This window comes from Equus przewalskii, chromosome 3, assembly GCF_037783145.1.
Source record: "Equus przewalskii isolate Varuska chromosome 3, EquPr2, whole genome shotgun sequence".
Lineage (NCBI taxonomy): Eukaryota > Metazoa > Chordata > Mammalia > Perissodactyla > Equidae > Equus > Equus przewalskii.
Window position 1 is genome coordinate 68367884 of NC_091833.1, and position 72089 is coordinate 68439972.

A 72089-nucleotide genomic window follows, 5' to 3' on the forward strand; every position below is an offset into this window, starting at 1 on the left:
TTAAAATTTTTGATGGTTTGTTTTTATCCTTGTTTTTGTTTTAACAAAGTAAGACATTACTGTATTATGGGATAGAGCATTTGACGTCTTCAAATGGTAACCGATTTACTTGACTGGTGAGTTTAGGAGAACTAAATACATGTGGCTAAGCTCTGCTTTGATTCTCTTTTTGGAAACTCATCTGCAAAATGCGTTCATTCTGCGCTTTCTCTGCAACTTGCTGAGAGGCGCCTCCTGACGGCGGAGGTCTGAGGTTGTCCAGTGCTGCTTGTGACTACCTAATTCTAATCTAATTTTGGCATCAATGAGTCCCTTTTGTCGTAAATCTAAAGCACCATTTTCCAACTGGCTTACTCAGTAAGAATAATGCTATTTTGATTTCCATCTGTCTGACAGAGACTCTTGTGTCTCTCAATTTGCACCAATTTGTGCAAAAAAAAAAAAGGTATAATTTACTAACTCATAAAATCCCAACAGCAATGATAGAAATTGTTAAAGATATGGTATAATCACTTGATGGTAAACAAGAATATTAGAACGTTTGTCATGTGACACTAGCATCTTTTTGACAGTGGGTTCTTTAAAAGGGGCCAGTACACGAGTACTGTGTACTGAATCAGGCCAAAATGAATGTCCTGTTATAGCAATGTTATTATTATTATGCAAGATGTGCATCCTACTGGCTAATGCAATAACAGCCAACTGCAAAGGAATCAGTAAAAGATTTTGCCACTTTGCCTCATTCAGTTTTCTCTTGAGTTCACAAGAAAGCTCTGTCCAAGCTCATAAACTCACAGCATTCTATCTTTGTCCTCTGCAATGTGGCAATCACTACACACATCTGAATGAACATTAAGCACTCGAAAATTTGCATTGGATATGCAGCCTTCTGAGATGTGTCTAATGTGCACTTTCTAATTAACTCTGCTACCACACCTGGGCCTACTGTCCACGGCTATAAGCACATTTTCAAGGGGGATTTGAAAAGCAATTCATTAATTTGGTGGTGTTCTCCAAAATCAACAACAATAAAAGCGGACAAAGGAGAGAGAGATTTGATGACTAATTCAGCCTAGAACTAGAACATCTGCCGTGAAGCTAAACAGGGTTTATTTTGGCTTAATTTTGAAACATTATTTTAAAAGCCCCAATCTTTCTAATTTGAACAGGGTTTGGGAGCAGGGAAAGGTGGTCGAATATGAGAGTCCCAGGAACATACGTTGATTTACTACTGGGGCCAAAGAAAGGCAGACTAAAAACTAACAAACAAGAAGAGGAAAAAAATTTGCAGCATCGACAACAAAAGCATTGGAATTTAAATCACAAGACCTACAAAATTCAAATCTTGGATCTACCATCTTTATAGCTCTTTGTCCTTGGGAAGTTAACTAAGTGCTTTCAATATCAGTTTTTTCATCTATAAACTGGGTATAACAATATTTACCTCACGGATTTTTCAGGAGATTTCAATGATAAAATGTTTCTGAAGAGCTTAGCACCAGCTCTGATCTGTAAGTGGAGATTAGTAACTACTATTTGAACCCGAATCTGAAGAGTTGGCAGCGCACACCCACGCATTTAAACTTAGAGACTGAACTTGCATAGTGCCTAGATAAATAAAATTTCAAGTATAACTGCCAGTCATAATTTCTGCATTTATCTGCTCTGAAAGCATAATAAACAGTTCCAGGTAGGCGCTCCTTAAAACACTGGGAAAAGTACTGAATTAGTTTCATTCAATTTCATCAAAGCCACACTAAATAAGCGTTCACTCTAAGTGAAAAGAATATTTTCAGAGCAAAGAGATTTTCAAGATGGGACCTTAGCCTTTCTCTCAACAATATTGCCTCCTTCAATTTCCTCCATTACCAAAATTCTGGAGGCATATTTGGCAAGCAATGTGTATGAGATACTTAGTATGATTGTCACTGAGTATTAGTAAATGCAGCAAAATGAATAGAATTGTTAGTAGTGAGTTGGCAAAATTCACCTATATCTAGCTGTTATGTGCTGAGAAAGCATTCCTTTTTAATCTTATTTAATTTACTTTATTTTGTTTATTTATTACTTCCTCATGAGAATTCATTCATGGTTTAATGTGAAAACATTAACTTCACTTAGTTATAAACAGTAAATGTAATCCTGTGTAATCATGTAAATAGTCCACTTAAGTGATGCTCAATCTCATTTTAATAAAAACAAAATCAGATTTTCAGAATGTGTTTCTTGGATAAAGCACATGGCTTTTCAGTCCTATGGAAGTGGGGGGATGGGCAGAGACAGGACAAAGACAAGGCAGTAATAGTGAGAAGATGTCATCCTTAGGTTCATGTATTGAGCTCAGCATCCTCTCATCACTGGCTCTTGGCTCATCTTTTTTTTTTTTTTTTCCCCAGGAAGATTAGCCCTGAGCTAATATCTGCCACCAATCCTCCTCTTTTTGCTGAGGAAGAGTGGCTCTGAGCTAACATCCATGCCCATCTTCCTCTACGTTATATGTGGGATGTCTATCACAGCACGGCTTGCCAAGCGGTGCCATGTCTGCACCCAGGATCCAAACCGGCGAACTCCGGGCCTCTGAAGCAGAACGTGCAAACTTACCTACTGCGGCACCGGGCCGACCCCTCTTGGCTCATCATTAGTGCTGAAATCTAAGCTTGGTATAGCTAGTGAATCTCTCTCTTGGATTGGTCAGAACCCATTAGCACTCTCAAGCTGATCCAAATGCCTTTTAACTCTAGCCATCTATCAGGCCACAGGTTTCTGCTACATCCTCCAATGAGGAAAAGTCATGGAGCAGTCCACCTCAGCATCTGCTCCTGAGGAGAGAAGAGTGGCTTTCTTACCCTGCCACTCTAGTCTTCACTGTATATTTGCTGCCTCTCAACTCATCATCGAGTCATGACAACTTCTACATGAAAACTAAGTGCTTTGAATGATAGATAAACCTCTAAACTCCCCTCTGCCAAGGTTGCTCACCCCCAAGAGAATGTCGAGCCCCATCAAGAGTTGAGGCTTCCAAGACAAAAATTCAAATGTGTTTCTGTTTCACAGCATACCTACCCCCAAAGTAAGGACCAAATATGAGGATTGTAATTTTTAGACATTTCAGAGTAAGGTGGCTGGCTTTGAGTTACAATGCACATGCAACTATATTGCTTTTGGTCACCTACCATCCAAATATGTATGTATGTATGTATGTATGTATGTATCTATCCATCTTTCTATCTGACATCCGCCAACTCCACTCTGTATGACCTCTGTGAAATGTTGAAATATGCATTTTACTTGTGAACATAGAGGTGATATCTGAAGCCTTGGGAGCTGATGGGAATGCCCAGGAAGAGAGTATAGTAAATAAAAGCCTGTGACCAGAATATATAGAAAGGCTTATACAGTGTAGATGTATATGTCTACACTCTACAGTGAAGATGAGGTATTTCTGTTGCCTGCTGTTTCTTCAATTTCTACCCTCTGCCTTTGAACTCCATTAAATGATTTTGCAATTGGAAATACCTACTTATGCTCTTTAAATCCCCAGAGCTTTATACTTCCTTTATGTAAGATGTCTTTATATTCTACTTTAAATTATACCTATACTTTGCCACTTTGAAATAAAAACGAGGCTTCTCTTCCTTTCCTCATTCTTTTTATCTCCTCTGTAATAACTCCTTCTTATCCCAAGAATTAGATCATTGCCATGTAACATTCCTACATTTTACAAAATAAATTTTGAGTTCTAACACTACAACAATCAGGAAAGCCAGTCTTTAACTCCACACTTAACAACTTGTATTTCTTCTTGCTCATAGTTTCTGTTATTTTTGCTGAATTTACCATACTTTGCCTCAAATATATTCTTGATCAAACCTCTACTTGTTCTTTGGAACCCCGGTTGGAGGAAGCAGGAAAGACACAGCCTTTCTCTTACTGAGTTATCCAGGAAGTATACTACGCTTTTGTATAAACTACCAGTAAAGCAAATGCTCCAAAAGGTAGAAAAAATTTTTCTGATTATGTTTGAAAATAAGAATCAATTAGGAATTGACACTTTGACGCTTCAAGTTGCTTTACAATTTCGAGTGTGTGCGTGTGTTTATATTTGAGTTTATTACATAGTGAGGAAAGCCATCATCACTGCAGTGTTTATGGCTGCTAAATATCTAATCTGGTCCTTATTGGGATTTTGAGGCCCTCAACTGCTTCTACCACTGCAGTTTCATTATCGTATGTTTTATGTTTTTACCTTGTACATAAAATTTTCCAGGAAAAAATATTCTTATGCAGAGAAAAAAATAAAGGTTTATACAACCATTGGCTTTAATAAAAGTAGATAAAACTGCTCTCCCACATGGTTGACACAGTCCTAACAGAATTTTGGGATACTTACATCCATTTCAAATAATTCATTTGACATACTTTTGACTTGACATACTGCATCGTCCTCTGGTTTGACTCATAAATAAATATTTTTCTAGACTTCTATCTCTTTGGGTTATACATAATCATTAATCTTTTTTTTTCCCTTGGTGACTCATCCATGCAATAAATCTTCCAAGTCCTATCTGATGTATCTTAAGGTCAGCCATTTTATTTGTACTAAACAAAATTGCCTGCCTTGCATGAGTCGTCCACAGTTTCTGACCAAAGAGGAGTTCTAAATCCAGTTCCATGCTTTATACTATATTCTTCTCCTTGTAGTGGCCTGATTTATTTTTAACATTTTTCAGTTTCATTTGTCCCTAAGCTCCGAGGTTAACATTTTAGTCTACTTCAAAAATGGGTCAGCATTAAATTGAATTTTCCAGTGTTAGGATTGTTTTATTTGGGATATGCCCTTTCATTATGATTGTTACGTTTACCAAAACATTTTTTTAGTATAAATATGTCCCAAATATTCATTCTCTATTTGAAACTCAAATTTAGCTGGGTGTTGTATTATATATGGCAACGCTATCTTCCTCAGAATTCTCTCTGAAAATTTCCAAATTTGACTTCCCCTCTCATGCTGTATATTGTCTCTTTCACAAGTATTAATTATCCTAATTTTCTATGATTCCTCTATTAAGTAATCTTCAAGATATAGGGATAAGCCCAAAAAAGAAGAAGAGATCCACAAGAGAATAAATGGAAGATAGGAAGGAATGCAAGGTACTTATAAGAAATATGTATGAAGCGAGTCTGCAAGGATAAGAAGTAACTTGAGAAAGCCATGTAGAAATTGAAAATTTCCCAAGAGATTTCAAAGCCCAAACTCTTAATCACTTTGAAGCCGTATAAAGAACCCTATTCTTTCATGACCTATGTCCGTGCATAATAAAAGGTCATTGTGTCTGCTCACAAAGTCCACCTTCTCTCCTTTTCCTTTTGGAGTCTATTTTCCTAATGGGATTTCAGTGTATTTCATATTGATTTTTATGAGCATTTGTTGATTAAGCTTAGCAATATTTGCTTGGTCATATATTTGCAAATACTTCTGTTTTTCCAAGTTTTCTGCTTGGTTGCATTTGATTATATTAACATGTTCTTTTTAAACTTACATATTTTTTATTGATTTTTTTTTTTACTTTCTTCCGTGTTTCCATAGTACCTTAGACATAATATAAATTTACCTATATCTTATTATTTTGAGTTTTATTTATTTTCTTTGTTAACTGTTCAATATATTAGGAATTTATCTTGGTGTTTGGTATAAAGTGAAGAACTTAGAGGGTTTTCACTGACTCCAATAACCAGTCATGACTCTTCTCATTCATACGTGTAAAAACCTACTTCCGCAAAGTCTGCCCACAGTTCTGCATCATACTTACGTTCACTTCAGAACAGCAGACCTATGTACAACTCTTTCTGGGACGTGTAATATCCCATGGTTCTTTATTTGATCCTAACGATTCTCCAGCAGCACAGTCCCTTTTTCATCTACTATGATCATTAATTCTCTGCATTTGAAAATATTTCCATAAAATATGCAATTCCTATGATTTTAAATACTGTACTGCAAAAATGATATGCTCTGGAACATCCCTATTGAGGAGCTTCACACCATATTGGTAAAGATTAAATGCACTAGAGTCAGAAGGCCTGGGTTTGAACACAGTCTTCTTACTTACTACCTGTGTGATCTTATATAAGCTATTAAAGCATCTGTATCCGAATGTCTTCATATGAACACAACACAGAGATGACAATGGTAGCTTTCCATAAGGTCTTTGTGAGGTCAATATACCAAAGGGTATATAGGTATACAGCAAAGTGGATAAAGCAGGCAGCAGAGTATGCAGGGCGTAGTCAACGTTCGCAGTTTCTTAAGAGAGGAAGCTTTAAACTTAAGAGTCATGTGAGTTTGAAGCATGGTTCTGTTGTTTACTGGTTTGTATGACTATAAAAAACCTCCGTATTCACAGCATGAATATAATTTTGTCCAGCTCACAATGTAGTAACTGTAGTACAACAATTACTGAGTGCCTGTAACTGAGGTAGTAGTTAACAGGGTGGGCCTTGGTGCTAGACAATGTGTGTTCCTATCGTGGCTCGAATGCTTACAAGCTGTGTGATCCTGAAAGCCTTACCTTGGTTTGCTCGTCTATGAAATGAGGATACTAACTGCATTCTAGGATTGTTATGAGACTCTAAACGAGTTAGCACATATTCAACATCTAGAAAAGCACCTGACAAGTAAGAAGCGCTCGGTACAGCTTTACTGTCATTATTGGCAGATTCTGCTCTTGAAAGACTCTTGATATTGATATTTTTCTCATTTCACAGTGGTAGCATGACATTTGTCTTTTTTGTCTTTATTGATTTTTCAAATATTTTGTATATGTTTATTTTCTCTATTTTTGCCTTGTATTCTTCTGCATGATTTTCTTCCCCTGATCTTATGTTAATCCAATCCTTTTCATCAATATTTCTAATTTTCCTTCCTTTTATGCATCTCATTACATATTGACTTCTCAAGACTCATTGAAGAAACCCTCTTTATACATACAACCCATATAACTGAAAAGGAAAAAGAGTCACAGACATTGAGTAGCACACTGCAAGTCATGCCTACCTTACAGATGAACAGTATAAAGAATCAGGTTATTAATTTCTTCTAATCAAATAGAATCTAATTAAATACTTCCATTCACAATATGATTATTTAAATAATTTAACTTAACACAATGATAACAGACCATTTTTTATTATTTACTACATTTTGGTGGCTTAATCTAACCAAATGGACTCAATATAGTTTAAACGTTAATTTTCAAATGGTGGTTCATGACTCATTTGTGGACCATGAAATCAATTTAATGGGTTAAACTCAGCACAAATAAATAAATTGGAATAAAGTAGAATAGAATATAATTGAATAGAACAAAATAGAGCGGAATGGAACAGATTGCTTACGCATTGTAAGAAGGGGTATTCCTTTATGAAACATTAATTCCAGATTTCTGTATGAGTGAGCATGAGTGTGTGAGTGTGTGTGTGTGTGTGTGTGTGTGTTTTGGGCATCACTGTAAAATGTATTACTCACTATGGGGCATGGTCCAAAAACTTTTGGAAGACACTGAAATACGCATAGTTGCTAGCCTTGTAAAAATAATGGATCATGAACACAATATTTTTGTGTTATGTCAGTGTTGTTGAAAACAAAGAGCTGTTATTGAGACTGAAAACTTAGCAAGTCAGATTGTTCTGCTTTAAAAGTCTTTGTGACTGCTCTAGTTCAGTTAACTGTGATCTCGATGTGTATCATAAAAATTTTTATTTACCCATAGCAAATTGGTTAATTCGAAGCTGGCTTCTGGTTATCACTTGACAAGACAAATTTTCCTTACTGTCTGTCATTCACTGTGTGCTCAGAGAATGCCAATGCATTTGATATTGTTTATATCCTTAACATGATCCAAATAATGAGTTGGATTAATTTCCTCATTAAAACACGTGCGCTTACTGAATTAAAATTCTAGGTAGAAATTGTCATTTTTGAGATTATTGTCTTTTGATTATCTGTTTCTCTGCTTACATTAGTATAGTAATAAAAGTGAGATATTGAGGGAAAAAAGTGAGTCACTGATCCTATATCATATCTGCCTGTTGGTTTTATAATACGTTTATAACTAAATATAGACAAAATAAACAAAAACTTCTGAAAATTTTTTGTGTCTATTTCTCCCCTTAGTGCTGGCATTTTTTCTTTATGTATTTTTAAGTTCTGTTAGTAGGTGCAGATGCATTTGGGATTTTATGTCTTTCTGTTGAATCGAACCCTTTATAAACATAAAATGCCCGTTTTGTCTCTGAGAAGACTCCTTATCCTCAAGTCTAATTTCTCTGATTTTAATATTGCCACACTAGCTATTTTATGCTTAATATTGGCATGCTATATCTTTTACCACAGTTTTACCTTCAACTTATGCGAGTCTTTGTATTTAAAGTTCATCTCTTTTAGACAACCCATAGTTGGGTTTTACAGTTTTGAATTATTTGGAATAGTCTATGCCTTTTTTTTTTTTTTTTTGAGGAAGATTAGCCCTGAGCTAACTACTGCCAGTCCTCCTATTTTTGCTGAGGAAGCCTGTCCCTGAGCAAACATCTGTACCCATCTTCCTCCACTTTATATGCGGGACGCCTACTACAGCATGGCGTGCCAATCAGTGTCATGTCCGCACCCAGGATCAAAACCAGCGAACCCCGGGCAGCGGAGAAGAGGAAAGTGCGAACTTAACCGCTGCGCCACCCGGCGGCCCCATGTCTGTGCCTTTTAATTGAAATGTTAAGTTCATTACATTTAGCATAGCTATCCATGTCTTGCATTTAAATACTTGCTGTTTGTGTGTTTTATCCCCATCTCTTTTTCGTTCTTCCATTTCTTTTTTCTTGTTTTCTTTTGTGGTATTCTAATATTTTCAGATGAATTTTATATTCTATGTTGAATTTTTACCCAAATCTATTTTTATTGTATTTTAGTGGTTGCTCTAGCAATTATGAAATGCATCTTTAATTTATCCCAGCGTATTTAAATACTATTATATCACTTCATATCCACAGTTTGAACATCTATGAATCTTACAACAGTACAATTACGTATGTCACTCCCTACGCATTGGCTATTAATGTCATGTATTTTAGTTCTACAAACAATATCAATCCCCATAACGATGGTATCATTTTCTGTTTTTAAACTAATTTGTTTTTATATTATCTGACAGAAAATGGAAGTCCTTTATACTTACCACTTATTTTCCATTTTTGATGCTCTTAATTCCTTTCTTTAGATGTAGTTTTTCTCCAGGTGTTTTGGTATAATTTACCTTCAATCTGATTAAGTTCCTTATTTCTAGAAGAGGAGTTCGCTAGCAATAAATTCTCTCAGCTTTCATGTATGTTACAATGTCTTTATTTCATCTATATTTTTTGAAGGATGTTTTTGCTGAATATGGAATTTTGGGCAAATAGAAAAGTTTTTTCATCTTTTTAAAGATGTTATTTCCCTTTTTCTTTGGCCTCTATAATTTCTTTCCTGTGGATGATTCCTTTTCACCGTCTTCAAGATTTTCTCTTCATCTTTTAAAGTTTTGGCTATGCTGTTCCTAGATGTATTTTTCCTTTGTTTGTAAACTTCTTGAGATACACTGAACTTCTTAGATCTTTAGGTTGATGTTTATCACCAAACTTTGAAAATATTTGACTATTACTGTCTTTAAATGATTTTTTCTGACCCATTCTCCCCCTGTGGGACTCCAGTTCCTTGCTTGTGAGATATCCTTATATTGTCTGACAAGCTACTGAGGTGTTGTTTATTATTAATCCATCTCTTTTTGTCTCACTGCTTCGGATTGAATAATTACTAGAAATCAGACTCCGGATTTACTAACTCTTTATTCTACCGTGTCCAGAGTGCTTTTAAGTCTACCCAGTGAAGTCTCCTTGTTCTTACCCACGACACGCCAAACTGACCATGCGTGTATTTATGAAACAGTGACATGAAGATAAAAAGTCATCATCAAATGTTACACCAGAACAGGATTTTCAACCTCAGAATTATTGACATTTTTAGCGGGATAACAAGAGGACTGTCCTGTGTGTTGTAGAAAATCTCGCAGCCCACTTGATCTCTATCTACTAGATGCCTGTACCTACCCCTCCTCCATTGTGACAGTCAAAAATATATCCAAGACATTGCCAAATGTCCGCTTGGGATAAAATCATCCTTGGTTGAGCACTACTACATAATTTTTAAAAAAATATTGCTATTAATAACTAGTCATTGAGGGAATATTAGATTCTCAAAAACAAGAGTAATTAAATCTAATTGTGGACTGAATCACAAAATTAGTCAAGGTACAAGTTTGAATTACACATTTAAGGAACTGACTTGACTTACAGAACTGCATCTTATGAGGTGATTACTCTGGAATGACTTCCCAAGATGGGTTCAGTATGGGATTAGAAAGCACATAACTGCATCCTTAAACTGTAATCGATTTCGAATATGTCAAATGCAAAAATATTGCTAACTATACATGTGCATTAAGTTCAAAACTCTTTTCTTCATAATCTGGCTTTGAAAATTTAGTGCAAAGGGAATGCTGGGATGTCCAAACTTAGCATATGACCTTCTGTAAACTGCTGTGCTTGCTGCCAAGCTGAGCATCTGTGGATATGCCCAGATGGCTTTATTGTAGCTATTTAAATTGGAGAATCTATAATAAGAAGTCACTGCTTATTTAACCTGCTTTTCCAGGACACTTAGCATACAAATTTCGTTTAAAACTCTAGGATTTTGTCACCATGCATGTTTGTGTCTAGTGTGGGTGACTGTGTGTGTGCTTATGTGTCTATGGGGATATGTATTATATTAGCCATCTCCCAATTTAGTCGCTTTGCCAGTATAGATTTTAATTTGATTTTGTTAGCTGGGAAAGGACATTAACCGCCGTTTTAAATTAAATACATTTCTGGTAACTAGAGCTTGTGTGGGTGTAGGCACTTGATACATGTTTTTGGATAGTATGATAATAATAATGAGAAGGAAGAAGAAGCTTTAAATGACATAAATTGTACGCTACTAGATAAGACAAAGAAATAGACAAACTATGAGCAAAAATGTGATATTTGTTTCCATTGCGATTGTACTATTAGAACCAAACCAATACCCCATTTAAGAAATGGGTAAAATTAGCTTAAAGATAAATTAGTTTAATATAGTCATCTGCACTGCAATCTTTTTCTTAATGACGTAGTATTCAGGAATTAGATGGAAGCGTGTGTGTGTGTGTAAAGGCTGGGGTTATACACATATACATCCAGCCTTTCTAGAGATATGTATATGTGCATACCTCCAGCCTTTCCACTGTTTCTTGAGAGTCCTCTATCAAATATTGATTAATCAGAAAAGGCAAACAGAAAAAAATGTGTATTACTAAGTATAATTTCAATAATTTATGCTTTCAAAGTTAATATGGTGAAAAAATAAGGAAAATATACATTTTTAAGTGAGTAAATACAATCTGAAAGATACATTAAACTTTTATATAAATACTATTCATACATATTAAAATATATTTTATGATGAAAAGAGAACATTGGGTTTTAGTGATTTAAATAGATTTTTTTCCTCAGGAGCTATGTTCTATGCCCTATAGGTGAACTGTGATAATGAATTTTAAAAACATAGTTATTTGCCAACCTATTTGAAACAAATCAGAGCTTACACGGGGACAAAGGTGGCTAAATACTTTTTATTTAACATTTTATTAAGTAATATTATATCAAATATGTTATATTTTTTCAGATAATATAGGATCTCTTTTGCTGTTTATAGTAGATAACAATAAAGAAAACATAAGATTTAATAATATCTCCAGAATAATCACAGAACAATGAATAGCATTCAGTAATTATATTTATATCATACAGAATTCTAAGAATTGTCATTCCACAAAGTGTTACATTTTTTACGTTAAACTGAATATCCCCTTCTCAATCATCGTAAACATTGAATTGAGTCTAAAAGACAACTCTGGGGGCTGGCCCAGTGGTGTAGTGGTTAAAATTCGCATGCTCTGCTTCAGTGGCCTGAGATTCACAGGTTCAGATCCCAGGCACCACTCATCATCCCACATACAAAGTGGAGGAAGATTGGCACAGATGTTAGCTCAGCAGCAACCTTCCTCAAGCAACAAGAGGAAGATTGGCAACAGATGTTAGCTCAGGGCCAATCTTCCTCACCAAAAAAAAAAAAAAAGAAATGGCAACTCTGGTATAGAAGGGAAGCAAACTTGGGATTAGGCTGTATTTTTGCTACTTACCATCAAAGTAACTGTTTCAGTGAGAACCTAACCCACAACAGAAACCACTTGAATATTTAAAACAAAGGAGTTTTTAATTTGGGGACTGGGCTACGTGGATGATGAGGGAGATGTGAGGCCAAAAAGGGAAAGTAAGGTAACCTACAGATAAACCCAAGCAAAAAGCGACTAAAAACCCAAGACCAGAAGGTCAGAGGGAGGGAGCATTGCTACTTGAGAGCAGGGTCCAGATCATTCAGAAAATGTAGCAATAGAGTGGTCCTATTCAGTGGCAGTTGGAACTAGACAAGAGATGTAGCAGGTGTGGGAATGGAAGTAGAGAAAGGAGAGGCAGAGAGGGAGGGGGAGACATAAACTGGCTTCTCTCTTTCCTCCATCCTTTCACATCCCAGTATTGCCCCATTGCTTAATCCCATATAGAACCCAGCTGATAGCGGAGTGTAGCAAATGCAGCCTGCAGGTCAGCCCCTGAAGTGCAGGAAAGAACAGGGGAAGGGCAAGGAAGAGCTCTGAAGGAAAACACAGTCAGTATCTCCAATGTTTCCCTATCTGTAAAGCAAGAATTACCATAACCATTTCGTGAGTTTACCGTCAGGATTAATTTAAACAACGTGCTTGACTTTGAAAAGCACCATGGTGGCAAAAGTTGTTACTATTATTACTGAAGGGAACCCAGCAATTCCAGAGAGAAGGGTTCTTCCTTTTGCTTACTTTATAACTTTGGTTATGTTATCCATCTGTGACCATCAATAAGACTCCAAATTAGGGATTAGTCTTTTGGGGCTTTAGAAACGGCAATGGAAATCTCTAATAATTTGAAACACTAAAGTTTGAAATCATTTGTATTCCTAAAAAGAAAGGTTGAGGTTTCCATTTCTAGAATGGCAACATGAGCAGCTCTGTGGATCCACACTCCCCAGGAAAACTGGTGAAATTATTTAAAATGAATTACAGTCTCTGGACATGGTCCCCAGTGTATACAGCAAAGGAGGAAATATTTATTCAATAAAGTCTACTAAAATTACCTAAGAACAGTGAAAGCCTGTGGCATTTGAACCACAGTCTTATCCCTGCTCAGGGTGATGAAAACTCCACCCCAGGCAGGAGAAGCCAGGAACACAGAGCTTCCTCTATCTCTACCTCCCAGTCAGGAATGGGGCATCAGCGTTTCACATTCTGTCTCCCAGATACCTGTTAGAGGCTAAATTCCTAATGGGTGCAGCCAAGAGGCGTGGGCTCCCTTCTTCTGTCCAGCTCCCACTTGTGGTGTTGAGGCTCTAACTTGGGCTCAGTGTAATGAGAGTATAGGAGACCTATTCACCCTTACTGTCTTATTCACCAACCAAAGGTTCCAAGTCAGGGTAAGAAAGCTGAGAAGATCAGAGAATGATGCTACCACCACCCCTCCATTGAGTACCCAGATCCTAAAGCAGAGGTGGTCCTCAAAAAGAAGTATACCATTGTCCCTGCCCCCAGTTCCAGGGCCATGGCTCAGAGATATTGACCAGGCAGAGAGGCAGGCTGTAACAGAGAGCATGAAGTCCTTCTCCAAAGAAATAGCTTTACTGGAAACAGTGTGAGGAAGTTAAGTCTAAGGATGCTCTCAAAGACAATGGAGGGTGTGGGGAAAAGCAGTTAGGAAGAGACTGGCAGTATTATTGGAGATATAAGCAAATCATACATCAGCTAGTTCATAAGAGAACCAGGAAAAGAGATAGCTAAGTAGTGTTCACCTAGGGGTCAGAATAAATCTTAAACAGTTACCTCAAAAACTATCCCTGTAAATGAGCCAGATTTAAATTGGATCAGTCTTTGGAATAATTTATGACCAAGAACATTGTAGAAGACAGAACAATCAACTGGCAAATAGTGGTGCTTATCTTCTACGTGGGAGAAGAAAAGAGACAGAGCTCTGCTAAAATCACTGTTATCCCAGAGTGACTGTTCTTGTTCAAGGCTGCACCACTGAGGAGCATCAGAAGCCCCACGTTGCTGGGGGAATAGAAGGCAATGCAATAATCCAACCAATTACTAAACAAACAAGCAAATAACAATAACAAGCCCGGAGTGGAAGGTAACATGTACGTAGATATGTTACAATATATCTTTTAAAATATCTAGTTTACAACAACAAATGTTTATAAGGCATGCAAAAAAACCAGGAAATTCTGACTTGGGAAAAAGCAGGGAAAAGAAACTGCTTGTGAGAGCACTCACAGGTCAAATTTAACCAGACTTCAAAGAAGTCATTATAAATATGTTCAAAGAGCTAGAGGCATGCCTCAGAGACATTGCAGATTCAGTTCCAAACCACTGCAGTAAAGCAAGTATCACAATAAAGTGAGTTACACAAGTTTTTTTGGTTTCCCAGAGCATATGAAAGTTGTTTACACTCTACTGTAGTCTACTAAGTGTGCAATAGCATTATACCAAAAAAAAACAATGTACATACTGATGTGGATTAAGGCTGCCCCAGCTAGAGAAGCCCAAGGTGACCTGGCCTACATGCCAAACTATATGACCCAGTGGACTTTTTTATGGTATGAATTAGGACTGCCCCAGGGAGAGAAGCCCGGGGCATCCTCACCTGCATGCCGATCTATATGGCCAGATTCGTATCTAAAGTTATATGACCGCACAATAACCAGACCCCATCTGCACTGAAATCATTTAATGACTTTTTACATCATCTTTTTCTTTTTCTTTTTTTTGCAGTAAAAATAAGTCACGTACCCATGCCTTATAAAATTAGCCCTAACCCTCAACTCAGGGCAGCAGCAGGAGCTCTGCCTGCCCATGGGTCCTGTCCCCATGCTATTCCACACTATTCTCTAAATAAAAGAGCACTACTGCCAGATCTTGAGAGCCTAAGAAATCTTTCTTTCGACTCCTCGGCTCACCGACCCCGCATCACATACCTTAATTAAAAAATACTTTATTGCTAAAAAATGCTAATCATCGTCTGAGCCTTCAGTGAGTCATAATCATTTTGCTGGTGGAGGGTCTTGTAAAAAAGGCAATATCTTCCAAGCACAATAAAGCGAGGTATGCCTGTGTGGGAAACGGTGTTTAAAGAAGTAAGGGAAAATATGATGACAAAGTCGCATGAAATAGAGAATATCAATAAAGAGATAGAAATTATTAGGAGAAAAAAGAACTAAATGAAAACACTGGAGTTCAAATGTACATAAGTATAATGAAAATAAAATCACTAAATGGGCTCAATAGTAGATTTGAATTGGCAGAAGAATTAGTGAATTTGTAGACAGTTCGACAGAGATTATACAATCTGAAGAACGGAAAAAAGGAATGAATAAACAGAGCCTCAGAGAAATGTGAGACACCACTAAGTGCACCAACGTAGACATAAGGCGAATGCCAGAAAGAGAAGAGGGAGAGAAAGGAGAAGAATGAGTATTCAAGGAAACAATGGCTGAATATTACTGAAATTTGATGAAAATCCTTAATCTACATAGATAGTGAGAAGTATTGGTGAATGTGTGGAGATATTGGAACTCTCTTACACTTCCAGTGGGAATGTAAAATGGTGTAGCCACTTTGTAAGAGAGTAGTCATTTGGCCCAGCAATTCCTAGATATACATCCAATAGAAATAAAAACATATGTCCAAACAAAAATTTGTACACTATGTTCATAGCAACATTATTCACAATACACAAAAGGTGGAAACAACCACAAATCCCATCGACTGATGAATAGATAGACAAAATACGGTTTCTCCATACCCTAGAATATTATTCAGCTACAAAAATGCAAAGCATTGATACATTCTACAACGTAAATGAACCTTGGAAACATGCTAAGAAAATGAAGACAGTCATGAAAGACCACACATATATAGTTTCATTTATATAAAATGTCCTGAAAAGGGAAATCTATAAAGGCAGAAAGTAGATTAGTGGTTACCTAGGCCTGGGGGGTGATAGTTGAAGGGTACAGTGTGTCGATGAAAATAATCCATAACCAATCTATAAATGAAAATTTGGGGTGAGTTTATTCTGAGCTAAAATGTGAAGACCATGGCCCGGGGTCTTTCTTCCCAAAGGAAGAAAGGGCACCAAAGAAGTAGGGTGTACAGAGTGGTCGTATACCCCCAAAGAGGATGTTTCACATATGATTGAAATGTCCCTTTTACAACAGTCATGAGACTGCTCTGTCGGCACGGCAATTGATGGGCACAGCAGGTAGGTCTGCTGTCTCAGTGGACACAGCAGGGTGGCAGGTCTGTTGCCTTGAGCTGAGTCATCACAGATAAGTTGGGTGGTCACAGGTGAGCACAGCAATCAGTTCCTAGCTTAGGGAGAGATGCTTATCCTTAAGGAAAGGCCAATGTGGAGAAAGTTGCACCTTTATCTTAAAGGCCTTTGTTCTTGCCATAGTAAATGTTTAAAGCAGATGTACAATGCATGCTCAATGGCCATGTCAGGCCCTTTTGGAAAAACAAGGTCAGGCCAAATTAGGTTTACACCAAATGGCTCCCTCATATAGTCCAATATATCCTATTGCTTGCCATTTCTATTTGTCAAGTGTTTGGTGTTGGGATCATGAAGATATTTTAAAATTGGTTATGATATCTGCATAACTCTATGAATATGCTATGGTCTAATACTAAACTAAATACTAAATGCTAAAAATGTTGAATTGTACATTTTAAATAGATAAATTATATGGTCTGTAAATTATACCTTAATAAACCCGCTACAAAATAAATTGGAATAGGTCATGCTTCCATAATTCTTAGGGAACATAAACATAAAATAGACTGCAGTTACCACTATTGTCATCTTTTTGTGAAGCATAAACTACTTCCAAAGGGCAGAAAAATAGTAGCTACTGAGTATAGTTTTAATTAAACATATAAAATATATACTTTCATGTCTTTCCCTGCTACAGATTTTTGTGCTTTTTAGAACTAGACATTTTTTTCACTAAAAAAATTCAAATAACTGAACTTGATGTTTCTAATTTCTGCAAAGACAATATTCTGGGCATGCTAACTTTTAATTTTGATCCCTTTCACTGCATTTGGGAATGTGTTTTCTTGCCCCAGCAGGGCAATCTAAGTACCAGAGGCAGCTTCAGTTTGCATTTGCTGGCTTTCATATGCATGTGTCCTAACCTTAACATCCTTTAAGTCGAGTTTATTTTGCAGGGAATCTGTTTATCTAGCATTAGTACATGACAAAAACCGGAGTGTAATAACAATGCATAAATTACAAATGCATGGTGCATAACTGAATATTTGAACATGTCTCAAATCAGTGGGGCAATTTGATCCTTATAATCCAGTTTACTTTTTTTTTCCCTGAGAGAAAAGGGCATGCTTATCTTGGATTTATTTCATCTGCAATTTTCACATGACAAAATTTACTTTTAAGTTTAAAATGATGTTGTTTCAGTCCCTGGTGTCTGAGTGTGATGAGAGTTGGAAAGGCAGACAGAACTACAAACGCCTAATCTTGGAATGGCATTTGCTTTCCATTTTCTTTAGTGTGCACCGGTGGGATATTACTGAATGTTAAAACCTTGGCAGAGTCACTAGTGTGTAGATTCTATTTCTTTTGTGGAGAGGGAAGTGAATTTGAAGTCCAGTGAAGTTTGTCCATTTTTAAAATTATCGCTGATTAGTTTTCATTTCTTTTTATCATTAAATTTTCTCTTTGGTTGTATATAGCTTGAAGAACATTGAATTTTCTGTCCACTAACAGATGTATGTAGCAATATGCTATTTCTCCTAGGTGAAGGATATGAATCTCTACCTTTGTCCTTTGTGAATATATTGCACTCTTCTCAACAGTTAAAAGAGTGGCCCAAAAGTATACATCACTTAGTGTCACCACGCTCCCTCCTCTTTCCCTATCTTTATAAACTCTTTCATTTCAAGGACTTATGCTGAACAAGTGTTACACCCTTTTTCTCACATGACTCATCTCACAGTAATTCTTTCTCTATTGGAACTGGATTTTTCTCTTCTGCTTTTCAAGCCCTGATTCTATCAAACTTATAACAACAATACTTGCTATTATGGAAAAACAAAAACAAAAACAAAAAACCTTGATTCTACTCTCTTTCTAACTTGTCCAAGTGGTCAGATCCTCAAACCAGAAACTTATTTTACTCCCTGTCTTCTTTGATCCTTCAGTTACATATGACATTATTGACCACTCTTTCTTTCTTGAAATAACTCTGACTCACCCCTTTGAAATCTCTCTTATAAGCTTTCCTAGACTTCCAAAACCCTTCAGAAAAGGAATCACATCATAGAAATCCAATTTATTTCCACATACATTTATTGAGAGCCCAATATGTGCCAGACATTCTTTTACATGCTTAAGATATATCAGAGGACAAAGCAAAATCTCTGTCTTTGTGGAGCTTATATTTTGGCAAGGATAGAATACTAAATAACAAAGAAAATAAAGTAATAAATAGCATATCTAGAGGATCACATGCTATGACAATAGGAAAATGTAGAAGAGGGGATTGACATCATAGGGGGTGTGGCGTGGTTTCACATAAAGAATAAATCTCAATATTGTTTCCAATATCTAGCTTAATGCTTTTCATATAAGTCTTATAAAATACATGAAAGTAGAATCAATAAATAACTTTCTTCTATAAAAACCTTTTTTGTGATATGTCTCCTCTCACTACCCACTTTTCACTCAGTCTGTATCAAACAAAAAATATGCATATATATGTAGCTGTACCTACATGGAGATGTAGGTATGTAAATATAAACATAGACCTAGATATAGATAATTATACAGGTATAGTAATAGACACAGATATAGATGTTTGAGCTTAACACGTTGTCATTTGTCCGATCAGTGTACAGTGATGTATACTTGTATGGACCCCGTTCATTTTAGGAGATGGAGCATCCTTTCGTCTCCTTGAAGGACTGCCTTAATGCTAGGACTGAAGAATGTAACAAGTGAGAGAACAGAGTAGAGATTCATATAGTAAAGTTCTTAAACTATAAAGAACATCTGCAAGTGACAAAACTTGGAGAGGAGAGGGAGGAGACCAGTAGTTTGGGTCCCAGGATAATTCTTTCAATTCTTCCAGGAACATATGACTACTCTTCGGTTAATGTACAAGTCCCTGTAAGTAGAAATGCATTTACATTTTTTGTATCACTCAGTGTCCATGACTTAGAAGGCACTCAACAAATAATGCTTTATAAAGATTTACCATCACTGAAGGAATCCAAAATGTGGAAAAGACTTTGACTCTTTCAAGACAAAATTATAACTTATTATATCCCTATTATAATGAATAAAATGTTGATATGTATCAGAAGGAGCACATAAAGAGCACAATGCCTTGGGAGTAGATCACTCAAGCAGGTGCAAAGACCCATTACACTCTGAAAGAAATTAGTTCACTCTGTTCGATTATACCTCAAAAATAAACTATCAATTATTTACAATGATTATGGTAAGCTCCATTACATTATTAATGTCTTTTGAACAAATTTCAAGAAGGCATTTAGATCTTGTGGTTGAGCTCAGAAGCTGTGGATTCAAGCTATTATCTTTGATTGTGGTTTATGCTTCAAAAAGATGACAACAGAGTAACTGGATTCTAGATGTTAGAATGCTGGTTCCTCTACTCATTGGTTGTATGACTTTAAACAAGTTTTTATAATGCAGTCCACCTGTGCCACAATACTCTCATGTGTAAATTCAGCTAATAAGAGTACTGGTGTGAGTTTCAAATACGTTAATACATGTAAACACTTAGAAGAGTGCCAGTTTGCAAATTCCAAATTAATGGTAAATAAATTAGTAACAGAAAATGTTAGAGTACTTAACTTTACCTATAATTTCTGGGAAAGTGTTTATTTTCCCTCATTCTCTGGAAACAACACCTCCTTCTTGCCTTCTTTTATGGAATTTACATAAACATCAATTATTTAAAGACTTACCAGGTCCAGCATTAACCTCATACCAAAACCAGACAAGAATGCCATAAGAAAAATATTACAGGCCAGTATCCCTGATGAACATAGATGCAAAAATCTCCAGCAAATATTAGGAAAATGAATTCAACAATACATTAAAATATCATACACCATGCTCAGGTAGGACTAACTCCAGGGATGCAAGGATGATTCGATATACACAAATCAATCAACGTGATACACCACATTAACAAAATGAATTATAAAAATCACATGATCATCTCAATAGATGTAGAAATAGAATCTGACAAAATTCAACATTCGCTTATGACAAAAACTTTCAACTAAGTGACTATGGAGGGAATACACCTCAACATAATAAAAGCCATATCTGACAAGCCCGTAGCTAACATCATACTCATTAGTGAAATATTGAAAGCTTTTCCTCTAAGATCGGGAACAACACAAGGATACCTACTCTCAACTTTTATTCAACATAGTATTGGAAGTCCTAGCCAGAGAAATTAGGCAAAGAAAAAAGCATCCAAATTGGACAAGAAGAAGTGAAACTGTTACTATTTGCAGAAGGCTTGATATTATGTAGAGAAAATCCTAAAGACTCCACCAAAAAACTCTAACAAACAAATTCAGTAAAATGCCAGGATACAAAATCAATACACAAAAATCTGTTACATTTCTATACAGTAATCAAAAAATATCAGAATGAGAAATTAAAAAACAATCACATTTCCAACTGCATCAAAAAGAATAGAACACCTAGGGATAAATTTAACCAAAGAGGTAAAAGACCTATACATTGAAAACTATAAGACTCTGATGAAAGAAATTGAAGAAGACACAAATAAATGTAAAGATATTCCATGCTCATGGGTTGGAAAAATTAATATTGCTAAAATGTCTACACTATCCAAAGCAATCTACAGCTTCAATGCAATCCCCATCAAAATACCAGTGGCGGTTTTCAAAGAAATAGAACAAATAATCCTAAAATTTGTATGAAACCAAAAAAGACCCTGACTAGTCAAAGCAATCTTGGGAAAGAAGAACAAAGCTGGAGGAATCATTCTCCCTTATTTCAAACTATATTACAAAGCTATGATAATCAAACAGTATCATATTGGCATAAAAATACAAACATATATCAATGGAACAGAATAGAGACCATAGAAATAAACCCACAAATATATGGATAATTATTTCCTGACAGAGGAGGCAAGAATATACAATGGGGAAAGGATAATCCCTTCAATAAGTGATGCAAGGAAAACTGGAGAGTCACACGCAAAAGAGTGAAACTGGACCACGATCTTACACCATACACAAAAACTAACTCAAAATGAATTAAAGACTTGAAAATAAGACATGAAACCATTGAACTCCTAGAGGAAAACATAAGTGGTAAGCTCCTTAACATTGGTGTTGGTGATGATTTTTTGGATTTGACACCAAAAGCAAAGGTACTGTCGGTGTTGCAATCCAATGTACACATTAGGATAGATGCGGAGAGGGCTGATGGCCACTCTGAGTTTATTATAACCAGCATTTCAATATATACATAGCTTAAAGCTGTTAAACATACACAGGTGTTCTGGATGAAGTAATTAGCGAATGCCAAGAATTCTTGGTGATTTCTCAGGGAGCCCTCCCTCAGCCTCTGTTTTGATATTATCATGTTTTTGCTGTGCTGGTATATTTTTATCTCGGAGCAGGCAAGTCCTCCTAGCCAACAGCTCCTCCTGCTCCTGATATCGATATCTTGTCTCCATCTGTGCCCCCGGGCTACCGATGCCTGGCTTAGGTTGCCTCCCCCTGGAGGTCTTACCCATCATTGGCTAACCGGCCTTCTCACCTCCAGGTCACAGTTTGTTGGCAAGCCTTTTCCAGTGATTATCAACCCTTCCTGCGTCAGGGGCGGCTACAGGTACCAAAAGTAAAAGTAAACAAGTGAGCCTGCATCAAACTAAAAAGCTTTTGTACAGCATAGGAAACCATCAACAAAGGCAGCCTACCAAAAGGGAGAAAATAATGGAAAATGATGTATTGGATAAGGGGTTAATATCCAAAATATATAAAAAACTCATACAACTCAATAGCAAAAATCAAACAATCCAACTAAAAAGTGGGCAGAGGATCAAGATAGACTTTTTTTTCAAAGAAGACAAACAGATGGCCAAAAAGTATGTGTAAAGGTGCTCAACATCATTAATCATCAGCGAAATGTAAATCAAAACCACAATGAGGTATCACCTCACACCTGTTAGAATGGCTGTTATCAAAAGATAAGAAATAACAAGCAGCAAGAATGTGGAAAAGGGAACCCTTGTGCACTGCTTGTGGGAATGTAAATTGGTGCAGCCACTATGGAAAACAGTATGTAGTTTCCTCAAAAAATTAAAAACAGAACTACCATATGATCCAGCAATTCTAATTCTGGGTATTTATCTGAAGAAAACAAAAACACTAACGCAAAAAGATATATGCACTTCCTTGTTCATTGCAGCATCATTTACATAGCCAAGACACAGAACCAACCTAAGTGTCTATTGGTGGATAACTGATAAAGAAATGTGAGATACACACATGCACGCACACACACACACATATCATGGAACAATATTCAGCCACAAAAAAGAAGGAAATTTTGCCATTTGTGACAACATGGATGGATGTTGAGGGCATTGTGCTCACTTATCTACAAAATCTAAAACCAAACAAACAAAAAGGAAATCATAGATACAAAGAACAGATTGTTGGTTGCTGGATGTGGGTTATAGGTGGTGGGCTAAATGCGTAAAGGGGGTGAAAAGACACAAACTTTCAGTTATAAAATAAATAAGCCATGGCAATGTAATGTACAGTATGGTAACTATAATTAATAGCATTGTATTGCGTATTTGAAAGTTGCTAAGAGTAAATCTTAGAAGTTCTAATCAAAAGAAAAGAAAATTGTAACCAAATATGGTGACAAATGTTAATTAGAATTATTGTGATCATTTGCAATACATACAAATATCAAACAATTATACTGTATACCAGAAACTAATATAATGTTGTATGTGAATTATATCTCAATAAAAAAATAAAAATTAAAGATTTGCCAGGCATGTTTTACTTGGAGAACATATTTAGAATACATTACCAAATTGGCAATACATTACCAAAATCTTACTATAAAATAATTGACCCTTATTTAGCATTGGTAGTACGTCTTCAAAATTGTATTATATGCGGAAAAGAATCTTCTGTCACACACTAAATTTTTATTCAATATTTCTTCTTATAATAATTTATCAGGAATTCTATGGATTGCAAAATAAGCCTTATTCTTTGCTTAATGTATCCATAACTAGTATTTAACTCTCAGAAAAGACAAACTATAAGAACTATTTACTTTCAATGGATTTTATTTCCCTGTCAGATTCCATTTCTGGAATTCTGGCAGTAAGATGTGAAATACTATTGGAAATGAAGAAATTCCAGAGCATATAATGGAGTGGAGCAGTGAATCTACTCTTACCCCTTTGGTCCTCACCAACCCAAGAAAGCCTAATCAAAATTACTTACTCCTGTTTCCATCTGAAAGCTTCATTATAGTTATCCTTCAGTGTTGCGCCTTGTTTTTCCCATCAGTTGTGAAATGGTTCTCTCAGATCTCTAATAAATTAAACATTCTAACACACACACACACACACACACACACACACACACACACACACGGGATGTGGTAACCAGGCTTCTCTAAGAAATTCAAAGCTTTCAGGTAGGTGATGCCACATATCAAATAATTAAAGCTGAGCATAAAAAGAACTGTTTATTTCATATAACAAAGTAATCTTCCATATGAAACGTATTAACTTTAGATTTAGCAATTCTATGTTTTCTATCTTCATATGCTGGCCATTGTGCTTAAAATAGTCTTCTTTTCTCTTTTTTTCTCCCAGAGTCCACTTGGCTAATGTCTATTTTGAGCTAAAACAGAACTCCCCAAGAGGAAGCTTTCCTTACTCGGCCATTAGATTACAAATGGTGCCTTTTTGCTGACTAGTCTTTAAAGCGAACCTTTTCAGTGCACTCATCAACGGTTTTCTCTCCTGTCCCTCCCGCAAGGCTGAAAGTTCCGTGAGGGAAATAATTATGGTATATTTCTGTAGTCTAGAATCTAGTATAATATTTGGGGCAGAGTAATTATTAAAAAGTAAATGACTATCTTAATATAGAGACTCATAGAGCTCACACGTTTGAGAAAACAAGTTATATTATACCTCTCTGATATCATTTTAGATTGACACCTGAGCTAACATCTGTTGCAAATCTTTTTTTGTCTTCCTTCTTCTTCTCCCCAAAGCCCTCTAGTACATAGTTGTATATTCTAGTTGTTGGTCCTTCCAGTTATGCTATGTGGGTTGTGCCTCAGCATGAACCTGATGAACTGATGGCAGTGCTCACACCCAGGATCTGAACCAGCAAAACCCTGGGCTGCTGAAGCCGAGTGCACGAACTTAACTACTCGGCCATGGGGCCGGCCCCTACCTTGCTGATATTTTGATCAATGCCTAGGAAGTGGCACAGATTAAACAAAAAAAAAAAATGATAAAATGGAAACATTCTGATATAACTGCACCCAATTTTATATATTAATAACCTGTATTTAACTATACTCAGAATCTTTTCAATATCACTTATAGACTCAAGTAACAGTCTGATCTGGGCCATGTGCTCTAGAACACTTGCAGTGGCTCTTATTTTGTCTATATTGCCAGGGGCAAGGCATCTACAGGCATTAAGTGGACATATTCATCTGGAGGTTGCACCTTCTCCTCTGGACCATGCTTCAGATATGTGTGTTTTTGGAATTCTCTGCCACAAACCAACAAGATTACTTCTGGACCAGCTTATTATCTTCCTTTCCTTATATAAAGGCTATCCATTTAGGATGTTCTTTAGGTTTTTATTGTTCTCTTTCTTGGGACAATAATGATCTCTTTATTTTAGTTTGATATTCCAAATGAATTGGAAGATGTTTACTTGAGCCTCAGGTCGACTTAATTTGGTTTCAAGTCTAAAATGTTCCCCAGCTGAAAATAATCATGACTTTCTGATTCAATCCTGAAGTAAACTAATTTTAATTCTCTTGAAAATGTGTCCTGGCTTACTTATCTTTGTCAATGTCATTGATGTCTCCTGGACTTCATATATAATAGCTATGATATTATTCTTTTTTAATATTTTCTTCAGAATTTTCTCGTGCCAGGTTACATTTCTGATCTCTATATTTTTTATCCATATGTCATGATTTTTATGCCAGGGCCTTACAGAGAGAAAAATGTCTCTCTCCCTTGCAATTCTTGCCATTCCACTCAAGTATATGATCTGAAAGAAAAGGAAAAAAGGATGAGAAATACGCACTTTCCATTTCAGAGTTGGGTCTAGGCCTGACATAGACCCTATGGAATGACGTTATTCAAGAACGCATGATTTATCCTCCTACCTGATCACTTGGTTTTGCATATCTGTGGATGCTGGAACCAGAATTCTCACTGTTCCTGAGAATTGTTCCCAAATGCATCTGGGAATGTGGCCGCTATTGCTATGGCCAAAGAGTGCGTGAGAACGTGTAGATCCAGAACACCAATCTTTCAAAAGTGCGTCACACAAAAAGTTTCTGGTCCTCACCTAAGAGAGTAAGTTGAAAGAGTGGGAGGGAGGTAGAGAGAGAGGGAGAGAGAGAGAAAAGAGATCCTTCAAGAGGAATCTAATAAATTTCCACTCTATCTTTTCTCACCGAGTCTTCCTTAACACACTCAGTGGACTAAATGTTGGTTTTCAGTTCTCACAAATCTAAAGTCTCTCTAAATGGAATTTCTGGAAGGAAACAAGCTCAAGACCAAGCACATATGTGTTGCATGGCCTTTCTCATTATCCCAAGGAAGTCTTCAGGCTGGAGGGCAGGCACTGGTTTAGAATTGCATTATGTGGTTTCTATACCTTTCTGAATAAAACTAAGGCGCAATAATTCTATGAGATAAAAATATGATAAACTGAGCAAGTTCTATGTTTGTGTTTTGCCTCTGTAGCCTGAAGGAATTATTTGCTTGTTGCTGTTAATAAGAGTTTGGAAATGTGTTTTTAGTTGTTTATCTAGACATGAACAAATAGACACATCCATTACACAGCAAGCCTTTGGTTCATGCATGACATCCATGATTTTGAAACATATGAAAATAAATGTTGAGATCCAAATGGAGAAAACCACATTATTTATCACAATATTTCAATGACCTTTGAAAATGAAATGAACCACATGTAATTACATTTGTGACTTTAGCCTGCATTTGTCTTTATTGAGGTCACAATGTATCAGTATATTATCATAAGATATAGTGGTAATATTATGATTATTTGTAAACATATTGTTATATTGCTAAAATTGTTGCACATCTCTACTAAAAGGAACATAATATACAAAAAAGTACATTTAAATAGTACTACCAAGATGGAAAATGAATGTTTCATTTTAGAAAACGTTTTCTTTTATTTTCTGCTTTTCTCTCAAAGAAGATTTAAGCCTAAGAATTTTTGTGAATAACTTATTACATATGGCTTCTTCTTATAAAACAGCTACTTACTAGCTGTATGACCTTGAGTAAATTATTTAAACTCTATATCTTAATTTTCTCAACTGTACAATAAGAATAGTAACCGTACGTTTCTTAGACTTATTAGTAGGATTGAATAAATTATATGTTAAGCTCTTAGAAGAGTGATGATAATGACGGTGATGATGCTAAAGCAAGACATGTTTATAGTTACTGACGAGACAGGTTACTGAAGAGGATGAACTGAGTAGTAGCAGATGAGCTGCTAAGATGTGTTAGGCCATATTACACATTACCCCTCCTGTTGGGTACAGGAATACGTGTTTTATGTTAACAGGTTTGGCTAATCATTGACAGTGGTTGGACAAGAGAATACTAATAAATTCAATTAGGTAATTATCTAGCAAACATAAGTTATATGAGATCATGTAACTTTTAATATATGATTCAGATATTTATAATATGGAAGGACACAGTAGGTAAAAACAATCTGTCTTATTTAAAACTACTTTCTGCTCTTTACTTTTAAATTAACATTTCTGAAATATTAGTGATAGGGTCAGCCCCATGGCCAAGTGGTTAATTTCGTGTGCTCCGCTTCAGTGGCCCAGGGTTCTCTGGTTCAGATCCTGGACATGGACCTAGCACTGCTCATCAAGCCATGCTGTGGTGGTGTCCCACATAGGCGAACTAGAAAAACCTACAAGTAGGATATACAACTATGCACTGGGGGCAGGGGGGGTCTTTGGGGAGGGAAAAAAAAAGAGGAAGATTGGCAATAGATGTTAATTCAGGGCCAATCTTCCTTACCAAAAAAAAAAAAAAATAGTGATAAAGTTTTTAGGTGGACAAAATTTGATGATTAAGATAAAATTGAATAAAGTAACTTGTTTCTTCTTAATTAATATACACCGAATTCTAAATTTTTCACTATCTCAGCATATAAGAATTAAAAAATAAAAATTATAATTTCTGATCACCCAGTTTATTTGTATTGTCTCTTAAATGGTATTAAGTGCTTAAAGAATGTCATGCACATTGGAAATAACTCATAATTTCTTTTTTTGACTTAAAAAATTTGCAATATATTGCTCATTGAGAAAAGTATACATACTACTTAACAAACCATCACAAGATGACTGTTTATGCTACAACCATTCAGTTCAAAATATAAAATATTTCTAGTACTCTATGAACCCTCTTCATGCCCTTCCCGAACGCCACCTCCCATGCCTCCTGGCCAAATAACAACTATCTTGAACTCTAATACTAATTTTTTGACTATTTTTGAACATTATATACTTGGAATTAAACAACATTCTTTTGTGTCTGGCTACATTTTTTCCCCCAAATTTTGGTTTGTGACATTTCCACACGTGGCAGGGAGAGAGAGAGAAAGAAAGTATCTCTTCTTATCTGGACACTAAACCCTAATTACCTCCCAAAGACTCCACCCTCTAAGACCATCATATTCTATCACATGGCGATTAAGATTTCAAGATATGACTTTTAGGGGAACATGAATACTTAGTTCATAACAGTTTAGGATAAACTATCAATTTTAGTTGATTTAGATTTCATCATATTTTCTCACCTTATTCCATTTCTTATTTTTCTTGTCTTCTCAAGGATAGAGTAGCGAGTAGCCCAAATTAGCCAAATAGAAATACAGGTCCCAGGTGAAATCTGAATATCAGATACACGGAAGTTTTCTTTTCTTTCTTTTTTTTTTTTTTTAATGTAAGTATGTTTCACTGGACTATCTAGAGTAAAAAGAAAATATTCATTTTTTTTGTCTAATATTGAAATTTGACTAAGGGGTTATATTTTATTTGTAAGCCCTATGCAAGGGATAATATAAACTAATATGAATCTGCTCTTCCTCTGAAGCACATATGAAGTTAACTGAAGTTCCTTGTATACTATGAACTCACAGTTAAGCATCTACTTGAAAAACTGATCTTTTCTATAGAATCAAAATAAAAGGTTTATGGGTTTAAGCAGTCACCCTATTTTATACTGTAGACCATTATTCATTAAAAAATAAGCAGAGAGAACAAACGCAAATATATAAATCTTCAAAAGTGTGTTGGGGAAATAGGTCCATGCAAGCTCTGTCAATCTCTTTAAAAATAAATAAGAATGAATTGAAAAAAGAAGAGAAGGAAGGAAAGAAGAAAGGAGAAAAGGAAGGAAGGAAGAATTTCTATGAACAACCTAGCAGGGAAAGAAAACTGCTCATTGATATCAGCATTAAAAAGTGACAGGAGGGATGGAAGGAAGGTAATAATCATTCCATTTGAATTTGGAACAATTTCTAGATAATAATTCAACTTATTATTAAGAAAACAAATATTTTAAATGTTGAGAGTAAAAAGCTGATACTGGAACTAACAAACACTCATAGCTGAGGAGTGAGAGGAAATGGGTGAGAGTTAATGACTTTATCACAGCAGAGAGGCAAATCTGACTACAGACAAGTATCTGAAAGAAATACAGTGATTCCAGTCACATTTGTCATTATCTTTTTTTATTAATAGTTAAGGAAATATTTTAAAAAGTAGTATTATTTGCCTTGCAAATACTAAGTGAATTTTAGCCATTCCTTCACTTTCAATTCAATTTCTTTTCCTTGTACTAATTTAAATACAATTTAACAACACATATTCAAGTTACCACATATAATATGGTCAAGTTTTTATGAAAGTATTTTAATCTATCTGACTCTAATTTCTCTATAAGCAAATAAAGGTGTCTGGGAAGATACTAACCTAATTTTAATAGTGATATCTATTTCCCGGTATCGAAAAGTGGAGCAGTTATTTAAGTTTTTTTCATATGCTCAATTTGTTAAAATAAACATTTATAATTTTTACAAAAATAATAATTTGATATTTTTGCGACAATAGTCATTGTTATTATTTGCAGCCAGAGACTTACCTTAAAGTTGGAAGATAGAGAAACTTTTAACTTTCTTGTAAGAGAAAGTTTAAGAATGCAGGCATTTCATTATATTTAAAAAATATTCTACAGGTAAATATACATTTGGATTATAAAACAATCAGGATGACGGCAACAAAAATCCAATCTCAACAAGGTCTCGTATCTGATTTCTTCAGACTTATTTTTAAAGGACCACCAGATATTAGATGTGTTTTTGCCTCAAATGTAGTTAAGCTATGATTAGATACTCTTTATGAGTGGTTTAGTGTACGCCACTTTATGTAGAATCAGAGGTACTTTATAAAGAATAAAATAGCATGGTTCTTGTATGGATCATGTGGCAGGAATGTGGAAATCTTGAAGCATTCTGAATCTATTATAGGTTTTCTATTTTCAAAGTTTAAGGATTTTGAATATTTTGTCCACTAATTCAAGTGTTGATTTGTGATTTTCATATTGTGATTTTTATTTTTGTGTTAACATCTGCTCATGGTGATGACAAGTTGGAGTGAGAATAGGCAGTTCAAGTATATTCCCAATTGAGTTAATGGGTGTTATATTATCTCCTATCCAAAAAAAAATTGCCTTTAAAAATCTATTGCTAATATCTATTTCACAGATTTGCCCAAGAGGGAATTCTACTGTGGTGTCCTGTGGGATAAAGTAAATGCAAATAATATTTTAAACTGTGCTATATTAACAGATGGCCCAGCAGAGGATTTTACTTCAGAGATTCCTGCTTAACTCTAGGCTGTGCAGGGTGGGCCGAGATAATAACCATGGAAGCTGCAAATCTCCTCATTCACATGGATTAGATAAGGGGTGTATAGCCACATCAAGATTTGAGGACACTGGAAGCCAGCAACTGTATCTGGAATCTACCAGGCAGCATTTAGGAAGATTAAAATGATGGACTATGAGACAATAAAACTTAATTACTGAGGGCCACCAAGGCAGTAAAGAAAATTATCCCAAGTATTCCCCACAATAGATGAAGTCGAAAGAACAAACTTCAGAGAATCAAATAAGTCAATTTTAAGCAATTGTTTGTACAATGAAGGTCAATGTTTAGAAATTATTTTATTCAGTTCATCCTTTTACTTGAAACATATGTAAAGGAAAACTCAGGTAAGTAATTCCTAAGTCTCAAATCACTCAAGACATTGTGTGAAATCTCTAATTACCTGTCTTCTTCATATAAATGTTTATAAAAATTACCCAAAGTAAGAAATATGGCAAAGGATCACTGTGTGTCTTTGCAAAGCTATCCTAGAGCATCGTGCGAAAATCCTGCCTAAAGTCATTTGGAGCCAAAGGGGTTTCTCCCATCATTTGACTTTTTGTTTACTATCCATTGTGGCCCTATATCTGTAAGGTTAGATGCTGCCTCGAAGAATACTGATAATCTGCAAATAAGTTTTGTGTAGTAGAAATGCTAATAATTTCTATTTGGTAGAAAAGATAGCCCCAAATAAAATTTTATAATCAAGTTGTAATCATTTTACAATTCTCCAATCTAATTTTAACATTCTTTTCTTTATTGACTATATATACTTTGGTCTCTTAACAGTCTTTTTTGAAACCAGCTTTGCCATTCTGCTGGTTCCTCTTTAGTAACTTAAACAAATTTTTGACATATGCTCTTTATGTTTTTGTGTAAAAGTCACATTTGCATTTTTTTTAAATGCCTACACTGACCTACTTGCCTGTGAATTAGAGAGCAGAACCTCTCTTTTAGCTCTGTATCCCTAACAACTATATTGTAGCCATCCTGGACTTGTTAGGTTCTCAATAAATGCTTATTCAAAGAATGTGATAATAATGACAAGTGTATGCATATAAACAATATGGCAATAATTATATATCTGTATGTATATATGGACATATATATACATACATATATAATTTAATTTTGAAATATTTGTTTATATAGATTACTACCAGTTAAGGCAAAATAGAAAGCAAGCTACTTGTGCAGATTCAGACTATTGAGCATGTGTGCACAAGGAATGAAGGAATATACCCTAAGCCATTATAGTTGTTTACCACAGGAAAAGGTTTTTCCTTAAAGATGATTTAATATCTAGGGGAAAATTTCTAGTTACCACACATAAATTCTCTTCTTTTGATTCTTATCTGACAAAAATTTAAAAGAATATGCTTTTTTAGAATTTTAACACAGAGTTATTGAAAGTTCCAAAATATAGCTTGTGACCTGCTAAGATGAGTGACTATCATAATCTTACCCTTTCTGTTGGTTCAATGGGATGCATTTAAACAGTGCATCATGGATGCAATGTGGCTTAATCCTGACTAATGCTGTCCTCAGTGTCCCAGGAAAGGAGGGGAGGGGAGACATGGAAAGAACTCTCTTTAGGATGGGGAACAGAGAGGCACAATATGCCGACTGAAGATTAGTGAAAAGAAGACAGTACATTAGACAGGAAAAAAAGTGGACGTACCTTTTAAAAAGAATCTAAGCATCACGTTTCCAATCAGTCTATGAAATCCCCACAACTGATACAACCAAGTAAATGACACTTCTCCATCCCTGTCAGCCACTCACATGTCCTCCTCCAGCTCTTTTCTTCTGACTTGGTTTTGTCAACACAACACAAATATGAGAATTGAGGTAGCAGTTGGTAGATACCTAAGGCTGGGTACAATGCTATGCACTTTTTTAAGAAAACACAAAACAAAACACAATAATCTAAGGCACTCTAAGCAGAATTAAAGAAATGTAGGTAAAGATAGTTGAGAATTTGCCCAATATCATACAAATAAAGTGATTTTTATCCTGATGCCTTTATTTTAAACTTGGCACACAAAATTTTTTCCTTAAAATCTTGGGTCTCCTAGTTTGGCCTGTAACTTTCAAATTTACTAATCTCTCGAAAAGTTAGTGTAACTTCAACTCACTCGAACAAAATTATACATTAACAGGCTACTATTCTCTCTGAAAAGATGGTATGTTTTAATTTAGGGTACAGATTCGGCTTTTATAACTCCTGAAAAATAGTTTAGCCCAAGAAAATTTATTGAGTTGAAGTAGAGATAGTCCTGATTCTGTTTTGAGAAGGCAGTTGTAAAGAATGCAGTGTTAAGTATCTATTATCAGAGAACAGAGGATTAAACACTAAACTATGCATATTTAAACCTTTTTTTTTCTTGACCACACCAAATTGAAAGTTATTGTTGGGAATACAGAAAACAATAGAAGCTACATCAGACAACGTATCCATTTCTTATCTGCAGATCTTGATTAGGCTTTTAAAGCTACAGATATATGAGTCAGAAAAGATATCTTTTTCTAGTATAAAAATGTCTAAAAGAGAGAGCATCTTTCAATTAGAATTATTAAAAATTCTAGACTTGGAGTTATGTTCAGTTTGGGCAATGTATTAACCTGTTTTCTTTCTTTTTCTTTTTTTTTTTAAAGATCGGCACCTGAGCTAACATCTGTTGCCAATCTTCTTTTCTTCTTCTTCTTCTCCCCACAACCCGCAGTACATAGTTGTATATTCTAGTAGTACGTCCTTCTGGCTCTGCTATGTGGGACACCACCTCAGCATGGTGATGAGCGGTGCCATGTCCACCCTCAGCATCCAAACCAGTGAAAATCTGGGCCACCGAAGCGGAGTGTGCAAACTTAACCACTCAGCCACAAGGCTGTTCCCTAACCCATGTTTTCTTAAGGATTTTTTTTCCACCAGATATCTTCCATTCATTATCTTAAGCTTAGTCGCTTCAACATGGCTCTTTCTCTTGTTTGGTTTCACATGAAATCTGTCTCCCTAAATTTCTACCCTGCTTATACCTCCTGTTCATCTAGAACCTCCTTCCAGGCTCTTGAATTTCTAAATTCTGTAGAAATGATGTGGTCCCTGTCTACTCTCCCTAAAACTTCTGTTTAAATTCTCAGTATTTCCCATGTTCAAACATATATTCAGCAGGTTACATTATCCCCAATAATCTTTAAAAACATCTTGTGAGAAAGTGAAAATTGGAAAGATTAAAGAAGTCCTTCAATATTGCACAGCTACAGCTATTGTACTGGGGTTACAATAACTTCTGGAGAGACTGGAAAATTTGAAAGTTATAGCCCAATTATTTAAAATTTTTCTATTTTTTTAAGAATAGATCTAACTCTACTGTCTTATTCTTAATGATCATAGTATATTTCTTTCCCTACTTCAATGCCTTTCTTCATCTAGTTCTTTTACAACCCATAAAAAGTGCAAAAACATTCTTAGAAACCTTTTCTATTGTATAGTTAGTGCCTTTCATTTTTCTTATATTCAATCAAATTGAACTACTCTCTTTTCCTTGATTATAATTAGCCTCTTTCATAGATATGTACCTCTTTTCAAGAAATATTCTTTACCGATACATATCAAAATCCAAATTTTAAAAAAGCTGAGGTGCCGGCCTGGTGGCCTAGTGGTTAACTTTGGCATGCTCCACTTCAGCAGCCCAGGTTCAGTTCCTGGGCATGGACCACAGTACTTGTCAACGGACATGCTGTGGTGGCAACTCACACATAGAGGAAGATTGGCAACAGATATTAGCTCAGGGCAAATCTTCCTCAGAAAAAAAAAAAAATCTGGGTCTGGCCCGGTGGCACAGCAGCTAAGTTCTCACATTCTGCATCTCGGCAGCCTGGGATTCACTGGTTCAGATCCCAGGTGCAGACATGGCACCACTTGGCAAAAGCCATACTGTGGTAGGATCCCACGTATAAAGTAGAGGAAGAAGGGCGTGGATGTTAGCTCAGGGTCAGTCTTCCTCAGCAAAAAGAGGAGGATTGGCAGTAGTTAGCTCAGGGCTAATCTTCCTCTAAAAAAAAAAAAATCTGATATAGTCTCAACTTCAGCTTATGGGAAGAAGGAGTAGAAATACTTTTGACTATCCCTCTCACTAGGTACAATGAAAAACCATGGATATTATACATAAAACAAATATAAGAAGACTCTGAAAGTTGGAGAGAAGAAGGAAGACCAGTTAGGCACCTCAGAACCCCGCAACAACAGGGTAGTGAGTTCTTCGAGTTTTCTTTTTACTTCATATCCCAGACTTGGAGATGAAAAAGCCTAAGGCTTGGAAATGTCAGTGGGCATAGTCAAAAAAGGCCCCAGAGAGACTGCTTTTCTCTCACCAAAGGACCAGAAAAGGGACAGTCCAGCAAGAAAAAAACCCTTACACAATGACTACTCTATTCCATCCAAACATCACAGAAGAAACTATTTTGATACCTCATTCATGCCAGCAAAGGCCAAGTAGGGGGCTTGGATGTGAACAACCCTTCAACCACGTTGATGTCAAAGAAGGCTGAGTAAGAAGTCGGAATTTTCATCCAAATGGGGAGGTAACAATCCCTATTCCCTTGCTTGTGATGTCATTGAAGACCACATAAGGAGCCTGGATTTCAATGGACACTTCTCTGTACCGAGACACTTGTCCCCAATGAGATAATGTCATCCATTGAACTTGAAGAATTAGTGAACTTGAAGATAGAATGACAAAACACCCAATCTGAATAGAGAAAATTTAGACTGAAAAAAATAATAAACATAGCCTCAGGGACCTGTCAGATCTAATATTTCTGTCATTTGAGTTTCATAAGGAAAGAAGAAAATGGGCAGGACTGGAAAAGTATTCCAATCAATAATTGCCAAAAACTTTACATATTTGGCAATAGACAAAAACCTATTGATTTAAGAAGATTAAAGAATTCCAAATTCGATAAACCCAAAGTCATCCACGTCACAACAAATCACAGTAGAACTTCTGAAAACTGAAACAAAGAAAATATCTTGAAAGCAGCAAAAGAGAAACACACACCTTACCTATAGGGAAAAAACAATTTGATTGACAAGATTTCCCATCAGAAACCATGGAGGTCAAAGAGAAATAGCACAACATATTTCAAGTGCTGGAAGAAAAGGACTGTCAATGAAGAATTTTCTATATAACAAGAATATGCTTAGGAATGGAAGGGAAATCGAGACATTCTAATGGGAGGGAAAACTAAGAGAATGTATCAGCAGTAGACATGTCCTAAAAGAATGGATAAAGAAAATTTTCTAAATAGAAAGAAAACAATAGAAAAAATCTTGGAATATCAAAAAGGAAAGAAGAACAATGGAAAGATTAAAAATACGGATAAATTAATTTTCCTTCTCTTAAGTTTTTTAGATTGTGTTTGGTGCTGAAAACAATTATGAAACCATCTCATACAGGTCTAAATCTATGCAGAAATAATATTTAAGACAATTATAAATGGGGAAGACTTAGGGGGTAAAAGTAGGTGAGCTTTCCAAACTTAATTCAAAATGGCAGACTATTGATACCAGCAGAATGGAATAATTTATGTATATTTATTGTAATACCTAGAGCAGCCACTAAAAATTCTATAGAAAGAGACACACTCAAAACAATGTAAATATATCAAAAAGGAATTTAAAAAATAGCTAAGTAAGTGACAAGTGGACAGGAATAAAAACAGAAAAATAAAGAAGAGAGAAAATGAACACAAAATAAAATCAAAATGGAAGAATTAAACCCTAACATATCAATAAATATTTTTAATGGAAATGGTTTAAATATATAAATTAAATGACAGAGATTAACTGAGTGGATTAAAAAACGTAAGCCAATATATGCTGTCTACTAGAAATTCACTTTGAATATTAAGATATAGGTATATTGGAATTAAAGGGATGGAAAAATGCATCGTGCAAAGATTAATTAAAGGAAAACAGGTGTGGCTACATTAATGTCACGTAAAATCTACTTTAGATCATGGAAAACTACCAGAAAAGTGAAGGAAATTGCATAATAATTAAAGGGCCAATCTACCCAGAAGAGATAACAATCCTAAATGTGTATGCACCAGAAAAACAGAACTGAAAAAGATATGAAGCAACTACTAATAGAACTAAAAAGAGAAACAAACTAATCCACAGTTATAGCTGTTGACTTCAATACTACTCTCAGTGATTGACAAGACAACTTGAGAGAAAAACAGCAAGGATGTAGAAAAACTAAGCAACACCATCAACCAACAAGATCTACTCAACATTTATAGAAGGCTCCACCCATCAACAGCAGAATGAACATTCTCTCCAAGTGATGTCAGTACATATAACAAGATAGAACAAATCCTGGGCCGTGAAACAAATCTCAGCAATTTTAAAATAATAAAAACCATACAGAGTGTTTTCAAACAACAATGGAATGAAACCAGAAATCAGTAAGAGAAGGATAACAGGAAAATTTTCAAATATATGGAAACTAAACAATTCACTTCTAAATGATCCATGGGCCAAAGAAGAAATCACAGTAGAAAAAAATATATTTTCCTGAATTGAAAATAAAAATACAGCACATAAAAATTTGTGAGAAATAACTAAAGCAGTACTGAGAGCCAAATTTATCATACTAACTTTAACTATTATTTCAGGGATGTAAAGCAAGTCAATATTCAAAGATCAATGTAATTCACCATATAAACAGGTTAAAGAAGATAGGTCCTTAGGATAAAGGCATGTTTTAAGTTAAGAACCTAAGCCCCCACCTCAAGAACCTAGAAAAAAAAGAATAAAATAACCAAAGATATTCACAAGGAAGGAAAAAATAGAGCAGAAATAAATGAAATTGCAATCATAAAAACAATGCAGCAAAACCTGGTTCTTTGAAAAGATAAACAAAAATGAGAAACCACTTGCAAGACTGGCAAAGTGAAAAAGAGAGAAGATATGAGTTACTATATGAGTTACTACTATCATGAATGCAACAACTAATTTCACTATAGACCCTGCAGACATCAAAAAGATAGTAAAGGAATACTATAAACACTCACTATCGTAAACATAAATTTGACAACTGAGAGGTAATGCGTCAACTCCTCAAAAAAACACCAATACCACAACACACCCAATATAAAAGATCACTTAAATATCCCTATAACTATTAAGAATATTAAATATTTAATGTTAAAACAAAAAAAAAATATCTCTAGGTGCAGATAGTTTCACTAGAGAATTGTGCCGAAAAGTAGTACTAGCACTAATTCTATTCAATATCTTCTAGAAAATAGAACAGGAGTGCACATTTCCCAAATTGTTTTGTGAAGCTAATACTACTGTGATACAAAAACTTGATGAAGTACAACAAAACAAAACTATAGGTCAATATATATTATGAATTCAGATTTAAAAATTCTAATCAAAATATTAGAAAACACAAGTTAGCTATAAACAAAAAGAATTATACACATGGAAGAGGTGAGGTTTATCCCAGGGATGCAAAAACATCAATCAATGTAATCTACCATTATAAGGCAGTTCTATCCATCGTAATAAGGCAAGAAAAAGAGACAAATGGCATACGATATAACTGTCACTATTTTGCAGATGACCTGATACTCTAGTTTATATGTAAAATTCCAAGTAATCTCCCAACCTACCCCCTGAAAAAAACAAAACAAAAGCCTAGAACTAATAAATGAATTCAGCAAGATTGTAGGTTACAATATGAACATACATAAATCAATTGTGTCTCTATATTAGCCAACAGATAGACACCAAAATTAAATATACAATAGTATTTAAAATCATTCAAAGAGGGACAACAGCAAGAAGGTAGATAGGAGACCTCCCTCTTCCCATGGACACTCTGAATATATAGATAAATATGGATCAATTCCTTCAGTGGAAATCCAGTGAAATCCAGAAACTGGTAGAGTGATTTCTTCACATCTGATGAATGAGAATATATCCCCATTGAAATCAATATGAAAAGCTGAGACACATTCATACAATAAGCCCACACCTGGCATAGGAACCCAAACTCCCAGTTTTTCCCTGAGCAGGGTTGAGTTTGGACCACAAACCTAGCTCCCCAACTTTTATAATTGCCACGCAAGGCAATGGCTCATGAAACACTTGGTTTGGAGAGCCAGTGGGGTTCAGCATTTGCAAATTCTCCAAGAACAAATTAAACAAAGCGGCATATTTTAAATGAGGGTACAAGAACTGCAGCTATCCCCTCAAGCTCAGGGCAGAGAGAGCAGGCACAACTGCAAGGCTCCCAGTTTCTCCCTGTAAGGAGATTGCCTACATATGGAAGCTGATGGGCAACATAATTAGTTGTCCTCTGGGAGCTTATCGGGCATGTAGGGAGTTTCTGTGCCTTCAATCCCCAGCTCACCCCAACAATAAAACCAAATATCCAGCCTCTCTCTGGAAAGGGCTTGTCCACATATTTAGTACTCTAATTTATACAGCACCAACTCAAAGGATGGCTCCTAAATCACTTAGCTCTGGGAGCTCATCTGGCTCGGCATTCATGACTCCCTCAGAACCACAGAGAACAAAGAGGTTGTTCTATATGGGTGCACAAGCCCCACCAGCAGCTACTGCCCTGGCTTAGCACAAAGTGAGAAGGAAAGATCAACAGTCCACAATTTTTCCCTGATAGGGACTAGACTCCATGTCTAATGTCCCAACTTTCCCAGTTGCTGCAAGAAAGTCAGGCTTCCAAGCAGCCTGCATTTGGGAACTAAAAGGGCAGAAAGTAATTAGTGCTCCAGGAGCTTGAATGGGTGTGTAGGATTTCCTCTGCCTTTGGGACACTGACAGGACTTGGCACAGCCTAAACTCCTGGGAACCACTAAGAACAAAGATGGCAGTTGGACAAGCACAAAAGTTTGAGAAGCTCCTAGAATCATGGACCAGGCTGATTGGGAAGTTTCGTCACCTACCTGAGACCAGTCTGTCAAGACTAGGTGAGGTGGTTGTTTTATCTAATGCACAGAAAACCAACAAAGAGAGTCAAGAAAAATGGATAAATAAGGGAATGTGTTCCAAACCAAAGAATAAGATAAGTCTCTAGAAATTGACTCTAATGTAATGGAGATAAGTAATTTACTCCCCCAAAAAAGTTCAACATAGTTTCACTAAAGTCTGGAGAGCAATGCGTGAAAAAAATGATAATTTCAACAAGTAAATAGAAAATACTAAAAAAACGCCAAATAGAAATCATAGAGCTTAAGAATATAATAACTGAACTGAAATATTCACTACAGGGTTTCAACATCAGAATAGATGAAGAGGAAAAAAAAGATCAGTGAACTCAAAGATAGGTCAGTAGAAATCATCCAATAAGGAGAGCAAAAAAAAGGTAAAAAAGAAACACTGAAGAGAGCTTAAGGAACTTATGGGCTACCATCAAGCTGAACAATATACAAATTTTGGGAGACAGAAAGAGAGGAGAGAAAGACAGGGATAGAAAGCTGATTAAAAGAAATAGCAGTTTAAAACTTACCAAATCTGGGGTAAAAATAGATATTCCAGATCCTTGAAGCCCAAAAAGTACCATATAAGATAATTACAAAGAGATCCACATTGAGACATATCATAATCAAATTGTCAAAAGCTAAGGACAAAGAGAGTATCTTAAAGGATCAAGAGAAAGGTAACTTATTATGTACAAGGGAACCCCCATAAGACTATCAGCAGATTTTTCAGCAGAAATCTTACAGGAAGAAATGAGTAAGACAATATATTTAAAGTCATGAAAGAAAAAAAAAATCACTAAACTAGGAATACATTATCAAGAAAAGTTGTCCTTTAGAAATGAAGAAGAGACAGAGATATTCCCAGCCAAACAAAAACTGAAGGAGTTCATCACCACTAGACTGGCCCTACAAGAAATGCTGAAAGGTATTCTTCAAGCTGAAATTAAAGGTCACTTATTGGTGGAGGTTAAGATATAATTGAGGCCAGCCCCATGGCCGAGTGGTTAATTTTGCACACTTTGCTTCAGTGGCCCAGGGTTTTGCTGGTTTGGATCCGGGGCGTGGACCTCTCATGGCTCATCAAGCCATGATGGGGCAGCATCCCACATAGCAGAGCCAGAAGGACCTATGACTAGAATATACAATTATGCCCTGGGGGTCTTTTGGGAGAAGAATTAAAAAGAAGATTGGCACCTGAGCTAACATCTGTTGCCAATCTTTTAAAAAAAAGAGACAGTTATTAAAAATAACTATAGCATGCATAGAATAGTATTAAAATAATTATAGCTATAATACTTTGTTAAGGAATATACAATATAAAAAGAGGTAAATTCTAACATCAAAAACATAATGGGGGGAGTAAAAAATTTTTGTATGTGATTGAAGCTAAGTTGTTATTCAGCATAAAATAGACTGTTATATCTATTTTTGATATAAACCCCATGGTAACCACAAACCAAAAACCTGCAATAGATTCACAAAAGATAAGGAGAAGGGAATCAAAGCATACCACTACAAAAAGTCACCAATTCACAAAGTAACACAGCAAGAGATGGAGGAAGGAACAAAGGAATTACAAAGCACCCAGGAAACAATTAATAAGATGGCACTAGCAAGTCCTTATCTATCAATAATTACTCTAAATGGAAATAGATTAAATTCTCCAATCAAAAGGCATACATTTGCTGAATAAATTTTAAAAAGCAGGGCCCAATAATATGCTGCCTACAAGAGACTTTTCAGTTTTAAGGACACACATAGACTCAAAGTGAAGGGATAGAAAAAGATATTCCATACAAGTGGAAACCAAAATAGATCAGGAATAGCTATATTTATAATCAGACAAAATCCTCTTTAAGCTAAAAATTGTAACAAGAGACAAAGGAAGTCATTCTATAATGATAAAAAGGTCAATTCATCAAGAAGATATAATAATCATAAATATATATGTACATAACATCAGAGCACCTAAATTTATTAAGCAAATACTAAGAGATATGAAGGGAGAAATAGACAACAATCCAATAATATTAGGGCATTTCAATACTCCAATTTCACAATGGATATATTACCCAGAAAGAAAAATCAATAAGGGAACTGTGGACTTGAACACTGCTTTAGACCAAATGGACCTAACAGTCATATACAGAACATTACATTCGATAGCAGCAGAATACACATTCTTCTTTAGTTCACATGGAACATTCTCCAGGATAAATTATGCATTAGACCACAAACAATTATTAACAATTTTAAGAAGACTGAAATCACACCAAGCAGTTTGTCTGACAACAAAGGTATACAACTAGAAATTTTAACAGGAAGAAAACCACAAAATTTACAAATATATGGATTTATTCAAGACACTCATGAACAACCAATGGGTCTAAGAAAAAAATTTAAAACTATCTTGAAACAAACAAAAATGGAAACATAAATTAAAACTTAAGGGATACTGTAAAAGCAGTTCTAAGAGGGAAGTTAATAGGGATAAATGCCTACATTAAGAAAAGAGAGATCTCAATCTAACTGTACACATCGAGGAACTAGAAAAAGACTAAGAAAATACAGAAGAAAAATAAGATTAAGTCCAACGTTATTAGAAGTAAGGAAATAACAAAGATTAGGGCAGAAATAAATGAAACAGAGACTAGAAAGACAAGAGAAAAGATAAATGAAACTAAGTTCATTTTTTTTAAAAAAGATAAAATTGTCAAGACTTTAGCTAAACTAGGGAAAAAAAGAGTATATTCAAATAAAATAAATGAAAGACAGGACATTATGATCGAAACCACAAATTCAAAGAATCACAAGAGACTAAGAACAATTATATGCGAACAAATTGGAGAAAAGGGAATAGTAAATTCCTGAAAACATAGAACCTATCAAGATTGGATCATGAAGAAATAGAAAATCTGAACAGACTAATAATGAGTACAGAGATTGAATTAGTAACCAAAAATACCTCAAGAAAGGAAAGACCAGGACCAGATGGCTTTATTGGTGAATTGTACCAAACATTGAAAGAATAATACCAATCTTTCTCAGACTCTTCCAAAAAATTGAAAACAAGGGTACATTTCTAACTCATTTCATGAGGCCAGGATTATCTTGACACCAAAGCCAGAATGTACACTACAAGAAAATTAAATTACCGCCACTCAATGAACATGGATGGAAAAGTCCTCAGCAAAATATTAGGAAACCTAATTCAACAGTATATGCAAATGATAATACACCATGATCAAGTGAGATTTATCACTGGGAAGCAAGGATGATTCAACATATGTAAATCAGTAAATGTGATAGACCACATTAACAAAATAAAGGATAAAAATCATATGATCATCTTAATAGATGCATAAAAAGTATTTGAGAAATTTCAATATACTATCATGATAAAAACTCTCAAATTAGGCATTTGGAAGGAATGTACTTCAACATCTTAAAGGTCATAATATGACAAGTCCTCAGTTAACATCAATGGTGAATGCTGAAAGCTTTTCCTCTAAGATTAAGAACAAGAAAATAAGGACTGCTGTTATCACTTCTATTCAATATGGTACTGGAAGTCCTAGGCAGAGTGATTAGGCAAAGAAAAAGAAAGAAAGAAAAGAAATAAAAAGAATCCAAATCAGAAAGAAAAAAGTAGAATTGCATATGTTTGTAGATGACATGGTCTTACAGATAGAAAACCCTGAAGGCTCCACCAGATAACTGTTAGAACAAACAAAGGAACTGAATAAAACCGCAAGATACAAAATAAACATGGAAGAACCAGTTGCATTTCTATACCCTAGCAATGAACTAACCTAAAAAGAAATTAAGAAAAGAAGCCATTTATAAAGGCATCAAAATGAATAAAACACTTAGGGATAAATTTAAGCAAGGAGGTAAACTATCTATACACTGAAAACTATAAAACATTGATGAAAGAAATAAAGAAGACACAAATAAATGGGAAGGTATTCCATGCTTATACATTAGAAGAATTGATATTGTTAAATGTCCATAGTACCCAAAGTAATCTACAGATTCAGTGCATTCCCCATCAAAACTCCAATGGCATTTTTCACAGAAATAAAAAAGACCCCAAGTAGCCAAAGTAACCTCGCGAAAGAAAAACAAATGTGGAAGCATAACACTCCCTGATTTCAAACTATATATCAAAGCTATAGTAACCGAAATAGTATGGTATTGGCATAAAAACAGATCAATGGAATAGACTAGAGAGCACAGAAATAAACCTGTGCATATATGATCATTTAATTTATGGCAAAGCAGCAAAAAAACATACAATGGGGAAAGGATATTGTCTTCAATAAATGATGCAGGGAAAACTGAATATCAGCATGCAAAAGAATTGGATTCTTATCTTACACCATACACAAAAATCTATTCAAAATTAAAGACTTGAATGTAAGACCTGAAACCATAAAACCCCTAGAAGAAAACATAGGGGAAATCTCCTTGACATTGGTCTTGTCAATGGTTTTTTGGATCTAACACCAAAAGCAAAGGCAACAGAAGCAAAGTAAACAAGTGGAACTATACTGAACTAAGAACTTCTACACAACAAAAGATTAAAATCAATAAAAACAAAAGGCAACACAATTTGAGAAAATTTTTGTAAACCATGTATTTGATAAGGAGTTAATATCCAAAATATACTAGAAACTCTTTCAACTTAACATAAAACACAAATAACCCAATTAAAACATGGGAAAAAGATCTCAATAGATATTTTTACAAGAAAGACATATGAATGTCCAATAGGTACATGAAATGGTGGTCAACATCACTAACATCAAGGAAATGCAAATCAAATCCACAATGAGAAATTATCTTACTGCTGTTAGGGCATCTATTATCAAACAGACAAAGATAAGTGATGCTGGTAATGATGTGGGGGGAAAAGGAGTACTTGTACAATGTTGATGGGAATATAAATTGGTGGGAGTGTAGACAGCTATTATTGAAAACAGTACTGAAGTTCCTCGAAAAATTAAAAAGAGAACTAACATATGATCTAGTATTCCACCTATGGTATATATTCAAAGGAAATGAAATCAGTATCTCAAAGAGATGTCTGTACTTCCATGTTCATGGCAGCATTATTCACAATAACCAAGATATGGAAACAATCTAAGTGTCCATCTATGGGTGAACAGATAAAGAAAACGTGCTGTGTATATACAATGGAATGTTATTCATCCATAAAAAAGGAGAAATTCTTTCTATTTGTGACAACATGGATAAAACTGGAGGGCATTATGTTAAGTGGAATAAGCCAGACAAAGACAAATGTCATAAGGTGTCAAGTATATGTGGAACCTAAAAAAAAAGAAAGTTGAATTCATAGAAACACAGAGTAGAATGGTGATTGCCAGGGGTGGGAGAAATGAGGAGATGTTTGTTAAAGGGTACAAACCTTTATTGCATGCTCTGCTTCAGCGGCTCAGGTTCCTGGGTTTGGATCCTGGGCGTGGACCTACTCCACTCACCAGGCATGCTATGGCAGTGTCCCACATACGAAGAAATAGCTCGGGGCTAATCTTCCTCAAGCCAAGAAAGAAGAGGATTGGCAATGAGTGTTAGCTCAGGGCGAATCTTCCTCAGCAAAAGTTAAAAGGTAAGTTCGTTCAAAGCATCTAATGTATAGGATGTGACTACAGTTAATAATACTGTATTGTATACTTGAAATTTGTTAAGAGAGATCTTAAGCATTCTCACCTAAAGTATATATGTGAGGTGATAAGTATATTAATTAACTCTATTATGGTAATTATTTCACAATTAGATGCATATCAAATCATCACCTTGTACACTTTAAGTATATACAATGTTATTTTTCAATTATACCCTAGTAAAGTGGAAAAAAATAAATGGAAAATGTTAGTGAGAAAAAACAAGTTGGAGTGCTTAATTTACCTTAAACAAAGACTTATTTGAGAAATAGAATACTTACTACAGTTTAATATTGTGTAGACATGTAGTCCTAAGAAATAGAGGTCATGGGTTAGTCGATATATGACAGAGATTTCACCATACATCAGTGAGGACAGAAATTACTATTCAACAAAGGATGTTGAAATAATTGAAAATTCATATGTGACCAAAAAAAGGATTTTGAACATAATAAGGAATAAAAAGGCACATAACACAGAAGGAAATCTGAGTGGGAAAAAAAGAGAAAGAGACGCGGCCCCCCCAAACCCCCAAAGCTTTCCCTTTCAGGGATGCTGGTTTTAAGGGAGTATCTTGCCAAATGTGTGGCCGAGGGACTACAGGAGTATTCTAGAAGCTCACTAATCTGAGAACTATTTTGTCAGCACTGTATTATCACACTTTAAAAAGTGTGATGATTAACATTTTAAAAATAAAAATTAGAAAAATAATAAAATTTCAGAATTCTTCTTATATCCTAAAATAATAAAAACAAAACCATTCAAAAAACAAAACACTTTGGTGCAAATCTAACAAAACATATTCAGAGCTTGTGCACTAAAAATTAGAAAACAGTGACAAAAGAAATCAAATAATATCTAAATAAATAGATATGTGGCACTCATGTTCTAGATGTCTGGACATGTCAATTCTACATCAAATTGTTATGTCAGTTTATTTAACACAATCCCTAAAAATAATCCTAGCAATATTTTTTTGGTAGACAAAATAAGATCATTTGAAAACTTATATGAAAAGGAAAATGAGCTAGAATAGTTGAAGAGAAATCAATTTATATGATTTTAAGACTTATTATGCAGCTAGCCTGTGTGGTATCAGCAAAGGACTAGACACATACATCAAAATAGACGATTTAGAAATAGAATCACAAAAATGTGCCCGAAGGATTTTTTTGAAGTTGCAAAAGCAATTCAACACAGAATGCAGAGCCTACCACACATAGTGCGGCAACAATTGGCTTGCCAAGACAAAACAAGGAACCTTGCCCTAATCCTCACACTTTACATGGAGCACACTCAATACGGGTCACTGACTTAAATTTAAATATTAAAAGTGTAAAACTTTTAGAAAAAAAAATTTGAGATCTAGGTTAGGTGAAACATTCCTTCACGCCAAAGAACTTGATAAATTGGACTTCATCAAAATTAATTTTGCTCTGCAAAAGACCCTGTTAAGAAGATGAACAGACAAAGTGCAAACTATAGGCTGGGAGAAAATATTTGCAAACCACATATCTAGCAAAAGACTAATATCTAAAATATATAATGAACTCTCAAAACTCGACAATGAAAAAAAAACCCATTTCGAAAATGGGCAAAGGCATAAACAGACATTTCATTGATAAGGATATGCAGAGAGTAATTAAGCACCTGAAAAGATGTTCGACATCATTAGCCATTGGAGAAATGTAAATTAAAACCACAATCGAATACCTCTACACATCTATCAGAACTGCTAAAATAAATTGTGACAATATCAAATGCTAGTGAGAAAGCAGAGAAATTGGATCACTGGTACATATCTGATGGATGTATAAAATGAGACAGCCACTGTGGAAAACAGTTGGGCAGCTTCTCTTAAAAATTAAATAACCAACTATGACACGAACAAACAAGTGCTCTTCTGGGCGTTTATCCTAGAGAAATAGACTATATTCACATAAAACCTCATTCCTGAAAGACTAGAGAAGATTTGTTCGTAATATCCAAAAAAACTGAAAACAAACCAGACGATCTTTAACAAGTGAATGTTTAAGCAAACTTTGGTACACCCATGCCATAGAGTATTGCTCATCAATTTGAAAAAAGCGTCTATTTATGTGTGCAATGACCTGGATGAATCTCCAGAGAATCAGATGAGTGGAAAAAGCCAATTCCCTTTATGTTTCCATTTACATGACATTCTTGAAAGGACAGAATTACAGAGAGAGAACAGATTAGTGATTGCCATCGTTTAAGGAAAGGAGATAGCAGGAGGGAAGTGGGTTTGGCTACTAAAGGGCGTCATGAGGGACCTTTGTGGTAATGGAAATGTTCTACACCTTTGCGTAAATATCAGCATCTTACTTTAGATATTGTATGATAGTTCTGCAAAATTGGGAGATATTAGGTAACAGGTACATGGGATCTCTCTAAATGTCATAAAGTTGCATGTGACTCTTCAATTATCTCAAAATAAAATGTTTATTAAATACAAAATAAAAATAAAATTGCTCTTATAAAGGCTAACGTCACATCACCTCAGCTCAGCATGTAAAGTCTTCCATCTTCTTCCACTTATCCCATTATGTTTTCTGTTTTCATTACGTATATACATGGCTTATTTCCTTTTAAAGAGTACAAGCTCCTTGACATAAAATTACTTACACTCCCACTCCCCACTTCTACTTTCTGGTTATTTTCCAGCCTTTATTCAGAGCAGTAGTAAAAAGTCTAAAGCTATCAATCACTAGCTCTGTGATCTTGCAAAAATCAGTTAACCAATCTGAACCACAACAGTAGCAAATAAGAGTAGTAATTTTACCTACTTAATTCAAAATGTTATTAAAAGCATCAAGTTAGGTAATATGCCCCCATAGTTTTATAAACAATATGAACAATTTTATGGGTTTTTTAAAGAGTTTATTTTTTCCTTTTTCTCCCCAAAGCCCCCCGGTACATAGTTGTATGTTCTTTGTTGTGGGTCCTTCTAGTTGTGGCATGTGGGATGCTGTCTCAGCGTGGTTTGATGAGCAGTGCCATGTCCGTGCCCAGGATTTGAACCAACGAAACCCTGGGCCGCCTGCAGTGGAGTGCGTGAACTTAACCACTCAGCCAAGGGGCCAGCCCCCAATTTTATGTTCTTATTTCATTATCAGAAAATAAATATAGTGAATGCTTAATCAACAGATGTCAAATGAATGATATGAGTAGTTAAACCAGTTCAACATATATACAGTAAGGATATAAGAATAGCCTTTATTTTTATTCACAAATTGTTTATTTATAATAGACATTGATTAAGGATTAAGTTTTTGAACCATAGGTCAATATGGCAAGATTTTTAATGAGCCATTTTAATAACATAATATATTTCCTTGATTTATTTTGTTTTTTCTCCAGTCAAGTGGCCATTCATTTGAGGACTACAGATAATTCGAGTTCTTTCCAAGTCTTGTTTTCTAGAAATGAAATGATTTAATTTTTTATTATTAATTTCTGACACAACCTTTGCTTGAAAGGTGCTTGTGAGAATAAAAGAAACATTATAAATGAGTTCATTGTGGTTTATCCTCAGACACTCAACCACGGCTTGAAAAGTGCTTGCCAGAATTCAAGAGATATTTGACAAATAAGCCCTGTATGATTTTAGACTCTGAAGACATCTTATTTTCTGATGTATGCTCCACAATCCTTAGCATATCATAAGTAAATTAATACTTCATAATTGATTAGACTTATAAATTCCTCATTTCGGTTTGTCTTTATACTACTCTCAGTCATCATAAGTTTTTGGAAAAGAAATATTTATGCAACAGATGTTGCTGAGGTGAATGACTCATTCTGAGGCCAGCATTAAATCAGTCCACAGCTTTAATATTTGTGAGTGTCTCTAATGCACTGTTACATGGTGATTCAAATCCAAAACTTAGTGCTTAAATTTTATCTTGTGTTGTCTTTGTTACATAAATTTAAACTAAATCTCTAACTGAAATTTCTCATTTGTGAAATGAATACGCCATACACAATACAAAAGAATGCCATTTAAAAATTTCTTCATGATTGCTAAAATGCCCATTTATAATGATAAAAGCAATAGAGAATTTATCAAAAATATTTTATTACGCCTTAAGTCTTAAGATATATAAACATATAGAATATAAATTAAAACAAGATGAGGAACCACATCATTCCATCGTTGGGAATATATTTCATCTAGTGTTTTTGGCAATCCAGATGAATTGAATCACTATTTATCCAAATTTTAAATAATGTATGTTTATTCCTTGAATTCTGAAGGCAAAGTTTATCATGACCAAGGAAAGCCTAAAATGTTGTATTGATAGAAAATCAATTATCATCAGTTTTCAAGATGTGAATTATTCACAGTATTTCTTACTTGGCTGTGATTTTTTACCCATTGATCTGCAATCAAGGGAAGCAAACCAAAAAGAATGTCTACCCAGAAAATGATAGCCAGAAAATCATATTTGAATTTTTTGCTGGATTCTCAAATGAAATAAATGTGATTTTTTGTATCTACTGAATTGCATGTATAAAACATTAACCCCACTTTCTAACGTAAAAATATATTTATTAAGTAGAGATTTACATTCACTAGAAAGAAAGAAAACACCTTTGAAACCATGTTGATACAAACACACTAAGTAAGATCAATTTTTCCATTATGCCTAAAAGTAAGAGAATCTATGACTGTGTGCACCAATATTGGCAATATATTTTAGATTAATGTGGATATCTGAAAATTAACTGTTTAAATGTTGATGAGAAAATTTTAAGTTGAAAATATTGGAAACTAATAATATATTTTTTAAATTTCTTAATTCATGGGTACATCTCTCAGTTTACCTAGAGAATTGAGGTCAGTATTTATAGTAAGAGATTGTAATGTAGAAATTTAGAGAAGGTAAGAAGAGAATATAGAGAGAAATATAAGTGTTAGGGAAAAACTTTTAACATTCATCAAAATATGAATAAGGTCTTCACATTTTTATTTTTATAGGCAATATATTCAACCAAAATTATTATGAATTGTGACTTCAAACTATTTTAACTTGATAAAATGCAAATATCAAGTGCATCATGTTTGATAAATGCTACACACACGCCCATATATCGTTTAAAGAACTAATTATAGAATTTTGGATTGGTATAGGAATAAGATCAGGAGTTAATCAGTTTTCTGAATTTAGTCTTTCATTTACAAAGGATTTACTCTTTAAGAATTTATGCTCTAGCTATCTGCTATTCATACAGTACACTGATATTTAAATTTTACTTAATTAAAATTTAGATTAAAAATTCAGTTCCTGAATCCTACCAAACACATTTCTAATGTTAGTATACGTGTATGGCTAGTAGATAGCACAGTTCACATATGCAGAAATAGGACATTTTTGCCACCTCAGAAAGCTTTATTAGAAAGCCCAGATCTAGAACTTTTTGAGTATGACTCACGTTTTAAAGGCTATATATATAAACATTTGAGGGAAAACACCTTTTGTACTACTTGATCTATAGATTCAATGCAATCTCAACCAAAAGCCCAGAAAATTATTTTGTGTAATCAACAAACTTATTCTAAACTTTGTATGGAGAGGCAAAAGACCAAGACAAGCCAACACAATTTGAAGGAGAAAAACAAGGTTAGGGAACTGACACTACCTGACTTTAAGACTTACTATAAAGTTATAGTAATCAAGACATGTGGTATTGGCGAAAGAACAGACATAGAGATCAATGCAACAGAATAAAGAGCACAGAAATAGACCCCCATAAACAGAGTCAACTGATCTTTGATCAAGAAGAAAAGGCAATATTATGGAGAAAGCATAGTCTTTTGAACCACTGGTTCTGGAACAACTGAATATCCACATGCGAAAAGGTGAATCTAGAGGGGCCGGCCTGGTGGAGTAGTGGTTAAGTTTGGCGCACTCCGCTTCAGCAGCCTGGGTTCACAGGTTCGGATTCCAGGTGAGGACATACACCACTCATCAAGCCATGCTGTGGCAGTGACCCATATGCAAAATAGAGGAAGACTGACACTGATGTTAGCTCTGGGCCACTCTTCCTCACCAAAAAAAAAAAAAAGAAAAGAAAAGAAAAAAAGAATCTAGACACAGACATTATACCCTTCACAAAAATTAACACAAAATGGATCAGAGACCTAAATGTAAAATGCAGAACTATAAAACACCTACAAAATAACCTAGGAGAAAATCTAGATGACCTTGGGTATGTCAATTACTTTTAAAAAACAATACAAAAAGTGCAATCCATAAAAGAAGTAACTGATAAGTTGGATTTCATTAAATTGAAAAACTTTTGCTATGTGAAAAACAATGTCAAGAGAATGAAAAGACAAGACACAGCCTGGGAGTAAATATTTGCAAAATACACATCTAATAAAAGACTGTTATCTAAAATATACAAAGATCTCTTAAAATGTAAACAATAAAACAACAACCAACCTGATTAAAAACTGGGTCAAAGACATTAACAGGCACCCCACCAAAGAACACATACAGATGTCAAAAAAGCTTATGAAAAGATGCTCCACATCATATGTTATCAAGAAAATGCAAATTTAAACAACAGTGAGATACCACTACACATCTATTAGAATGGCTAAAAACCAGAACATTGACAAGACTAAATGCTGATGAGGGAATGGAGCAACAGGAACTCTCATTCATTGTTGGTGGAAATGCAATATGGTACCAGCCACTCTGGAAGATGGCCTAGCAGTCTCTTACAAAACTAAACATACTCGTACATTATGATCTGGCAATCATGCTCCTTAGTATTTATAAAGAGTTGAAAACTTATGGCCACACAAAAACCGGCACATGGATGTTTATAGCATCTTTATTCAGAATTGTGAAAACTTGGAAGCAATCGAGATGTCCTGAATGGATAAACTGTTACCTATCCCCAAAAGAAAAAGAGTTACCAAGTCATGAAAAGACATGGAAGAACCCTGAATGCCTATTACTGTGGAAGAAGCCAGTCTGAAGCCTACATACTGTAGGATTCCAATTATACGACACTCCGGAAAAGGCAAAGCTAAGGAAACAATAAAAAGAGGATTTTTAGGGCAGTGAACTTACTCTGTATGATAAGATACCATAATGATGGATACATGTCACTGTGCATTTGTCCAAATCCAAGAATGTACAATACCAAGAGTGAACTGTAATAGTATAAACTATGGATTTTGAGTGATTTTGATGTTTCTGTCTACATTCATCAAATTGTAGCAGATGTAGCATTCTGGTGGGGGATGTTGATAACAGGGGAGGCTATGCAAGCTTGAGGACAGAAGGTATATGGGAAATATCTGTATTTCTCCTCAATTTTGCTGTCAACCTGAAGCTTTTCTGAAAAACCAGGTTTAAAAAAATCTATTGTATGGGGGCTGGCCCCGTGGCTGAGTGGTTAAGTTCGCGCGCTCCGCTGCAGGCGGCCCAGTGTTTCGTTGGTTCGAATCCTGGGCGAGGACATGGCACTGCTCATCAGACCACGCTGAGGCAGCGTCCCACATGCCACAACTAGAAGAACCCACAACGAAGAATACACAACTATGTACCGGGGGGCTTTGGGGAGAAAAAGGAAAAAATAAAATCTTTAAAAAAAAAAAAATCTATTGTATGAAATAGTCCATTACAAAGGAGGTATTTAAGTAATATATATTGACTATTCTTTATTTGACCGTGTACCTGCCTACAATTTATATGTACTTTTTGGATTATCAATAAGAGATCTCTTTTATCATCTGGTCTTCTCTAGCTATTCCACTTCATTGGAACATGAACATTTTAACATACACAAGAAAGCCATATTTTTCTATTTAAAAAATTCATCTTCAGTTATTGTTGGTTTCTTATATAATATAAATTCATTATTTGGTTATTAATACTCCCAGTCAGAAACAAAATCTTGGACAGGACTATCCACGTCAGCTCCAAAAGTCCCAAGACACTCAGAGAGGAAATGAAGTGTGGGAGGAAATAAGAATCGTCTGACACTTCCAGGAAAATGAAATCAGAGAAACAAAAGCAGGAGGAGATATACATTTAGGGATTCATTGAAAGGAATTGGCTTATGTGACTGTGAAAAATGGCCAGCCAACTCTGGAATCTTTAGGGCAGGACAGCAGGAAGAGCAGACTGGAGCTCTTGGGCGCAAACTGAAGCTGCTATTCACAGGCATAATTTCTTATTCTGGGAAGCCTTACCTGTGTACTTGAGACTTTTCAACTGATTGAATCAGGGACACTCAGATTATCTAAAATAATCTTTCTTATCTAAAGTCAATTGATTATGGACTTTCATCACATCTACAAGATACCTTCACAGCAACACATAGATTACTGTTTGATTGGATAACTAGAACTGTAGCCTAGCCAAGTTGACAAATAAAACTGACCATCTCAGTAGGGATTACAACTGCTGCTGGAGCTTTAAAGATGACTCAGAAAAAAAAATAAATTGAATAAATACTCTAGTCTCATCATGACCTTTAACCTATGGGTTAACACAATAGAACCTGTCCATATGGTATTTTCCTAAAATGGCTTGAAATGGAACACTATAGAATAGGATTCCTTTTATTGTTCAGCAAAACTTTTCTCTTTAACAAAAATTTTAATATATAAAAAGTTCTACTTTCTGTGCTTCTAAATTTATTATAAACATAACAAAGATAAGCTCAATATGTTTACATAGGCAGAACACTTTGTTTTATATCTTATTTCAAAATACCCTTCTTTTCTTTTTAAAGAAAAAGATAATGTGTATTTCAAAATGCTTTGGCAGAACTTGAAACACAATTTAGGGTGTTTCTTATATATTCTCAGAACAGTTTTAACCTATTTTTTCATATGGTTTGGCTAAAGCATAGACAAAACAAACTAAAACGTTAACATCAAGATGTGAGAAAACTGGGAACACAACCCAGGACGATTATCTCACCTATCTGTTTTGTTTTGTTTCTACAAAATAAAATTATGTTTCTTAGAGATGGATGTTCTGATTATTCTCTTTTTCACTTAACTCTCATTTTCGACCAATGTTCTCATTTCACTGCAATCTCAATTCTGATCCTTTTTTTCCTTCAGAAGAAGCTCAGAGAATGAAAAGAATAAAATTTGATGTCCATTATGTCAAAGTATTATCACTTTTAATCAAATTGTGCACTTGCTATAGAGCACTTAATATTCTCTGCAGAATTTATCAAAGATGTAGGTACTTACCATTAATCACCTTTCTAAATACACAGAAAAACATCCTTTGTGAAAAGAGGAACAAAAAGAGGAATTGATACTAGAAGCAAATGAATGCTTTTGAATTGATAAAGGAAAGCTAACTCATGAGAGTTAGCCTAGGGGTTTAAGTCTTCGATTAGTCATTTCCTGAAGAAAACTATCAAAAAAACTAGCTGGCATTTTTTTTTTTAGAACCTAGCCTCTCATTTCTAAGAGTCTTTATTTTAAACAGAAGTGTTCTTTTATTTAAACAAAAATACTGAGAATCTCATCATTGTGTCCAATAATTTTTTAAGCTTTTCATAAATTTATTCTTTTAAAACCATAGTTTTTGAGCAACCAACTTGTTCAATTGACTTGTTTAACTTCACTGCTAAGTGGGATACATAAGAAAAATACACATTCCTAAACATCAAAGAGATCTCCGTTTGGCAAGATAGACGGAAACTTTACATATATTTAAAATAAAGTAACAGGAAAAATAACACAGTGCTATGCAAGTCAATAAAAAGATCCTGATAATTTTAGAGGTAGGTGTGGATAAGTTTGACAACGAGAAAGACTTCCACTGGGAATGTCGCTCTTGTTGAGTCTTAATTTTAAAGTTATAAGGAATTTACTGAGACAGAAGTGTGTGGAAGTAGAGTGAGTCTGTGGAGGAAAGCCAGTTTCTGGTATAGCATATACAAAGGCCTAGGTTCAAGGAAAAAACAGTGTATTTAGGGAAAGGAGATATTTCTGCGCTTAGAATATAGAACCTGGAGGAGTAGGCCTCCTCCTACTCAGTGGGCCTTAGTAAGAAATAAGGCCATAAATGTGGTAAATTATCTTGTATGTCTTGGCAGGTAATTTACACTTTCATGTTAAACATGATTTGTTAAAGTCTCAATGCCTATGAGACATCCATCCATATCTTGGCCTCAGATCTTGTACTTCCTCACTTCTAATAATCTTTTCATCCACCTAAACTCAATGATATATTCCCAGAGTAATAACCTAGACCGTGTCATATCCAACTGAATTATCTCTGAGATTCAAGGTCAAGCTTTGTGCTCTCTAACAATTACCTACTTTTTAGGTCACTTATCTATTACTCATAATTGAAAAATATACTTTTCAACTTTATTCAGAAACCCAGTCCACTGAACTTGCTACTTTTTCTCTATTAATTTACCTTTCTTTTTGTGCACCTTAGATCGTTTGTGCAGTATCTCAATCATTTCCCAATAAATAGCCCTAGTTCCCTTGATTTCTTCTGTTTTCTTTGTATTAGTTTATTGTAGTAGCCAAGGAAGTTTAAGATATGTATAGTAACAGTCTCTTCATTAGCTCTTGTCTTTGGGTCAAATAATAATAAACAAATCAAATAAACAAATGTTTATTCCTTGCAATAATTACATTTCTATCATAGTCCTTTGGGGTTCTGATTCATATCTCTTTACTACAGAGCTCAAGCTGGTAAAATCTCCTCACCTATAGCATCTCCAGTAGCCAAAGCAGAGAGAATGGGAAATCATACTATGACTCATTCAGATGTAATATACGTCAACTTTGCTTACCTATCTGGGAAAAACACAAGTCACATAATTATACTTATTTTCAAGGGATAAGGAAGGACAGTCTTATTAGGTACCAGGGAGAAGAGAAAATTGGAGTATTTACTAATAGCCTAATGATTATCATGCCTGATCAAATCTAGCCCTGCTTAAACCCAGCTTGTTGACTATTATCCTCAACATAACAGCTGAAAATTTCCCCCCAAAAATAAAAAGAAAATGAAAAATTTCAAAAGCTCATTTTTCTCACCTAACGCTTATGTCAGCAAATAACACATGGGCACTTAACATTGCCCAGTAGTCCTGGCATACTTTCCTAAAATGGATAATTCCCCATTCTACAAAGTCAATATTTCCACACAGTCTTGTCACTCTCCAAAACCCAACCCCTCTTACCTAACTCTGATGAGTTAATTGAGAAGTCACATGCAACCATTCAGGAATCATTCAGTATTCCTACATTTGTTTCTACTAACCTGTCATATATATCCTTCCTCTTGGTAGAGTGGATACTCATTTATGTACCCATCAAAGCCCAAGCCCTCCTTCTGTGTCGTGGATCCTGCCTCTCAGCTTTATGAAGACATATTCGTCTCTATTGTCTTCATAATCTCCTTCTTATCAGTTTCCCTCTCTCTCTTGGGTCATCCTCAAGACTATATAAACAGCTTAGTAGGTCACATACTTAAAATAGTAATTAAAAAAGAAGCAAAACCAGCCAAGTCAACCACTAAAATCTCTGGGCCCTATGGCTATCTGCAACATAAACTGAATTTTTAGCTTCCCTTCACAGCAAAACTTAAAACAGCTTTCTCTAGTTGGCTTCCCCCTCTCTTGCCTGCTTCCAATTCTCTCCACAACCCCTAAGGTTGGCTTTCTTTCCCTTCTACTACAGGACATTTGTCTCATCAAAATTTGCTTTCGCTTCCTTGCTGTCAAGTCCTCATGTTATTTGACTTCTCCACTCACATTAGTGACTCTTAACCACAACTGCTTTTTTGAAACACTTTCTTCTTTTGCTTTCCAGATTTCCTCCCACTTGAATGACTTCTCTGTCTTGGTCTTTTTGCTAGATCCCATTCCTGGCTCATCCACTAAATACTGAAGCGCTACAGTAATTACTCCTGAGCTTCCTTTTCTTTTCTCTTTACCTCTTTTGACTGTTGGTATCATACAGTTACACACTTTTACATACATACATTAGCAGCAGATTTTTAAAACTCTCTCCAGTTTTGAGCTTCACACTTGTTTATCCAGCTTAACATATCCTTTTCATTGTCTCTGCTATGTCTTCATTGCAGACCATGTAAATTATTACTCCCGACTCCCAAAGCTGTCTAATGTGAAGGACAAAATATCTGCTATGTATCTAAGCTTAACAAATCCAAAAAAGACCTCTTGATATCTAACACTCTATATTCTACTTTCCGGCTAGTTTTCTTTTGGTCTCAGTAAATAGCAACACCATTTACATTACCACTGAAATTTAAAGCTAATAGTCCTCTTTTTTCTACTTTTACTACAGTCTCAAATCAACTTATCAGAAAGTCTTGATCACTCTATCCCAAACTATATCCAGAATGTGGCCACTGTAGAGGGCTCCACTGTGATACTCTTGTCTAAGCCACCATCATCATTTAACTGAATTACTGCAATATTCACTTTACTTACTTACCCCGCTGCTCCACTATTATTCCCTATAACTGAGCCATAGGGAATATTTTTTTAAAAACATACTAGAGTATGTCATTCCTCTGTTAATACGTTACAATATTTTTCCATCCTACTTTTGATAAAATTCTAAGTTTGGCAGTTGCTCACCTTTCTTATCATGTTCTTCTTTTTGATTAACAGAATCTAGACCTACCCAGACCTAATCTAGTTTTAATACTGAGGAGAGTGATCTCATCTGGAAATAAAATCCTTGAAACATGTTTGGAAATAGATATATCTTTCCACTAGTTTTTAGGTATGTGTTTTTCAGAGGTTTTTTTTTTAATTCCTAATAATTAATTTCAGTTTTCTTTAATGTACTTATTTGGCTTTTGCCTAGTCCCACTTCTGGCTCAAAAAAAAAAGAAATAACTAAACAACTTTTTTAACCAAAACACCACATACCTAGTTCTCAATATGGGAATATGAGAAAGAGAAAGAGAGAGCATTGAATGTATTACTACAACATAAAGTGTTTGGTTTTTTAAATAAAGTGGCAATGGTCTAACACTTCCCCCATTAATAGGAATGGAGAGAGAAGGGGAGAGAGAGAAAGGGAGGGGAGGGAAGAGAAGAAGAGAAGAGAAAAGAAAGGAAGAGAAGGGAAGAGAAAGGAGGACAATAGCACTGGCAGTAATAATGTGTGTATTGACAAGGAGCAGTGATGGGTATGGAGGGGAAAAAGAAAATCCATTCTTTCTCCATCTTCTCTCCCATAGTCCTGAGTAGCCTAAAGAATCTAATTAAATGAACCTGTGATTTAGTATAGTAGGATCTGTTTCATCATCTTCATCTTTCTCCCCTTTGTGCCTTAGAGAAAAAAAAAACTAGCAATAAACCTGAATATCCTCTTAATTGGAATAGATGTTGCAAGTCTGGAAGTAGCAATGTCAGAATGTATAGTAGTTGAGTGGCTCCTTCTTTGTAATAAAGCTGTCAGCACTGACGCCCCCAAGATTCATGGTTTCCTCCTTTCTTCTTGAGCAGGGTGAGGGGATTATGCAGATGAGTCACAACACTGTGTCTGCCTAGGAAATCTTGTCTTGTGTGCTTGGCATACTCTGAATTTGTTTCTATACCACTGAATGCACACAGCTCAGAACTCTGTCTAGGGGATAAACACCTTAACAAAGCTGTTTAGTAGCTCTATTAAATGGTTCTGGCAGGCACAAACTTTTGAGTGCATAGAAGAAAGTTGCTCCGCTCTTCTATTTATCCTCATTCAAGTCTGTCTTTCTCTCTTTCTGTGTCTCTTCCCCCCTCCCCTTTCTTTCTCTCTGTCTCTTCTCTCTGCTTCTTCTTTAAGTGTGTCTTTCTCGTTCCACGTCTCTCTTCTAACCACTTGAAGTTTTTGTTCATATTATATGTAAACATTAAATGATTTTTTACAATTCCTCTGCTTAAAGTGAGAAATTATCTTTTGTAGTTTTGCTAGCTCAGAGAGAACAGAGAAGAAAGATATCAGGAATGGGAAATGAGTTAGCTACCCAATAATCATTAATTAGTTTTAGATCACAAAAGGCCTTTTAAAGTGTGGTTCAGAGTTAAAATTTTATTCTGAGTGTGATAAAAAATCTTTATAGGATTTTGAGCAGAAAAAAATCACGATTTTATTTATATTTAAAAATATCAAATTTTGGCTTAACGTGTGTGAAGAATCGTCTATAGTGGGTCGGGGGTAAGAATAGAAGTGGAGAGAGAAGCTAGAATGCTGATAGGGAGTCCAGCACAGCCAAGATCAAGGCTAGAATTAAGGTGCTACTGTTTTTGTGAATCTGTCTTATCTTTCCTTAGTTTCAAATAGGTAAATGTCTTACAAACTAAACTTTTTTCTTCTTCTTTTTTGAAAAGAAAAGCCACCGTAAGTGGGTATTAGACTCACTCGTCTCTACTTTCCCATTGTTTCACTCTAGATACTATAAAGTTTCAGGTGTTTTCTCACAGGTGTATCTAGGTTGGAACTCAGTGGAGTACTTATATTTGCAACAATTTCCTCGGCATCTCTTAGAAATTATAAAGAGTTACGCAAACTAAATCTTCCCCTGAAGACAAGAACTTCAATTTAAAGGAGGTTCTCAAGTTCTCTCCAAAGAAAAATCAGACATTGGAGTCACACTACTCAGTCTAAATTTGTATTTAATCCTTACTTTATATTAGAGTTAGCCATTCTAAATCCCCCGAGAGTAGCAGCCTATAGAAAATGAAGTGAGATCTGAGAGATTTATACAGAGTGGTTTTTCCCAGATGAGTCTTTCAATGGCATTCTGTCAATTTATTTTTTTCTAACTGAAAAATAAGTGGCTATGAAGGCATTATTCTATTTGCATGTTCTCCAGCATATTATTTTTAACACTCCTGGAAATATATCAAACATACAACCATAAAAAATCACTGTTCTGCTCCAAATCTTTTAATACAAAAACAGCTAAATTCACCACCTAGAGAAATTGTGGTTAATTTGTTCAAATGGTCAGTAAACATATTTGAATAATTTGTTATTTAATATATAAGGATTTCAGAAATTTTTAATTGTCTTCTGAATTAAGGATTTTTTAGATTAAGCCAATTCCCAGCATTGACCTAATCATATGTAATCCCCAATTAAGACTAATAAATCGGGGTCTTATACTTTAAGGTTATTAGATTAAACATAAAATTGCCATTTTATTCTAGGTCAAAGTCGTTTGATATTGCCAATTTAATTTAATTCAAATTATATTTATACAGACAGATTATGCACTGATTCCAATACATGTTTAGGAAAAACTTTTGATAGCCCGAATTTAAGGTTTATGGTAGCCAATAAAAAATACACAATAAAGATGCTTCCAGGTAGATATGGAATTCTATGAACTTATGTAATATCCCTCACTGTAACTGATGGATGTTTCCTTATATCTAAGAATATATTTGCTACTCTGAATATCTTTCATCCTAGAGCAAGCAGGGTTCAATCTTTTTACTTTGTTGCGCTTCCCTCTCACGTAAATTCACCTACTGCTCTGCGCTGTGTAGCACTAGATCTAGCCATCTTCCCAAGCCAAACCATACATTTAAGTCTGCAATATATCCTTTTAGATTTTCTGCAGGTATTTGAAATCTAATATATGCAAATTATTTCCTCCCACCATATTTTCTGCAATATTCTTTTAAGCCTTGGATGGTGACATCACCAAGCACTCACTCAGTCTGAAGACAAAAAGATCTTGATGTCAACCTTAGATTCTCTTTTCTTACCTTCTGTTTTCAGTAGATCAACAAAATATGCTGATTCTACCTCTGAAATGTGTCTCTGTTACTGACCCTCTCCTCTACCTGCAGTGATATTGTCTGGGTTCCGGCCCTCATCATGCCTCTGTAGATTGTTGCAAAGGACTCCTAGTGGTTTTCCCTGAGACTAGGTTTCTACCTCTTCTGGTAAATTGGTTAAATGAGTGTCTTCTTATATAACAACAAAAAAGTTGATGTTATCAACTCCATGATTAAAATTTTCTACTGGCTCTTTTTCAAAATTTTTAAAATTAAGGTATAATTTTAATATAACACTATATATATTGTGCTCACCACAAAAAGTCTAGTTTCTATCTATTGAAAGGGCTAAAGGGGCACATATGTATGATGATGGATGGAAACATAGCAGTCAATCTTGAGGGGACTGCTAATAATTGGGGACTGCTCTTCCTTCTGACAGGCTTACCAGGAAATTCAAGAAAATGTCCTGGTGGGTACTGTGAGCTGTCCAGGTGATGGTACAATATAACCCATCTTGAATGATCCTACTCCTATGACTGCTACTACTGATAACATTAATAACAACTTAACTGAATTTCTAAAAAGTAAGAGACCGTTATAACTCCATTTGTCACAACACATTGTACAATATTTTACTTAAATCAATGTACACAGTGCAAATTACTAATTTTGTAAGATAACCTAAATTATCTAAATTATACCATGTATTTAATAGTTATGTCAATTAATATCTTTTAAGCCAATTTTAACATTTGTTTAAAAATGACATAAGAAGGAATTAACTCTAGGTTAAAAAGTAAGTTTCCATCCGTAAGATGGATGGATTTATTTTTACATAAATAATAGTATATAGATGACACCTTTATACTTTTCCACAGTAAACATTGCGCATTCTTTGATTTGGCTGAAAGATATCATCTTAGAAATAATCCTTCTCTGTTAAAACATGGTCAAATTTATTAATTAATAGTAAATAAAAAATATATTTTTTGCCTAAGTAAAATTTTTGGTTCATAAATTAGAAGGACTGTGCTTTTCACACCTAATGTGATCTTCAACAGCTCTAGTCTGATTTCATCATATTGAACATAATATATCCTAAAGATTAAAAAGTGTGCATTGTTTGTCTTGTTTTGTTTTTAATTTTAAGTGTTTTTAAAAAGAGTGAAACTAGATGTTTTAAAGTACCTTCTACTGCCACTGTTTGAAACTAAAATCCTGAACTAAAGCTTCTCCTTCATAAGGATTGCAAGCAAATATCTATGCACTTATTAAGAATTTCAATATGGGAGGCTTGAGATAATTCAACAAAAGACCATGTCTATCTGTAGAGCTTTAAAATGATATTATGCTTTGATTTTTTTAATAAAGAGAAACAAAACAGATATTCAGCAATAGATATTTTCCTTTACAAATATATATTTATGTTCATTCTGCCCATCTGGGTAATAAAATATTTCCAAGTATTCAAGGAATTTATTTACCTTTGGTGTTTAGCATAATAATTCCTTCTTTTTGTTTCTATTCTGACATTTACTTAGAATTCAAGTCAAAGAGACAACTAAAATGTCTGCTGCTTTCACGAGCTTGGTTGCTGTGTTACCCACACAATAAAAGATTTGTGAGAGTCAGGGAGGATGCAGGCGTGGGAAATATTAGAGAAAAAGAAGAATGAAGGTAGAAAGACACACACATAGAATCTGAGCATGTGCCTCTTAACTGAAAAGGTACAGTGTAACCTAATACTGATCCAATGAAATTGAAAATTTACACACATGAGATGTGTAGAAAAAAATCTAGAATGCCATTACCATATGTTTAAGGTGGATCCATGTTGTCACTTGAATGAAAATTCATACCTACACACATATGTACGTTTACACATGACCTTGAGATCACAAGCTGGTGCTCTGAAATTGCCCTCAAAAATTGTCATCTCCGGGGGCCAGCCTGGTGGTGTAGTGGTTAAGTTTGTGTGCTCCGCTTCAGTGGCCCAGGGTTTGCCGGTTCAAATCCCAAGTGTGGACCTAGCACCACTCATCAAGCCATGCTGTGGTGGCATCCCACATAAAATAGAGGAAGATTGGCAGTTAGCTCAGCAACAATCTTCCTCAAGCAGAAAGAGGAAGATTGGCAACAGATGTCAGCTCAGGGCCAATCTTCCTTGCAAAAAATACCTAAAAACCAAAACAAAATTGTCATACCTAAGCCACAAAGCTTTTGTTCATCAACATACTGGATTGAGTCTAAGTCTCCCAGTCTCTCTCTATTATTGATTTCAGCAACTTTCAAAAATCACTGTAGCTTGCTATAATTTGCATTTTGCTTGGTAGCATCAGCAGAATTGACGATACCTACTAAAGCTTGTGTAATTTTCTCCATACTAACTTAAAAAAAGGTTCAGTTGTTTAGTATCCATTTTCATTCATGTACCTATGCTCCTCTAATCCTGTTGGGTCAATTCCCTAAATTAACAATCTGCCTTGTTTCTATGAATTCCCTACGAAATATTCAACAGACATCTACAAATGAGAGTGATATTTCATTCAGAAGTAGACTTGTGCTATTTGCCATGTGTTAGCTTTCACATCCCTATGCACGCTTTAAGACATCTTTCTACCTTGATGGCATGTGTTTATATGATAAAGGTTCACTCTTCCACACCAAATATCATTACTGGAAATTGAAAATAAGTACTGTCTTCCTTATTGATTTTATCTTTTTTCAATTTAATTAACGTGTGTATTTCCCATGACCCATTCTAATCACAAACAAAATGAGCACGGGAGGCAAAGCAGTTCAAGTTCAAAAGGCTATACATGGAAATCTTGATGGCTACTCTTCATGAAAGAGGCTCAGTTATTGGATCTCAGAGCCAAAAGGAGAAAGTCACAAGAAACTTGACTTCTGTATCATGACACTGGGGAGAAGAGCATACTTACTTGAATAGCTTTTGCTGCATAATAAAACTGCCGTAGCACCAGGAGTAGGCAGTTATTTCTCCATCTTATGTCTGTGTCTTGGTTTTTGTGGCTCTGCTTCAGGCTTTTTGTTGAGTTGGGGTTGATTACACACATCTCATTCAGGGGCAAGCCTGGAGGAACAGCATCTACCGGGGCTTGCTTTTCTCGTGGTGAAGGTTAAAAATCTCTGGAGAAGGAGTAAAAGTACAAATTACCAATAAGATGTACATTGGGAATTGGCACTCTGTCACTTTCACCCATGGTTTTGGACAAGTCAGACACATAGTCAAGGCCAACATTAATGGAGCATGAAGGTAGAGTTGAGCGGGGAGCAGGGTAAATATATGCTGAACAATAAGTTAACTTGTTACAGCAGTCATTAGGATAGAGACCAAAGCAACCCAATGAGTTACTTTGCGAATTCCCTATCTTGAAACAAAACTAATAATTTAATGTAAGGGGTTGAAGGCCTTTAAGATCCATGAAGACAGTAGCGCTTTTTTCTTTTATTGATATCCTATACTACTTTATGATAGTGTAGTGGGGCACCCAGCTTGATCCCCAAACTATTTCCATCAGGTGTATCCAAACCTATATGGCTAATGTGCAGAATAAAGCGTCAAGGGGTTTATTTCTATGAGGTCTTGAAGAAAACCCTAGGACGGCAATAATCCCTAGTGAAATGGAATCAGCCAGACACTATTAGCCCCCAGATGGATTCAGATATCAGAACGAGAGAGAAACTGCCAGTATTCCATTTTATCTAAGACTCAGATTTGTGCTCAACTTAGGTCCCCATAGACTTATAACTTGGTTTTGCAGAGAGGAGAGAGAGGATAGTAGGTGGAAATACAAAACTACTATTTGACTAACACTTCAGTATGGGATCAGGAGATGAGTTATCATTTACCTATTATGTACGTGTTCCCCTCCTTTGCCTTAGCATCCTATAGAGGTATGGCCCCTGACATTAGTAATAGCCATGGCTATGAAGGAGGTATGCTCAAATCTCCTTCAAGACAACCTACTGCCAAGATAATAGCTCATTTATATGCACCACCTATAGTCCCTTTGGATCTACTAGTGTGGTCACAGTGAGGCCACACTTCCTCTTAGGCTGCTGTCAGCCAATGATTGACCTTCGTGGGGTGGAGAGGTATTCGAGCTGGCTCACTCAGCCCAGACTCAGAGCTTCTATAACGAGCAAGCTTTGTTCATGGACTCCACATTGGCCTGGCCAGGGCTTTCTCAGAACTGTGCTGCAGTCAGAGACTCTCCCCCAATCTTTCGTTCCCTCTCTCCTTTCACAGGAGTCAAAATGCCTTGTGCTGAAGGCTCTCACTCTCTACTCCACACTCTCCTTCTTTATCCTTTACAGTATTTCCTCCAACAAAACTTGTGCATATCTAATCTCGTGTAGGTGTCTGACCTAAGAGAACCCAAACTGACACAGTAATCAAAAGCAGAACTAGTGTTAGTAATAAGAAGTGGTTGCACTAGATGTAAGAAGTAGTGCACTTTAGACATATGGTATTGTATAAGAGGAGGGGATGCCTTTCAACACTTTGTGGAAATAAACTCCTTGACGTTCTACTCCACGCATTAGCCACATAGGTTAATTCCTCTGGTGGACATAGCTTGGAGATCAAGCTGGATCAAACAGAAGCAAGTGGTAAAACCAGTGGAGGGAGCAGTCATGTTTGATGGAGCATGGTCTGCTCTGTGAAGGTGGTCCAATGGACAGAAGTGGCAGTGATTCCTGGAGAAAATCCCTATACTCAGAGTAGGAAGCAGCAGAACCAGGGGAAGTAGAGCCTAATGAAAGTCAGGTGAAAGTGACTTTTCAGTGTGCACCAAAGACATCCATCAGTGCATCTTTATATCGTTTATCAGATGTTGGAAGCCTTGGATCAGAGCTGGAGGGCAGGATATTTGCATTGGAAACAGAGAGAGAAAGGCAGGAAGAATTGCAGACAGGAAGAAAGCGTAATTCATGAGCACACAACAAAAACATTTTGCTAAAGTGGTCTCTGGAAAAAAATGTGAAAACTGTATCACTGAACCAATGACCTATAATAGCAGGTTGTCACAGGAACCACTGAAATATGGGTTTTACAGTGACTCTATTTGACCCCTGGGCAGTTTACCTTGAGAAACACAGTTTATAGTATTGTATTAATATTCCTAAACTCATAGAAACTTCATTCTGATTCCTAAGACATTGAGAAGGAAGTTGATTCAGTGTATAAATCTGATCTTCATAGTGAAGTGGTCTTATATTGGAAGGACACTTGGATTGCCACCTCTAACTCCACCAACATTCCAAATCTGTCTTGCTAGTTAATGGCCCAGTACATTTTCTTCTGTAGACATAGAAGACCATAAAAACTCTGTTTTGGGTTGTATTTTTTTTGATGTTTTTGTTGCTGTCATTGCTGTTGATGTTACTGAGTGATTGAGAGTGATGTAATCATTACTGTTCTTTAGAAAAACAAAGCAAGCAGGATAGAGGCTAAAGAAGAGGAAAAGAATGCTTACAAGTCCCAGAGAACTTTGAATGGCATGAGTCAAGTGACCAAGCCTAGTTGCCAGACTGGGGTCAAGAATCAATGTTGGGTTTAGCAGGTGAGAGCAGATCCAATGCCTGAGAGGAGAGCAAACAAAGTTACAAATCAAGAGTGATCTGGGTACGCTTATATAAATTATTGTTTATTTGTTCTTCATCATCATATATTCTGCAATTTTTAAAAAATAATGAACATTGGATTTTTTTTAAATCAAATAAATGAGAACATGACAGGATATATCATAATAGGTAAAGTTGAATACAGAAGTTAACAAAACTGAATGAAAAGATTTGGAGAGTAAAACATTGGATGTAGAGTAAGTAGATTTGAAAGGACAGACATTATATCCAAATGCGTTGTGTTACAGACTTTATTGTTGCAACTTTCTGTTCCTGTATGGTGTTTCCTACCTCACAGTAAAGTATTTAAAGTCACTGAGTTGCTTCAAATAAACTGAGGTAAGGAGACAATGTTAGAGTATTACAATAGGTCATTGACATAGGGGTATTTGCTAAGGTGATAGTGATGAGATTTGAGGGGAAGGGAAAGGTGAGAAAGGCATTGCAAAGATAAAATAAATCTGTTTTGAATCCTGAATACCACCCCTTTCCTTTCAAATCAAAATGACAGATTTCAGAAACAAAATGTATTCTATAACATAAAATAGTTTACTGGATAAAAGCCTTTCAACAAACATCGTAGAATACAAAAAATACTATTTAATTAGGGATAAACACACTTGTATTTGTGATGACACATATAGAAAGACTCACCAAACTTGTTTAATATCTGAAATATTAGACCTAAGGAATTTAAGGTCTATAGCTACTAGATTGTTGAAGCCTCATATAAGAGAAAAAAAATACTGAAACATCTGATACAAATGCCAATTTCTGACAGTTGTATTTTTCACTTAGTATTTTCCTTTCAGACCTCTAGCTTTTCTGCATGTATAAAGTCAATTACTGAGATTTTCACTTGACATTCCTCAAAAGTTTCAACAAGAAACTTAACCTTTCACGGATGCTATTCTATTGAAACTCTGCCTATATCCTCTGTAGATAAGTGGCTTTTAAATAAGACAGCCAGCAATCAATCAATTACCACCTTGAATATTTAAAAGAAAAGTGTACTAGGAATTTGAATTCCTCATTGGTATCCAACTATTCTAGTTTCTTCAGTTCAAAACTTTGATTTATATACTCAAATTTCATTTATGCTATTGCTTAGAAAGTCTGTCTATTTGCATAAATTCCGGGGCTCTCTTTCTCAAGCTTGCACCAGGGAGAGAGTTCAAACACACTTTCAAAAGTCAATACACTGCTCTAGATCACTGTCACCTGTCATTGCTATGTCCCCTTCAATCTCTCAACTTTATATACATTTTGGAAGTAGGATGACCAGAAATCCCCAACTGGCTATGACAATAATGAAGAAGAAAACTTTTCCAGAACGCTTTAAAACCTTATTTGTTACAAATCAACTTGTTAATAGTATGCTTCCTCTCTTTCATCCTCTTTTGGTATTAATTTGTGTATGTGCATTTTTCAGTTTTTCTTTTATCCTAGAAAAAAGAGCAACCCAGAAGCCAACCCTAGCTCTGAAAATCACTACACTGTGAACACATTCCAGGCTTTTCCCAACATCCTTACATCAATAACAGAAAATCTGATTACCCTAGGAAAAAGAAAGTCAAACATAACGTAATTGATTTCAACATAAAACTTAGCATTTAGATGTACCCGAGTTCGCTATCCAAAGCAATAAGTCACAGGAAGTTTTGCCACAATTAAATTAGTCTCTTTGTTTTATGGTTAAGATTTATGTCTCTCTTATTCAACAGTAACTTCTCTTTCTCTGGTGTTCCCATTGAATGAATCTCACATTTAAACACACACTAAAACACTCGAGACATGCCTTTGAGTTCTCTACTTTAAATGATTCATTAATCTTAAGGTGAAAGTAACTGTAAAGTATATAATACTTTCTCAGACAGGTATCCGTATCAAGTTTTATTATCTGGTTTATCTTCAGTTACTTTTTTAAGATTAATATAATTTTTCCTTTTCTTAAATAGTAGCAACAATTCAGTATTTTCATAACACCAACATATTTAATTACACATTTATCATGTCTGCTAAATGACAAGCACTATGTAAGCACGGAGGATAAAGAAGAAAAGTTTCTGCCCTCCGTAAAACCTCCCCAAGAGTCTTACTCTGAAGATGAACAACTAAAATTTCAGTGCCGTGTAATAATTGTTTTAAAGAAGGCAGGCTCTAAATTCTACGAGAGAATATGAGGGACAATTAACAAGAGTGGAGGTTAACAAGGAGTCAGGAAGTTTTACTGCAGGAAGTAATGATAGGATAAAGGAAGAGAGAACCTTCTAGGGAGAGGAAAGAACAAATGATAATATATCTAAATACTCATCTGAGTACTTCTTTCCTCACCTCCTCCTCTGTATTCACTAAACTATTTCAGTCATAATCCTAAGGGTTTCTCCCTTCTTCCTCCCCACAGCCCACATGAATAAAAATGAGTTACCAATTGTGGTAACAAAGAAGTACATATTGGCACAATGAGCTTATATTAAAATAGACTAGATAGGATCAGAAAGAGAGAGAGGGAGGCAGAGCACGAAGACAGATGAAGAAAACATGAACTTTTAGGGGAAGGAGGGCCATTTGTTCAATATATCTGGTAACTAGGTGGAAGCTGATTCAGAAGTTGGGCATCATCCCTCCTGTTGTCTTAGGAGCTCCTTCACACTTTAGGCATCAGCCTGGGGCCTATTGGTCACACAGGTTTCAGAGACATTGATTGTCCCTTGAGACCTTGCCTAGCCTCAGACCAATTAACTGATTTAGATTTTCTACTAATAATTTATTCTTTGAACTTGTGCAAGTCAGAGCAAATCAAGTCACAAGGATGAAAAGCACTTTCCATCAAAACCTAGTATGGAATAACATTCTAAGCAGAAACAAACAGTACAAAATCACAGACACATGAGAAGACATTCAATGGGATTTAGGTTATTACAACATATGGTAGCAAGCGAGAAGCTTCAAAAGTGAGGCCAGGGTTTTTGTGTAGCCAGCCAAAGGGTTTGAATTTTTCCTCTTGGGTGCATATTTTCAAACATTTCCACTAAAGTGCCCCTTAAGACGGAGCTAAGATCATAAGAACCACATTGGTTCCGAGGATACTGACCAAATTCATAACATTTTTGTGCAAAAGTAGCATTTCTTTTGAGACTCATGTTCTATAATTTTTGCATAGTCATTTATTCCTTAATATATACATGGAAACTTTAATTTCTTCAAAATAAGTAAAACAGTTATACAAAAGATATATCATGATAACTCTGTGGTTTTAAATACGCACACACACTCTCTCTTCATTTTATCCTATATTGAGAAGTACATACAATCTCTGAGAAGATATTGAAAGGATATTGTGTAAGAAAACAAGTCACATAATTGGATTTGCAATTTAAGAATTGACACTTATGGTAAGCAAAGTGAAACTACTGGAATATTTCTGAAATGAATTTATAAAAGACTGAACCAAAACAAAGACGTTAGGTACTTACAACTCTACTGATTCAATGCAATTAGGCAGTATTTGCTGAGATGGGGTTAGGAATGTGAGGGGTTTCCTTGGAGTGACATCTGTAAATAATTAAGGGGGTGGAAGCAGGATTTCTTAGCAAAAGACTTCAGAGAGCAAATCTGATCCGGTCCCTGTGAAAGGAAAGGGGGTAGGAAGGAAAAGTAGGCAGAGAGTGCCTCAGACTGTGATGCAGATCTAACAAGATTTCTGCTCCAAAATGCAGAGCTCTAGAACAAAAATTGTCTGTTATGGGAGTTGCGTTCTGCAAAGGAATGACCAAGCCTCAGTACTCTCTCTGTGCACACTGTCTTGGCTTTCCTTTGAAGAGCATGGCCCTGATGGAAAGCTACAGTAGATTCTCAAGTTGCCACAGCTGGAGACAAGTTCTTTTTGGACGGGATAATTAAGCGGTGCACTTCTGGGGCTGCCACAGGTGACATTTGTGATGCACAGACCCACTTCTCCACCTGTGTTTGGAGAGAAACTCCTATGGGTTTCTAGTTGTCCTCATTTCCTAAGGGGAGAGTCAGAAGGTGGAGGGCACTATTTACTACGAGTCATCTTTTTGCTTCAGTATTCCTTCCAAATTTCCTTCACCCTCAGCTACCATTTCTGCCTGTCTTTGGCTTACCTTGCGAAGTGACACATTTTTATCCCTGAAGGAACGAGATTTCCTCTTGTAAAATTCTATGCCTAGGAAGTAGGCACTCCGTAAGCCTTCAGATAGTGGTGCCAGCTGAGGATCTCTGAGCAGAAACTACAAACCCACACCCAGAATAGCTGACTATTGTTTTGAGAACAAATTGCAGGCCCTTCTAAAATGGAACGGACTCAGCAAAGTAAACTTACAACCAAGTGACTGTTGGTTGTTTTGAGGAAGGGTGCCTTATCAAGGGTTCTTCATTTCTTTCTCTTGCTGGCATGTTGAGCATTCAGAAGAAGCAATAACTAGATAAGAATTGGTAAGCAGGAATCCACGTTGTTGGGATCATGAACAGTATCTCTGCCAAAATGGACATCAATTTGTGGGCCTATTATGCCTTGTGAATGAGAAGTGTTTCTGTCCTTCCTTCTTCATTGAAATCACACACAAACACGCAAACACACACACACTTGCCAAATCAAAGGCCACATACCATATACTCAGACTGGATTGATCTGCTCTAATATAGATACCAAATCTAGCACAGCAGTTGAAATTGGCGCTACCACTTGGTTGAGCTTGCAGTAGTCCACAGACATTCTCCAGAATCCATTTGGTTGCTGCAGTGATCAGACTGGTGAATTAAATGAAGTTATGTAAAGGCCTATCTGCATTCTTGAGATACTTAACGGTGGCACTGAACCTCATCACTTCTCATCCCCTAGACACACACACACACACACACACACACACACAAAGATATTATTTTTTACTTACTACCTTGGAGGCTGTGGTTTCCTTCCCCCCATAATAGCTCTTACCCCACAGGCCAAGTGCCTCCAACCGCTAAGTATGTCAGTCTCATTTATGTATTTACAGTCCTGGGAACTGACTAATAAGTGAGTCTTTGGATCCTGTAGACACACTATAGGCTGTACTTTAGCCAGACCTTCATGTTTTACATAACTCCTATATGCCACCGTTCTAACCGAGGACAGTGATGATGTTTTGAGTCCCTGGGTACTAATGTCATCTCAGACTCTGCTTCCAGTCGTTATTAAAATGTCTGCTCTTGCCCTTTCCTCAGCATACAGCACACCTGAGCAAATGGCTTTACAGTCCATTGAGGAAAGACTGGGGAATCACTATACATTTACTTGCTCTGTGGTTGCAGAGCCCTTCCTGCTAGGGACCAGTCACCATTTCATTCAACAGCTTCAGATCTGAAAACTCTC

At 35.5% G+C, this 72089-nt stretch overlaps 1 long non-coding RNA gene across 1 annotated transcript; it reads right to left on the bottom strand.

The window, feature by feature from the left end:
• Window positions 1-25189: 25189 nt before the first annotated feature.
• LOC139082657 (uncharacterized) lies at window positions 25190-35124 on the bottom strand. Its single transcript, XR_011538864.1, has 5 exons — window positions 35047-35124; window positions 32257-32388; window positions 28446-28614; window positions 25744-25928; window positions 25190-25625 (listed from the first exon to the last, which is right to left on the bottom strand). It is a non-coding gene; the product is annotated as an uncharacterized lncRNA (long non-coding RNA).
• Between the last annotated feature and the right edge of the window lie 36965 nt (window positions 35125-72089).